This window comes from Nicotiana sylvestris, chromosome 10 (assembly GCF_000393655.2).
Source record: "Nicotiana sylvestris chromosome 10, ASM39365v2, whole genome shotgun sequence".
Taxonomy (NCBI): domain Eukaryota; kingdom Viridiplantae; phylum Streptophyta; class Magnoliopsida; order Solanales; family Solanaceae; genus Nicotiana; species Nicotiana sylvestris.
The window spans coordinates 140,671,326-140,743,414 of NC_091066.1; positions in this window are offsets into that span (position 1 = coordinate 140,671,326).

Genomic DNA, 72,089 nt, shown 5'->3' on the forward strand with positions numbered 1-72,089 from the left:
CCCGGCTGCGGGAGTAGATTAAAATATCATCAATGAAGACTATCACGAACGAATCTAAGTAAGGCCTGGACACTCGGTTCATTAAATCCATAAAAACTGACGGGGCATTTGTCAACCCAAATAACATCACCAAGAACTCATAATGCCCGTACCGAGTGCGGAAAGCTGTTTTAGGGACATCAGATGTCCTAATCCTCAACTGATGGTAGCCAGATCTCAAGTCAATCTTTGAAAATACCTTGGCACCCTGAAGCTGATCAAACAAATCATCAATCCTCGGTAATGGATACTTATTTTTGATTGTAACCTTGTTCAACTGCCAGTAATATATACACATCCTTATCGATCCGTCCTTCTTCCTAACAAACAGCACCAACACACCCCCAAGGTGAGACACTAGGTCTAATGAAGCCTTTTTCAAGCAAGTCTTGCAACTGCTCCTTCAATTCTTTCAACTCAGGTGAGGCCATACGATACGGCGAAATAGAAATGGGCTGGGTGCCCGGAGCCAAATCAATATAGAAGTCAATATCCCTGTTGGGTGGCATACCCGACAGGCCTGAATGAAATACCTCAGGAAACTCACGAACAACAGGCATAGAATCAATAGAAGGAACCTCGACACTAGAATCATGAACATATGCCAAATAAGCCAAACACCCCTTCTTGACCATACGTCGAGCCTTCATATATAAGGTAACATTACGGGTAGAATGACCAGGAGTGCCTCTCCACTCTAAACGAGGTAAGCTTGGCAAGGCTAAGGTCACAGTCTTGGCATGACAATCCAAGATAGCGTGGTAAGGTAATAACCAGTCCATCCCCAATATGATATCAAAATCAACCATGTCCATAAGTAACAAATCTACTCGAGTCTCAAGACCCCCGATCACAACTATAAATGAACGATGGACACGATATACCATAATAGAATCACCTACCGGTGTGGACACATATACAGGAGCACTCAAAAAATCACTAGGCATGACCAGATACGGTGCAAAATAAGATGACACGTAGCAGTACGTAGATCCTGGATCAAATAGAACTGAAGCATCTCTACTACAAACCAGAACAGTACCAGTGATAACTACATCAGAAGCCTCAACCTCGGGCCTGGCTAGAAGAGCATAACATCGGGGTTGCGCCCCACCACTCTGAACAACATCTCTGGGATGGCCTACTGCAAGCTGGCCTCCACCTCTAGCGGCCTGACCTCCACCTCTAATGCCTCTACCTCCACCTCTAGCACCTCTATCTCCACCTCTAACTGGCTGAGCAGGCTGTGGAACACTCGGTGCCTGAACCATGGCACAGGAACTCTGATGTTGAGAACTGCTCGATGCTCGAGGGCAAAATCTAGCAATATGCATTATATCGCCACAAGTATAACAAGCCCTTAGCTGCTGATACTGCTGATCCTGATGACCTGAATAGACACCCCGAAACTCTGGAGTGGCGGTGCACTAATAGGAGCTGGTGATGCATTATAGGACTGTTGATTAGAATACTGCATATGAGAACCATGACCGCTTGAAGCACAGTGAGAAACATGAAGTTCTGACTGAAAAGGCCCAGGAGAATGGCCTCAACCATACGAATCCCTGCCTCTGGACGAGACGTCATTGAATCTGCCTGAATAACGAGGCCTCTTGTTAGACCCCTGACCACCTCCTTACGATAGAACCATCTCAACTCTCCTGGCCACATTGGCTGCCTCCTAAAAAGAAATCTCACTCCCTGTCTCCTTAGACATCTGAAGTCGAATAGGTTGAATGAGTCCCTCAATGAACCTCATCACTCTCTCTCTCTCTCTCACACTGGGAAGTATAACTAGAGCATGACGGGCCAAGTCAATAAACTTAGTCTCGTACTGAGTAACAGTCAAAGAACCCTGCCAGAGACGCTCAAACTGCCTCCGATAGATCTCCCTCTAAGTGATAGGAAGAAAATTCTCCAAAAATAGCTGAGAAAACTTGTCCCAAGTCAAAGCTGGTGACACAACTGGTCTAGCCAAACAATAATCCCTCCACCAAGTCTTGGCAGATCCAGATAAGCAAAAAGTAGCAAAGTTGACCCCATTGGTCTCCACTATCCCCATGTTCCTGAGAACCTCATGACAGCTATCTAAATAATCCTGGGGATCCTCAGAAGATGCACCGCTGAAAGTGGTAGTGAAGAGCTTGGTAAACTTGTCCAATATCCATAAGGCATCGGCAGAAATAGCTGCTCCATCGCCGGTCTGAGCTACCATACCCCGTTGAACTGCTCCAACTAGCTAAACTACTAGAGTCTGAAACTAGGGAGACATCTGCTCTGAAGTGCGAGTAGCAAGAGTCTGGGCTCCTCCTCCAACTTGAGAGACGGTTGGTGCTACATGAAGTAAGCTTGCCCGGGTGACACTCTCCATAAGGCCCATTAGACGACCAGAGCATCCTGGAGTACTTTGGTTGCAATGAACTCCTCTGGGACCTGAGTTGGGCCCACCGAAACTGCATGGGCCGGAACCTCATCATCAAACCCAACCTGAGGCTCTGCCGCTGGTGCTACTGCTCTAGGCTGAGCTCTGCCCCTGCCTCGACCTCTAGCACAGCCTTAGCCTCGGCCTCTGTGAAAGAACAGAGTAGAAATTCAATTAGCATTGAGAAACCAAATTGCACGACAGGAAAGAATAGATGTGAAGCTTTTCCTAACTCTGTAGCCTTTGGGGGTAAATACAGACGTCTCCGTACCGATCCCTCAAACTCTACTAAACTTGTCCGTGAATTGTGAGACCTATGTAACCTAAAGCTCTGATACCAACTTGTCATGACCCGGATTTTCCACCCTCAGGAGTCGTGATTGCGCTTACTAGTGAAAGCTAGGCAAGCCAACCGTTTGAATTATCTACCTTTTTTCCATTTTTAATCATTTAACAATTAAAAGCCAACATTATATAAATAGCAGAAATTAAAAGCAGAAGACTGAAACGTATCGTATTAATAAAGATGCCAATTCTATCATACATAAACTACCCAAGACTAGTGTCACAACTTCACAGACTATCTAGGAATACTATAAATAAAGGTCCGAAAGATTTATTACATCACTGTATCTGAAATATATAAAAGAAACAGAATAAAAGGATCGGAGAAGACGCCAAGGCCTGCGGACGCTTGCAGGGCTACCTCGAAATCTCCGACTGGACTGAAGGCAGCAACCCAAAGCTACGGTCCGAAAGATGCTGCACCGGGATCTGCACTTAGTGCAGAGTGTAGTACCAGCACAACCGACCCCATGTACTGGTAAGTGCCTAGCCTAACCTAGGCGAAGTAGTGACGAGTCTAGCACCAGACTACCAAATAAAATTGTACAGTTAAATCATATATAGCGGAAAAATAAAAGCAAGAATGTACAGTACGGCACGACATAAAAATAAATATAACTGGCACGGGACTGTACATCGTGCGGCACGGTATCACCCTTCGGGGTTTTACACTCTTCCTCACCAAATCATACACGACATCACCCTTCGTGCTTTAACACTCTCTCACCAAAACAATGCACGACATCACCCTTCGTGCTTTAACACTCTTCCTTACCCAAACAACAACCACAAGCAATAAGGGAAAGAAAATAAATAAAATCACGATAAAATCCTGGCAAGGGAATAATAGTACAACAATCAAATCCCGGCAAGAGAACAATAGTACAACAATCAAATCCCGGCAATGGAACAATAGTACAACAATCAAATCCCGACAAGGGAACAATATCAAAAGCATCAACATCTCGGCAAGGGAGACTATATAACAATCCTCTTCTCTTTTTCACGTTTACTTCACAACTCACTTCACCACTTGAACCAATGCTCTATGAGGTTCAATTGCCAATTGTGCTCCCACAATTCATTTTACAACTTGAGACAACGCTCTTCAATATTCAAATACCAATATTACTTCCATAAGCTTTGCTCAACAATAGAAATCATCACATAAGGCATGAATAATACAAACAGAGTCACATTAATCATAGTATAAGACTCACGGGCAAGCTTGACACCAATGTATAGATACGCGTCACCATGTCTATACGCCGTACTCAACAAATAACATATAGCAAATAGGACACAAATCCTAATCCCTTAAGCTAAGGTTAGACCAAACACTTACCTCGATGCTACGAAAATAATTCAAGTCTCAACTATAGCTTACCTCTTGATTCCACCACCAATTCGCTCATATCTAACCACAAGTTACTTAAATATATCAATAAGTGCTAAATGAATCAATTCCAATGCATAAAAATAAGTTTTCTAAAGTTTTTCCCCAAAAAGTCAAAAATCGACCCTGGGCCCACATGGTCAAAACCCAAGGTTCGAACCAAAACCCGATTACTCATTCCCCTACGAACCCAAATATATAATTTGTTTTGAAATCGGACCTTAAATCGAGGTTCAAATCCTCAAAATTTGAAAAAGCTAGGTTCTACCCAAAACACTCAATTTTCCCCATGAAAACCCTTGATTTGAGTTGAAATCATGTGAAAAGATATTAAAGATTGAAGAAAACGAGTTAGAAATGACTTACAATAGATTTGGAGAAGAACTTTTCTTGGGAAAATCGCCCAAGAGAGTTTATTTTTTTAAAGAGTTTAAAAAATGAAAGAATTTTGGCTAAGTTATGAATTTGCAGGTCGCAGATGTCGCAATTCAGAACTTGCTAATCTCGCATTTGCGATCACTGTTTGCAATTGCAAACTCGCATGCGACAGAAGAGTTGCATTTGCGAAAATGGGGATTTATGGGCCTCTTCGCATTTGCGAAGAAATGATTGCATTTGCGATCAGGCCTGTTCAGGCCTTCTCTCGTATTTGTGATGGTTTGTTCGCAAATGCGAATCCTGCAGGCCTGCAATATACCAGCAATTCCTAAGTGCAGGTTCACTCCGTGGCCTATCCAAAACTCACCCGAGCCCTCGGGGGTTTAAACCAAACATGCACACTAACCCAAAAATATCACACAAACTTGCTCGTGCACTCAAATCACCAAAATAACATCAACAACTGTGAATTTAGCATCAAAATCAAAGAAAATCTCAAGAACTTTCAAAGTTTCAAATTTTACAACTAAGGTTCCGAATCACGTCATTTCAAGTCCGTTTCTTACCAAATTTAACAGGCTCAACATAAATCACATATAAGACCTGTACCGGGCTCCGAAACTAAAATACGGGTATGATACCATCAAATTCAAACATATTTCATTTCCAAACTCATATATATTCCAGAAAATAATTTTCTTTAAAAATTTATTTCTCGGGCTTGGGACCTCGGAATTCGGTTCCGGGCATATGCCCAAGTCCCATATTTTCCTACGGACTCTCCAGGACCGTCAAATCATGGGTCCGGGTCCGTTTACCCAAAATATTGACAGAAGTCAACTTAAATTCATTTTAAAAGCAAAATTTATTATTTTTCACAGATTTTCACATAATAGCTTTTCGGATATGCGCCCGGACTTTGCTTGCAAATCGAGGTGAGACAGAAAGAGGTTTTTAAGGCCTCGGAACACAGAATTCATTTCTAAAATAAGTGATGACCTTTTGGGTCATCACAAACAAGTAATACGACAAATTGCATAAAGTCATTGTGGAGTTGAGATAAAAACATTAAAGAAATCATAATAAGTCAAAACACTGAATAGTAAAATTCATGATGCATTCAATATTCATATACATACATGCATCTCGAATAATAAATTTCGATGGGAAAAGAATCATCCATGCAAAGTATATTATATAATGCAAGAATTATACAATCCAAAAATAAATAGAACCAACTCAGATGGAGAGTATACTATTATTTTCAGTCAATTGTATTAAGTTTTGGTACAAAAAGTTTAAACACACTACACATGTATGTCATGCATCTTGAATAGCAATTTCGATGGGAAAAGAACTACTCATGCAACATACATATGTAATGCCAGATAATTCACTCCAATAATTAAAACAGACCTAACTCAGATGGAGAGTATACTGTTAATTTAAGTCAAGTGAACATCATAATTAATAGCTCTAGTTCCATTGATCCAACATGTATACTCAGATGGAGAGTAAGTACACGATATAAATTACTAATATTTCACCTAGTGAGCTTATAATAAATTTATCCGATATGGAGGAAGACCTAAAGTCAAGCGTAAATTTATTACTCACTTGAAAATAATAGTGGAAGATCATAGAAAATATTTCTATCACCACTTAATCATGATTGTATTTTAGTTACAAAATTGATTCAACCCTTAAACTCAGATAGAGAGCTAATACAGGTTATCAATAACTAGTAACTATATCCAGTGAGTTCATAATAAATTTATCTGATATAGAGGAAGACCTAATGTCAACGCGTAAATTTATTATCTCACTATAAATAAAAAATGGGGACCATAGGGGTTAATTCCTATCACCACTTTATCACAACCACAAATTTTTCTCTGAGAATTAAGTTCCATAATTTTAAACAAATGCTCAATACCCCATTTAAACAGTCTTAAAACGCTAAAATTATCGGTTTTCACTGCACATCAGTGAGTATTGTTCACTGGGCTGCTTTTGGTAAATCTACCAAATTTCATATCAATCGGAGATCGTTAAAATCACAATCTCCAAAAATTGCGACCAAATTTGGAATTACAATTTTAAGTATTTTTTTAAGAATTTAAAATATGGCCTACATTTTTTATCATATACCAGTTCATGTCAAATCAACATGTGTTATCATGTTCCAGATTAGACATAAATAAAATTATAGAAAGAATGACTTTTCGTATGTAAATCACATTTTAATCCGCCAAACTTCTAAAACAAACTCATCTAAACGATCCAGAATCGTCAAAATACGATGTGATTCACTACATTGCAGTGGGTTCTTCATAAATGATCGTTTCCAATGATCCTACCGAATTTCAGGTCATTTGGAGATCGTGAAATTCATGATCGCCAAAACTAGACCAAATTCGAATAAATTATTTTTGGCGTATTTAGGATTAAATTCATGTGATTTGCATTCTTTGCTATATATCATATCAAGTTAAATCATCATGTTTCAGATTTAACAAAAATATAGTTGATATATAAAGAATTTTTTTCATATTTATAACAAATTCAATTTAATAAGCTGCTTGAAAACCCATCTAAACGACCTCAAAATACCAAAAATGGCATGATTCACTACATAACAGTGGGTTTTTCTCACTATATTGTTTTCGATGAACCTACTAAGTTTCAGGTCAATCAGAGTTCGTCAAATTCATGACCACCAGCCAGTAATAAACTCGGAGAATAACCGTTTTAAGCAGTTTCATGAATTAAAATAAATATGGCATTGATTTATATTCTCCTTATAATTATACTATGAGCTCAAGGCATAAATTATGTTCTTCCTATTTCTAGGATACATAATATCTTCTTTTGCAATAAATTATCCTTTTATTAAATACACAAGAACCTAAGATATTATATTTTCTCCCGTTCGGTGAAAACCCCAATATCTCTTCTCATGGGTGGAGTTAGTTTCACTAGTATCCAAATATAAAACTCTTTTTCTAGTTAAGAACATCTACCATTAATGTAGATTTCTCAAGGATAATTTTCAAATTGTATATTAAGCAGATTTCAAAGACGCAAATAAATAGACCATTTTGTGGATCCTACTTATTAATCATAATGCTCAATCCATGAATAGACATAATTTCACATGTACAAATTTACTAAGAATTTTTCATGAGTTCAAATAAACAAACCACTTCAGCGGTAACTATTTATTACTCATAAAATTCTTAATTTACAAGTGAATATATAACTAGTTCATAAAATTATTTTATAGCACAATATGGACCATAGCTTAAAAGCCATACCAACAATATAAAACTCATACAAAATACCGTCATATTTCACTTAATTAGAACCTCCAATCAGAGAACAAAATTCTTCATCGAAAATCTAAAACTAGTAATCACGTAGTGTATAAAAACACAAACTAAAATTTTTTATGCACAAATATGCCAAACGCTCCAGTCATTACTCATCCAGGATATCAAATTGAGGATTTCACTTTCTTACAAAATAATTATATCATCACACAATATCAATTATATCTTGTAAGACCTAGTCAATAAAATCCTACAACTCTATTACTGAATTTAACCTATTATATGACCAGTATTTAATCATGGTAACCATGGGGAGTCACCCCCGCCACCACTGAATTAAAAATGAATTAAAATTATTAAGAAATAATTTCTAGAAAATAGAAAAACGTCCAAAACACAGTCCAAACGACCTCAAAATGCCAAAAAATACCATGATTCATTGCAAAAGCAGTGAGGTTTTCTCACTGCGTTGTTTCTGATGGTCCCACCAACTTTCAGCTCAATTGAAGTCCGTCAAGTTCGTTGACCTCCGAAAATATCAGCTATTCGGTCAAAATCAGGTTTTGCATTTTTCTAGGGTTTACCCCAAAAAATTTAGATAATGTCAATTAAATATCAATAAGAAAATAGATATCTCATGATTAAAAGAATAATTCAAAAATTTTGCACAGTTAATTCACAAAAACAGCAGTGTAGTTTTTCAGAAAACAACATATACGTGTAATTCAAAAACGCACATAAACACGAAATTCTTGTTTCATGAAAAACTTAGTTATTTAATTAGATGTGAGTGGGCTCTGATACCAATTAATGGATTATAATAAGCAGCGGAAGCAATCCCAGTATCAAAATCACATATAATCTAGACAACTAGCATAAAGGGGATTTTACGGGTTACCTTTTGAAGCGTGAACAAAGCTCATTTATCTCGTGAACTTTCAATTCCACAGCAACTCAATGAATTTTTTACTGTAACGACCCGATCGGTCGTTTTGAGCTCTAGCGCGTCGTTCAGCAGTTTAAGGCCATGAGCACCTTCACTTCAGGTATTATGACTTGTGCACACGGTCGGAATTGAATTCCGGGAAGTTCGGAGTTGATTTGGAAAGAGAATTCTCATTTCGGAAGCTTTAAGTTGAAAGAATTGACTAAGGTTTGTTTTTGAGTAAACAACCTCGGAATCGGGATTCGAAGGTTCCAGCTGGTTCGTATGATGATTTCGGACTTGGGCGTATATCTGAACTGGGTTTTGGAAGACCCTGGAACGTTTCGGTCCCTATTGTGGAAGTTACCATTTTTGGAAGAATCTTATAAGTTTGGATTGAAGTGCATTTCAGGGTTATCAATATCTGTTTGAGATTCAGAGTCTGGGAATAGCTCCGTATGGTGATTCTGGTATTGGGAGCGCGATCGAAGTGAACGCGGAGGCCCGTAGGTCATTTTGGAGTCATTTGGCTAAAGATAGAAATTTGAAGGTTTTTGAGAAGTTTGATCGGAAGTGGACTTTTTGATATCGGGGTTAGAATCCAATTCCGGAAGTTGGAGTAGGTCCGTAATGTCAAATATGACTTATGTGCAAAATTTGAGGTCAATCGGACGTGATTTGATAGGTTTCATCATCGAATGTAAAAGTTTGAAATTCTAAAGTTCCTTAAGCTTGGATTGGGGTTCGATTCATGATTTTAGCATTGTTTGATATGATTTGAGGCCTCGAGCAAGTCCGTAATGTATTTTGGGAATGGTTGGTATGATTGGTTGAGGTTCCGGGGGCCTCGGGTGGATTCCAGATGGTTAACGGATCAATTTGGAAATTGGAAGAGGAAGTGCAGCAGTTGTCTTCTGGTGTAACCGCACCTGCGAGGCTTGGGCCGCAGGAGTGGCCAGGAGAGTCGCAGATGCGATTTTGGGCTGGAAGTGTAAGGACCACAGATGCGGTCATCTCGCCGCAGAACCAGGACCGCACCTGCGGGAGTTGAGGCGCAAAAGCGGAAAGGGGAGCCCGGAGAGAAACTGCAGGAGCAGTAGAGGGGCCGCACCTGCGGAACCGCAGAAGTGGTCATGTGACCGCATGTGCGGAATTGCTGGAAGCAGTAAGGTTCTTTAAAAATCGGAGGACTTGGCCATTTTCCTCCATTTCACTCTTGTTTGGGCGATTTTTTGAGAGCTTCAAGAGAAGGATTTCATCATCAAACATGAGGTAAGTTAATTTCACCCCTTGTGGGTTAAATAAATGGTTTTGTTAGGGATTTGAGCATGAAAATTGGTAGAAACTTAGGGTTGAGGGAAAACCTAGAAAATTGATATTCTTGGATTTTGACCACGATTTTGGGTATAAAAATAGGAGAAAATCACATATTTGAGTTCGTGAGTTCATGGGTAAACTTTATCACACCTCCTTTTTCCGCCCCCGCGGGGTACGTAGGGAGTTTTCTCCAATTAAAAGACAGTCGAAACGGGATTTGTTTGTTTGTTTCAGAGTCGCCACCTGGGAATTTTAAGGCATCCCAAGTCACCGGTTTTAATCCCTGAATCGAGGAGAATATGACTCTGTTTGTTATTCTGCAAACCAGAAATTCTAAGTAAGGAATTTTGTTGACCCGAGGGAAGGTGTTAGGCACCCCCGAATCCCGTGGTTCTAGCACGGTCGCTTAAACTGTTGTAATGGCTAAAATATCTGATTTTAATACATGTTCAAAAACTATAGTGCAATTTTAACTTTTAACCGCTTTTATTGTTATTATTATATTTTTAAAGAATGTGAACATCGTTTAAAAACATGTCTTTGGATTGCGTTACATAAAATGCATCCACGATCCGGAACATATTTTTATTCAATGTTTTGGGATTTGGATTTGGGTCGCATAAATGCGTACCCGTGTTTAAGAATGTATTATTATTATATCGCGCCTAAAGCGATTAGCGCTTTATTATTTTTGGGGAAGGCCGTGAAATTTGCTAAACGGTCCATCCCGAAGTTTAAGTAATCAATTAAATTTTTATCGAGGGCCCCGCAATTTGTGTGTTTTATTTGGCGAGGCTCGTCTCATTTATTTTAAATGGACAAATCTTAAAGCGACTACATTTTGCTATTTAAAATTACTCTCTAAAATGAATAAAGAAAATCCTAATTAATTACGTTTTTTTTTATTATTATTAAGAAAACATGACATGCTAATTGCTTGATTAATACAAATATTGATGAAAAAGGAATTTAATTCATAATTTCGAAATTATAAATAAAATAAAAGTTCAACAACTAATATCCAAAAGAATCAAATATAGCTAGATTAAAACTCAGCATTGTTATAAAAAAAATTATTGAGATTAATTATTCACAACCATTTGAAACTTGATTTAACCATAATTACTAAAGCTTATTAGAAAGTTTATTAGACTTAAACGTTCTTCTAGTCTTGCTTGAACTCAAGTCGTGCCTTAATGCCTAATTTACGAAGTTTTAATTTAAATTCATGTCTTAGCTAAATTTAGCTAGTTATTCATGATTAACCTACTGTTGATAATCTTGAAACCTTCATAACTAGTGAATTAACTTGTTTTGCTGAACTGATTCATTAAAGACTAACTTAAGTTATTCTTTCCTTATTCCAGTTATTATTTAGTAATACATGGAATAGCTTAAATATAATCAACAAAAGGAAACAAAGAAAAATGAAATTAAAACTTCAAAATTTCATTCTTCATATGTATTCATGCTTCATATTTCAGATTACAATAACCAGCTTTTCAGTTGTGTACCTGATATTGGAAGCAAAAAAAATGAAGATGAGAATCAGCAACAGTAATAACAGTATAGCACAGCAGCAACAACCCAAGCAACAGTACCAACCCAGGAAAAGAGTTTGCAAACCAGTAGAGCAGTAATCCCAAAAACAAAAGCTTCAAGCTTTGATGAAACAACAATTAATTCTGATTTCAAACAATGAAAGAAAGCAGAATATTTTTTTAGTTTTTTTTTGAAAGTTTAAATATTTTTCGGAATTTTTCTCTCTTCTATTCTCTGTCCGTTTTTTCTCTCTATCTGTGTGTGTATTTTTTTCCCGTATCTCTCTTTATTGTTTCTCTCTGTATTGTCTATCTTGTCTTGTGTTCAAGACTTCATCTTATAACTCATCCCATAAACCTTTCAATTAATTAAAATCCATACTTTTTCTCTACCCAACCCATTATCTTTCCACTCATCCCCATTACATTAAATAAACATATCACACCACCCCATTATATTTTGTCCCCCATGCTTCATTTAAAATAATGCAAGATTCCCCCTTTAAATTAAATCTTGTCCCCCCTTTATATTAAACAACTATATCACAACCCACCCCATTTCATTTTGTCCCCCATGCTTCAAATAAACAATTTCAAAATGTACAATTCCTAAACTACCCCCTCCGACCTTACTGAAATTACCAAACTACCCCTGAACGTACTACAAATTTACCAAACTACCCATCAGCTATAACACATCAATTAATCAAACTTAACCAAAATATAGACAATATGATCAATTTCTAACAATGTTCAAACAACAATATGAACATCATAACAACAATATCACATGAACACGATTTTAACAACATTTCAACAACAAATCACATGAACACAAATTGAACAACAAAGAACAACTAAAATTTGATTGAACAATATTTTAGCAACAAACAATCCTATTTTCGGATTCAACAACTACAACAAACAAGTATATTTAGATTTCTAACTTCAATCATATTGAACTTAAAATCAATTCTAACAACATTACAACCAACAATTCCTATATTAAACTTTATGAGACAAATTCAAGAAATAATCACAAATGGTAAACAAGAAATCAAGCTATACAAATTTCGGATTCAAGAACAATCAAACAAAGTATGAACATGAATTAAATCTATTTTAAACAACAAACATGATGGATTTAAACGATTAAACCAACATATTTCTCTAACACAACTAAATTCTTTAAACAAATAACAAGATCGACGAAGAAACAATTATGAACTTAAACTTGAACTTAACAATATTAACAATTTCTAACAATACATAAACACATGAAACAAATTGAAGAAATAGTTAATTAAATTTCAATTTGAATCTAACAAACATCAAACTAACAAATATTCATTTAAACAATAATACAAACATGAAATGAATATGAAAACAACTAATTAAACTTCTATTTTGAAATCTGAAAATTAATTTAACAAACAACATGAACATGAACAAAACCAAAAATCAAATATCTAACCATAGACATGAATAAAACAAACATTCGCCGATTTTAGATTCGAAAAATATCAAAATAAAATACGGACAAAATAAAATTCAAAAACTACTAACCGGATTGAAACAACGAATGACTAACCAACGACGAACGACATCGACCAAAACTCATCTGTGTATGCGAGGCCGAAGTGAAGAGGACGAAGGTGAGGCGGCGTCGGGGGCAGCTGAAGCCACTGCCGCGACAAAGCAGCAGCGGCGTCCAAAGCATCAACTCGGAGACGGCTTCCATGGCGACGCTCACTGAAGAAGACGAAGAAGAACAACAGCAGCTGAGGCTTGTTTTGGCCTCAAACTACTCGACAGAAGCAGCTGGCCTCAAGCTCATCCATGGCGGAATGAGCTGGACGACGAAGGCAGCGACGGGCTTGGCCGTGACGAGCAGCGGCGATGGGAGCTTCAAACAACAGCTGACTCGTCGAGGGCTGTGTTCGTTTGGTTGTTTGGTTGAGACACAGAAGCAGCATGGTCAGCCATGAGCGTCGAGCTCAAGCTTGAGCTCGACGAGCTTCGTCAATGGCGGATAGGGCTAGGAATTTCGGACGAAGAAGAAGAAGATGAAGACGATGTAGCCATGGGTGGTCGGAGAGCAGCTTTGTTGCTGCGTCAACTGTTGGACGGTGGTCGATGGGCGGACATGGGAGGGTAACTTGGAACTTGAGGAAGAAGAAGAAGATAGGAGGGTGGCGGATGATTTTGCAATTTTTAGGGTTTTCTTCATTTTGTTTTTTTTGTTTTGTTTTGTAAAATGTAAGACAAAGGGGTTTGGGTCTTTTGGGTTATGGACTGGGTCGATCCAGTTCGAAATGGACTGGGTCGTAGGGAAGATTGGGCCATTTTTTGGGCATGTGGCTTGAAATTGAAGAAGAGGCCCAATTCCGACTTTCTTTATATTTTCGCTCTTTTTTCTTCTTTTATTTCTCTAAAACTAAATTATAAAAATACTTAAACTATTATTAAGAATTAAATTAAGTTATAAAAGTGCAAATTAACTCCCAATAACAATTAACGCACAATTAAGTAATAATTAAGCATAAAATTGTATATTTGGACATTAAATGCTAAAAATGCAAACGATGCCTATTTTTGTAATTTTTAATTTTTGTAAAACAAATTTAATTACTAACAATTGTAGAATTAAATCCTACATGCAAAATGCAACATATTTTTTGTATTTTTTATTAATTTAGCAAATAAGCAAACACAGAAAAATAATTATCCAAAAATATCACAAAAATACTCAAAATTGCACACCAAGGAAAAATCATTTGATTTTGAATTTTTTGGGAGTAATTCTCATATAGGGCAAAAATCACGTGCTTACAGCTGCCCCTCTTTGCCCGAAGACACGAAGGGTTTTCGTGCAAAGATAAAGCGAGCGATTTTTGCCCATCCGAGTACTCCGTTGAAGCATTTTTTGAAAAAGATTTGACCGAACCTTTGCTTCAAAGGTTTCCTACATATCCTGGGCTAAACAGGAATCAGGTCAATGTAGTTCGGGAAATTTTGGTAGCTGGGACTACCGTGGGACTGCATTGTTACTGTTGTTGCATGCTATTACCACTGCTTACCGATCTCCTTGTTACACCATGCTTAAAAGAAAACAAGAAGCTAGGCTAGAGTACAATTTGTTTTTGTTGTCTTGCTTCCTTGTCTGCTTGCATTTCTTCCGGTGCTTTTCTTCTTTTGACACATGTACTTGAGTTTGTACTGTGACCTCTTGTTGCAACCTTCTGTTTGCGGTGCTGGGGATTTTTATTGTTTCCTGATAGGGATTCCTATTGTAACCCTCTGTTTTATTGTCCTCTGACTTGATCTTGAAATGTATGCCTCTGTTATCTGGGCGGGCTCCCAACATCAACAACAACTTTAAAAATAAGCGTCATTCCTCTCTTCAGGCGGGCTCCTGACTTCAACAACATCTTTGAAAATAAAATCCTATTCGAGGGCAGATGATCCCATTATATCCTATTCAAGGGCGGATGAACCCATTATATCCTATTCGAGGGCGGATGAACCCGAAATATCCTATTCGAGGGCGGACGAACCCGGAATATCCTATTCGAGGGCGGATGAACCCATTATATCCAATTCGAGGGCGGATGAACCCAAAATATCCTACTCGAGGGCGGATGAACCCAAAATATCCTATTCGAGGGCGGATGAACCCAAAATATCCTATTCGAGGGCGGATGAACCCATAATATCCTATTCGAGGGCGGATGAACCCATTATATCCTATTCGAGGGCGGATGAACCCAAAAATATCCTATTCGAGGGCGGATGAACCCGAAATATCCTATTCGAGGGCGGATGAACCCGAAATATCCTATTCGAGGGCGGATGAACCCAAAATATCCTATTCGAGGGCGGATGAACCCAAAATATCCTATTCGAGGGCGGATGAACCCAACAATATCCTATTCGAGGGCGGATGAACCCAAAATATCCTATTCGAGGGCGGATGAACCCAAAATATCCTATTCGAGGGCGGATGATCCCAAAATATCCTATTCGAGGGCGGATGAACCCAGAATATCCTATTCGAGGGCGGATGATCCCAAAATATCCTATTCGAGGGCGGATGAACCCAAAATATCCTATTCGAGGGCGGATGAACCCAAAATATCCTATTCGAGGGCGGATGAACCCAAAATATCCTATTCGAGGGCGGATGAACCCAACAATATCCTATTCGAGGGCGGATGAACCCAAAATATCCTATTCGAGGGCGGATGAACCCAAAATATCCTATTCGAGGGCGGATGAACCCAAAATATCCTATTCGAGGGCGGATGAACCCAAAATATTCTATTCGAGGGCGGATGAACCCAGAATATCCTATTCGAGGGCGGATGAACCCAGAATATCCTATTCGAGGGCGGATGATCCCAAAATATCCTATTCGAGGGTGGATGAACCCAAATATCCTATTCGAGGGCGGATGATCCCATTTTCAACATCTTGGAATTGTCTTACCTCCGACTGTTTTTCTCCAAATCTTGTTGTCTTGCTATCTCTTAAAACTTGAATTGATTTCCTCGTTCTTCCGAGAAAATTTCGACAATGGCAGAAAATCTTCTGCCCTAGTTTTAATGCTTTTCCTTGTTCTCCAGGTGGACGCCTGACTTCTGATATTTCAACTGTTCTTCCTTGTTCTCCACGTGGACGCCTGACTGCTATTTCAATTCTTCATCATTGTTCTCCAGGTGGACGCCTGATTGCTATTTCTTTTCTTCATCCTTGTTCTCCAGGTGGACGCCTGATTGCTGTTTCTTTCATTGCTCTTCCTTGTTCTCCAGGTGGACGCCTGATGGCTAATACTTCCATTACTCATCCTTGTTCTCCAGGTGGACGCCTGACTGTTGGGGATAATATCACTGGGGGAGTCTCCTTTCTTCCTCTCCTCCATTTTTATATATTTTTTCTTTTCTTTTTCTTTTTTTCTTTTTTTTTCTCAACACTGCTGGGGATAAAAGGGTTATCTTTTTGGATAATCGTTGTTGAGGATAACGCTGCTGGGGAATTTTATCGCTTCAAATCGATGCTTTATTCTTCTGGAAGCCGCTGGGGATGATAATGGCTCTTTGCTTTTCTGAGCACAAATGTCATCCCTTTGTTCTGCTGCTGGGGATAACTTCCTCCATTGAAACTTATTATGTTGGGGCAACACTGGTTCAAAGACCACTTCCTTGGTGTTATCTTTATTCTTCCCCAGATGGGTACCTGATTTCCAGAAAATTTTCTAATTGAAAAGAAAATTTTCTGCCCCAGTTTGATAATCTTTTTTTTATATGGCATGCCTTTCCGTCATTAATGTCATTTCCTTTACCTGTTTCAAATCAAAAATTTGTTAGCTTAAAGCGTAGTAGTTGGCTGTGATACTCCACTGGGATGGTTTTCTCTTTCTCCTTCTTTGCTCTGCGTCCCACAACTTGTTGGGGATGATATTATTTGCTGGGGATAATCCTTTTCTGCTGGGGATATCCCTCTTCTTTCGTGGTATGGCTCGGAGACTTGCATTTTCCCCGACCTTTTAGTCTCGCATGAATTTCCCAAATCATGCTTATTGCTCTCCTTGTTTGTCCACGGGCCTTAGCCTTGAGGTTTTAATAACCTCTGATTTTGGCAAGGATATCCCTCTTGACACTCGTTGATCCTTTTGTCAATCTCCTTTTGCTGGAGATATCTTTCTTGATACTGGCCTCGCGCTTGTTCCTTGCTGACTATACCATTTGTATGTACTAGTCAGATCTTATCTTGGAAAGCTGATGGCCTATTTTGAAGTCATTTCCCACTGGTTCTGACCAAACAGACTCTACTGGGGAAATTTTTATGAAAGGAAAAGATAAAAGGAAACAGAATAAATGACAACGGGAAAAGATGACTCTTTAACAAAAGAAACTATAAATAAAAACCTATCAAACGCAAATACCGACTCTAATGGTCATGACATGCACCTGTGGCCTATCCTCTACTGTTAATCATTTTTCAAGATCTTCAATTGGCAATTCCCCATCTGATTCTTAATCTTATTCGACTTGTAGTGCCCGAAGGGTTTTCACTATCAAGCCTCTCTCATTTTGGTTTTTCTCTCAGCTTGCGTCGCCTTATGGTGTCCGTAAAGATTTTCACCGATAAGACTCTCTCATTTGTATCACTTTCCAGCTGGGGATTTGGAGTGTTGCCGGTATGACTCTCTCTGCTGGAGATTAGAGTCCTTTCTGCTGTGGAACAGAATGTTATGTTCGCCGGTAAGACTCTCATTTGTCTGACTTGGCATCTTTTGCAGACTGGTCAGAAGGTCTTTCTTTGGACCGTAATGTGGGTTTTTGGACAGGCTAGAAAGAAAGGGTATTAAAGGCTCAAACAACAAATCAATTTGGGGTTCAAAATTACAACCTTCGAAACCAATTTTGCTTACCACAAGCGCAACCCTTGCCCCAGTTTCTTGCTTGGGGATTATTTATTTATAATTAAAATTTTATTTATTTATTTTTTAAAAAATTTTTTTATTACACTTGGCACACTATGACCATTGTGGCCATTATGCACCCTATGACCGAGCCGTGAAGCGCCTACGTATCCTCTTTGAGGAATCAGGTCAAACGTAGTTCCCAATTCCTCTGTTTTCTTCTGACTTTCTTTTGTTTTTTTTTCATTTTTCTTTTCTTTTTCTTTTTTCGTTTTTTTTTTGGAATTTGTTTTTGATTTTTTTTCTTTACCTTCCAGGCTCGTATTTCCTAGTCGTTGCTATTGATTCCGAACGAGGGGTATGAAAGAAAATAAATAAGGCTCAAAAGGGCTAACGAAGGATAAAGTGTTTAGGTAGCAGAACAAAATGCCTTCGTCATTCCAGTCTTCAAAACATGCCAAGTGCAAACAACACAATTGATCATAGATTTATAGTCTCTTCCGATGGTGCTGGACTTGACAATTGTGTTAAACACTTGCTTTTTCATTTGTCATTTCTAAAGCACTACTGGGCGACACTCTCACTCTCATGAACGACCCTCATGCCAATTTGACGAATCTTGCATTTAACGGTTTTCTTTATGTTTTACTTGCCCCAGTTCCACATGACTCGGGCTTCAAATAATCTCAAACCGTTCTTATTTCCTTTAAATGCTCTGATTTCCTTTCCGGGGTTTTATGATTAACTTTAAAGACTAGGCCCAAACTGTGTGCGCATGTCATGTCCCTAGAATAGGCATTGAACAAAAATGACAAAAGGACTAAAACAAAAAGATGACTGGAAATAATAAAAGACCGGCTTTTGTATTAGACTACCGGCGAAATGGTTTGAATAATAAAACAAACAAAACAACCAGAATAAAATCCTAACACAGCCTTGACAAAACTTAAACAAATTGATATGACAAATCGGAAAGATAAGAAGGTTTGACACAAGACAATATTCGGATTACAACCCTAAGGATAATCCGGACAACAGAAATGACAACAAAATAAGCCACCAAAAGCTTCTCTCTTGCTAACCAAGGAACGGAGCGTCCTCCCACTTTATCAAAATTGGCATCTTAGCCACTGAGCTTTGCATTAATATTGTCGAGACCATTGCCAACTTCAATATCATCAACCTTAGTCAACAAGTCCCAATAGGATTCGAGTGTTTCTGTTATCAAGCCTGATCCCCGCAAAGTGTGCTTCTGGGTCTTGTAGTTTCGGCTTACCACAAACAAACCACCTTCTTTCTTTGCGATTCAAAAGAAAAACAGGTTAGAATGGACTCCATCGGTCCCCATTATTAATAACATCTTTTATTTTCATTTTCTTTCTTCTTCTTTTTTCGATTTTTTTTTCATTTTTTTTTTCATTTTTTCTTTTTCATTTTTTTTTCATTTTTTTTATTTTTGTTGTGGTCGAATCTTATGGAGATTGCCTACGTATCATGACCCCGCATGAATCAGACCTTGCGTAGTTCGGACCAATAAAATATAAACAATACTAAACATTTTTTTTAATTTGAAACAAACTGGGTTTCAAAGGTTTGAAAATGACCTACAAACTCGAAAATCAAACAACCCACATATTTTAATCAAAAGATTTATACTCTCAAAACAAAAAAGGCCAGCTTCCTTTCCCCGTTTGACAAATGCAACCAAACGGCTATTTTTGCAAATGTGGCCCCTTCCAAATCTCACATGAATTTTGAGGCCGGGGAGGATTATTTTGACACTTTACAAACTTGTCCGTTCTTTTACGAAAATAGCCTTTCGACAACTGAAAGTTACTCTAAGGCTATTTCGGCAAGAACGGTTTAAGACGCGGCCGAAGCTGGCTTGACTTATTTTTGACCAAATATCCAAACGGTATTCACCTGACCGTTGACTCTTTGTTTTTTTTTTCAAATTATAATAAAACCTGGTGTTGCAAACACGGCCCTTCAGCGCCTCGGGGACGAAGATTTTTAAGGCTGTGTGGGTCAACTGGACCAAATTTTTTAAAAAATGACCCAAAGGTGGCTATTTATGCAAAGTCAGCCTTCCGGCGTCCCTTTCGGGAACATTCGGCTATGTCTGGATAAAACAGCGTCATCCGACTTCTTTATGACTCTTAAAATTTGACATATTATTTTTTGGCTATTTTTAGCAAAAGGGGAGGTTGGACACCACCCGACTTATTTATGACAAAATTAAAATTTTGACACGTTTTTTATTTATTTATTGGTTTTTGGCTTATTTTAGCAAAAGGGGGGTTGGATCCGATGAGGGTTGCCTACGTATCTCACATCCGGTGAGAATCAAACCCGCGTAGTTCGGGCAGGTCATGAATAAAGTAAGTAAACTAATTTTAAATTATTATTATTTTTGAATTTGTAAAAGAACTGCTTTAAAAAAAGAAAGGAAGTATATTTTTTTTTTGGATTTTTGATTGATTTTCTTTTTGAAAGAAATACATCTAAGAATTCCTTTTCTTTTGATTTGAACTTTGAGAATTTCAAAAGTAAAAGGAAGATATTTTTTTGTTTTTTCTTATTCTAAGAAGAAAGAAAATATTTTTTTTTTGAATTTTACCTTTAATAAAAGAAATGCTTTCTAAAAAAATATTTTTTTGAATTTTGAATTTTTTCTTCAATTTTTTAAAGAAGAAGGAGAATATTTTCGAATTTGTTTTATTTTATAATATATATATTTTTTTTAATAATTAAAAAGACTTTCTAAAGAAGTCAATAATGGAAAATATTTTTGGATTTTTATTTGTTTTGAAAATTGGGAGTCTAAAAAAAACTTTTCCAGACTTTTTGGGCAGGACAAATATTTTTGCAACAAATAAAGATATATATACATTTTTTGGAAATAAAGAAAAACTTTTTGGACTTTTATATATATATATATATATATATATATATATATTTGCAACAAATAATAAAACCACTTTCAACGCGACTCTTTTTATTTTATTATTTTGAATTTTTCAGAAACGAATAAAAAAAAACTATTTTAAAAGTAAGACTCTTTTTCATTGTCATTTTCAGGGGAAGACAAACTATTTTCCTTTATATATATATATATATATATATATATATATATATATTTTATTATTATTTTTTTATTTTTTATTTTGAAAAATAAGACAAAACAACGAATTTTTTTTTCTATTTTTTCTTTGGTTTTAATAAACAAACTAATAAAACATTTTTTTTCATTTTCTCAAAATTTCGGCAGAGTTTTGACAGTATTTGGGCATTAGTTTTTTTTTTCAAAAATAAACAGTCAATTCCCTAACCGCTATTTCTTTTTTTTCAATTTTAAAATATTATTCCTGATATTGAAAAGTCAGTCAACACACAAATCCGGATCAAATAAATGCGCAAGTAGCAGCAAGTAAGATGCATCAGGATGGTCATTTTTTTGGTACACCTGTCTTAGACAGACCCAACCCCTGTGTTGAGTCTCCAAAATCAAATGCACGTGAAGCAAACAATCGCTCCTACTAGGGATCCGGCATGAAGCTGAGTTATTCTAAGTGAAAAAACCTGAGGCATATTGTTCTAGCCCTGGCTCACCCAAGTGGACAGCTTGAGCCGAAATGGGGGCAACGTACCGGGAGCATGAAAGTCTGCCCGGCCTAGTTACTTGTCCCAATTTTGTCTTATTTGATATGACTTATAACAGAAAGGTGGGCTACGCGTACATGTACACCATAAATTCAGAAGACTCAGAAAGAAGAAGGGTTTTGTAGCAGTTTTATATACACAATTCAGATAATATTAAAGCGGTAAAAGCATCATTTAGCACATTAGGCATATATCATGTAAAAAATCAGATAAAAAATAAAGCCAACTATAACAGTTATTTTAAGCTCGAATTCTTGAACCCTGAACCAGTGGTTCTGAGTTGATCACCAGCAGAATCGCCAGAGCTATCACACCTCATTTTTCCGCCCCCGCGGGGTACGTAGGGAATTTTCTCCAATTAAAGGACAGTCGAAACGGGATTTATTTGTTTGTTTCAGAGTCGCCACCTGGGAATTTTAAGGCGTCCCAAGTCACCGGTTTTAATCCCTGAATCGAGGAGAATATGACTCTGTTTGTTATTCTGCGAACCAGAAATTCTAAGTAAGGAATTCTGTTGACCCGAGGGAAGGTGTTAGGCACCCCCGAATCCCGTGGTTCTAGCACGGTCGCTTAAACTGTTGTAATGGCTAAAATATCTGATTTTAATACATGTTCAAAAACTATAGTGCAATTTTAACTTTTAACCGCTTTTATTGTTATTATTATATTTTTAAAGAATGTGAACATCGTTTAAAAACATGTCTTTGGATTGCGTTACATAAAATGCATCCACGATCCGGAACATATTTTTATTCAATGTTTTGGGATTTGGATTTGGGTCGCATAAATGCGTACCCGTGTTTAAGAATGTATTATTATTATATCGCGCCTAAAGCGATTAGCGCTTTATTACTTTGGGGAAGGCCGTGAAATTTGCTAAACGGTCCATCCCGAAGTTTAAGTAATCAATTAAATTTTTATCGAGGGCCCCGCAATTTGTGTGTTTTATTTGGCGAGGCTCGTCTCATTTATTTTAAATGGACAAATCTTAAAGCGACTACATTTTGCTATTTAAAATTACTCTCTAAAATGAATAAAGAAAATCCTAATTAATTACGTTTTTTTATTATTATTATTAAGAAAACATGACATGCTAATTGCTTGATAAATACAAATATTGATGAAAAAGGAATTTTATTCTTAATTTCGAAATTATAAATAAAATAAAAGTTCAACAACTAATATCCAAAAGAATCAAATATAGCTAGATTAAAACTCAGCATTGTTATAAAAAAAATTATTGAGATTAATTATTCACAACCATTTGAAACTTGATTTAACCATAATTACTAAAGCTTATTAGAAAGTTTATTAGACTTAAACGTTCTTCTAGTCTTGCTTGAACTCAAGTCGTGCCTTAATGCCTAATTTACGAAGTTTTAATTTAAATTCATGTCTTAGCTAAATTTAGCTAGTTATTCATGATTAACCTACTGTTGATAATCTTGAAACCTTCATAACTAGTGAATTAACCTGTTTTGCTGAACTGAATCATTAAAGACTAACTTAAGTTATTCTTTCCTTATTCCAGTTATTATTTAGTAATACATGGAATAGCTTAAATATAATCAACAAAAGGAAACAAAGAAAAACGAAATTAAAACTTCAAAATTTCATTCTTCATATGTATTCATGCTTCATATTTCGGATTACAATAACCAGCTTTTCAGTTGTGTACCTGATATTGGAAGCGAAAAAAATGAAGATGAGAATCAGCAACAGTAATAACAGTATAGCACAGCAGCAACAACCCAGCAACAGTACCAACCCAGGAAAAGAGTTTGCAAACCAGTAGAGCAGTAATCCCAAAAACAAAAGCTTCAAGCTTTGATGAAACAACAATTAATTCTGATTTCAAACAATGAAAGAAAGCAGAATATTTTTTTAGTTTTTTTTTTAAAGTTTAAATATTTTTCGGAATTTTTCTCTCTTCTATTCTCTGTCCGTTTTTTCTCTCTATCTGTGTGTGTATTTTTTTCTCGTATCTCTCTTTATTGTTTCTCTCTGTATTGTCTATCTTGTCTTGTGTTCAAGACTTCATCTTATAACAACCTTTCAATTAATTAAAATCCATACTTTTTCTCTACCCAACCCATTATCTTTCCACTCATCCCCATTACATTAAATAAACATATCACACCACCCCATTATATTTTGTCCCCCATGCTTCATTTAAAATAATGCAAGATTCCCCCTTTAAATTAAATCTTGTCCCCCCTTTATATTAAACAACTATATCACAACCCACCCCATTTCATTTTGTCCCCCATGCTTCAAATAAACAATTTCAAAATGTACAATTCCTAAACTACCCCCTCCGACCTTACTGAAATTACCAAACTACCCCTGAACGTACTACAAATTTACCAAACTACCCATCAGCTATAACACATCAATTAATCAAACTTAACCAAAATATAGACAATATGATCAATTTCTAACAATGTTCAAACAACAATATGAACATCATAACAACAATATCACATGAACACGATTTTAACAACATTTCAACAACAAATCACATGAACACAAATTGAACAACAAAGAACAACTAAAATTTGATTGAACAATATTTTAGCAACAAACAATCCTATTTTCGGATTCAACAACTACAACAAACAAGTATATTTAGATTTCTAACTTCAATCATATTGAACTTAAAATCAATTCTAACAACATTACAACCAACAATTCCTATATTAAACTTTATGAGACAAATTCAAGAAATAATCACAAATGGTAAACAAGAAATCAAGCTATACAAATTTCGGATTCAAGAACAATCAAACAAAGTATGAACATGAATTAAATCTATTTTAAACAACAAACATGATGGATTTAAACGATTAAACCAACATATTTCTCTAACACAACTAAATTCTTTAAACAAATAACAAGATCGACGAAGAAACAATTATGAACTTAAACTTGAACTTAACAATATTAACAATTTCTAACAATACATAAACACATGAAACAAATTGAAGAAATAGTTAATTAAATTTCAATTTGAATCTAACAAACATCAAACTAACAAATATTCACTTAAACAATAATACAAACATGAAATGAATATGAAAACAACTAATTAAACTTCTATTTTGAAATCTAAAAATTAATTTAACAAACAACATGAACATGAACAAAACCAAAAATCAAATATCTAACCATAGACATGAATAAAACAAACATTCGCCGATTTTAGATTCGAAAAATATCAAAACAAAATACGGACAAAATAAAATTCAAAAACTACTAACCGGATTGAAACAACGAATTACTAACCAACGACGAACGACATCGACCAAAACTCATCCGTGTATGCGAGGCCGAAGTGAAGAGGACGAAGGTGAGGCGGCATCGGGGGCAGCTGAAGCCACTGCCGCGACAAAGCAGCAACGGCGACGACCTAGCAGCGGCGTCCAAAGCATCAACTCGGAGACGGCTTCCATGGCGACGCTCACTGAAGAAGACGAAGAAGAACAGCAGCAGTTGAGGCTTGTTTTGGCCTCAAACTACTCGACAGAAGCAGCTGGCCTCAAGCTCATCCATGGCGGAATGAGCTGGACGACGAAGGCAGCGACGGGCTTGGCCGTGACGAGCAGCGGCGATGGGAGCTTCGAACAACAGCTGACTCGTCGAGGGCTGTATTCTTTTGGTTGTTTGGTTGAGACACAGAAGCAGCATGGTTAGCCATGAGCGTCGAGCTCAAGCTTGAGCTCGACGAGCTTCGTCAATGGCGGATAGGGCTAGGAATTTCGGACGAAGAAGAAGAAGATGAAGACGATGTAGCCATGGGTGGTCGGAGAGCAGCTTTGTTGCTGCGTCAACTGTTGGACGGTGGTCGACGGGCGGACATGGGAGGGTAACTTGGAACTTGAGGAAGAAGAAGAAGATAGGAGGGTGGCGGATGATTTTGCAATTTTTAGGGTTTTCTTCATTTTGTTTTTTTTGTTTTGTTTTGTAAAATGTAAGACAAAGGGGTTTGGGTCTTTTGGGTTATGTACTGGGTCGACCCAGTTCGAAATGGACTGGGTCGTAGGGAAGATTGGGCCACTTTTTGGGCCTGCGGCTTGAAATTGAAGAAGAGGCCCAATTCCGACTTTCTTTATATTTTCGCTCTTTTTTCTTCTTTTATTTCTCTAAAACTAAATTATAAAAATACTTAAACTATTATTAAGAATTAAATTAAGTTATAAAAGTGCAAATTAACTCCCAATAACAATTAACGCACAATTAAGTAATAATTAAGCATAAAATTGTATATTTGGACATTAAATGCTAAAAATGCAAACGATGCCTATTTTTGTAATTTTTAATTTTTGTAAAACAAATTTAATTACTAAAAATTGTAGAATTAAATCCTACATGCAAAATGCAACATATTTTTTGTATTTTTTATTAATTTAGCAAATAAGCAAACACAGAAAAATAATTATCCAAAAATATCACAAAAATACTCAAAATTGCACACCAAGGAAAAATCATTTGATTTTGAATTTTTTGGGAGTAATTCTCATATAGGGCAAAAATCACGTGCTTACAAACTTTATCTTCGAGAAATTTCATAATCCGGGCATGTGGGCCCGAGGGCAATTTTGTCAACTTTTCGATCGGGGTTAGGAATTGTTATAAATTAGATTGTAATGAGTAATTGAACATATATTACTCGCTTTGCATAATTATTGGCTTGTTTTGGAGCATTTAGCATCGAATCAAGTCTTTGGAAGGGCGTGGAATGTCGGTTATGGATCTTCGGAGCGAGGTGAGTCTCCTTTCTAACCTTGTAAGAGTGAATTATCCCCATAGGTGATATAATTGTTTATGTGCTCTTATTTGTGGGGGCTACGTACACACGAGGTGACGAGAGTCCGTACGTAGCTAATATTATGTGTAAGTCCGGGTAGTCTAGAACCCAAAAGCATGCTATATTTGGAATATCTGTAATCTTGTTGACAGTTGAATTGCTTAAATCTTATCGAATTGGTAAATGAATTTCTAAAAGGATTAAACTTCATTTTCTTAAATCGCTAAAAGACAATTGGCTTTTATTTGGATAAACGTTCCCCGATAAATTCTTAATTTCCTATATGAGCATGTATTTCTATGTGTACATGTGTCACATGTATGATTCACGAGCAGGGTGTTTGTTTATTTATGTTGACCGCGTCGCATGTATGATTCACGAGCGGGGTAATAGATGCATCTATGGTTCGCGTCGTTCGACCCTCGGCAGTGCACATTTTACATTTATGTTGGATTGGGCCGTACGACCTCGGCATGATATACGCATGCTTGTATTGTTTTCCTGAGATTTATAAATGTTGATAATTTCCTTTCCTGGACAGAGATAAATTGATAACGATAATGAAAAGTAAATCTTTTGAAATCCTTTATTATTTGAAAAGTTGTTTCCCTACTTTCCAGCTTTATGAGTTTAATTTTGCTTTATGAAATCCATGAATTTCTCACACTTATACTATATTATCATTGGACCACTAGTAAGTGTCGAAGTTGACCTCTCGTCTCTACTTCTTCGAGATTAGACGGGATACTCATTGGGTACACGTTGTTTTCGTACTGATACTACACTTGCTGTGCATTTTGTTGTACAGGTTCATATGTGGCTAGTGGCTTAGTGGCATAGCGGCAAGGTTGATACGGAGACTTAGACGAGCTGCATTTATCGAGATGACCCGCAGCCAGCAGAGTCCCCTTCAGAGTATTTTATTGTGTTTTCATTTCTGTCCACTTTGTATTCCAGACAGTTAATGTATTTTATTTCATTCCCTAGTAAATGCTCATGCCCTTGTGACACTGGGTACTGGGATGATTATGGGGTATCTTGTATTAACTTCTTAACATTCATATTTGATTTGAAACGATTATCTTTTACTGGTAAAATTGAAGGAAAATTATAATTTTCAAAAATTATTAAAATGAGAATTTAATTAAGTATTTTGGATGGCTTGCCTGACAGCGGTGTCCGGCGCCATCATGACTCTTAGTGGAATTTTGGGTCGTGACAACATGGTATCAGAGCACTAGGTTCCCTTAGGTCTCACAAGTCATGAGCGAGTCTAGTAGAGTCTTGTGGATCGGTACGGAGACGTATATACTTATCTTCGAGAGGCTGCAGAACTATTAGGAGCACTTCGCTTCTTGATTCCTCATCGTGCCATTTGATTTCTTGAGGCTTATGCCCATGTTTCCTTCCTACCCAATCTTATGCGACGCGAGGCGCTTGTTATATATTGAGAATTGAAAAAAAATTGTATTGGTACTATAGATGTGGTTCGGGATTGTCACACCTCCTTTTTCCCGCCCCCGCGGGGGGCGTAGGGAGTTTTTTTCTATTAAAGGACAGTCGAAATGGGATTTAGTTATTTATTTCAGAGTCGCCACTTGGGAGATTTATGGTGTCCCAAGTCACCGATTGAATCCCGAATCGAGGAAAATATTCGACCTTCCAAATGAAGTCTGCGAACCAGAAATTCTAAGTAAGGAATTCTGTTGACCCGAGGGAAGGTGTTAGGCACCCCCGAATCCCGTGGTTCTAGCACGGTCGCTTAAACTGTTGTAATGGCTAGGTATCTGATTTTAATACATATTATAATTTATGTGCTTTTATCAACTTTAAACCATTTTTATTATTATTTTTAATAGAATTGCAACGTCGTGAAAATGTGTTTCGAACAACGTCACAATCAATGCACCCGTGGTTGTTGACACCTTTTGACTCCGTTGAGATTTGGATTTGGGTCGCATAAACACGCACCCGAGTTTAGGGATGTAATATTATTAAAATCGTGCCTAAAGAGTCTAGCGCTTTATTACTTTGGGGAAGGCCGTGAAATTTGCTAAACGGCCCATCCCGAAGTCTAAGTATTCAATTAAATATTTATCGAGAGCCCCGCAATTTGTGCGTTTTATTGGGCGAGGCTCATCCCATTTATTTAAAAAGGATAATCCTAAAGTGCCTACATCTTTTCCTATTAAATTTATCTTTTAAAAAAAATGAAAATGAAGAAAGCCCTAATTTATTTACATGCTGAAATTAACCAATAGTATCTAGCTAAACAATATTCCTACAAGTTCCGAAACGGTTTATTCGATAAATTAACGTGCTTTTTGAGACATGGTAATCATCCAACAATATAGAATTAACTAGACGAAGTTACTACACCTTTTATTTATTTTTAAGCAATATATAGATAGTTCGTCCGTTAAGCTATCATCGGATGATCCACTATATGTATTAAATAGCTACATGATTCTGATTTTTGCAAGCTAAATAATTTGTACATATAAATAAAATTCAGAATATAATTAAATCTAATTCATAATTTCAACTCTTCATTTTTCGTATTCATGCTTCATATTCGGATTACAATAACCAGCGTGTCAGTTGTGTACCTGATATTGGAAGCAAAAGAAAATGAAGATAAGAATCAGCAGCAGTAATAACAGTACAACACAACAACAACAGCCCAGTAACAGTAACAACCCAGAAAAAGAATTTGCAAACCGGTGGAGTAGTAATCCCAAAACAAAAGCTTCAAGCTCTTATGAAACAACCAACAATTAATGCTGATTTCAAAACAATGAATGAAAGCAGAAGATTTTTTAGTTTTTTTTTATTTGAAGGCTTTAATATTTTTCGGAATTTTTTCTTTCTCTCTTAAATATTCAGCTTTTTTTTCTCTGTTTGTGTTTTTATTCTCTCTCTTATTATCTTTTAATCTGTCTGTCCTCTCGTTTTGTGTTCAAGACTTCCTATATATAATCTCAACCCTTTAATCAATTAAAATCAATCACTTTCCCCTACCAAACCCATTATCTTCTCACTCATCTCCATTACATTAAATAAATATATCACACCGCCCCATTATATTTTGTCCCTCATGCCTAACATAAACAAATATAAGATTCCCCCACACTAAAATTTGTCTTGTCCCCCCTTTATATTAAACAATTATATCACAACCCACTCCATTACATTTTGTCCCCCATGCTTCACATAAAAAATTACAAACATGTACAATTCTTAAACTACCCCTCCGACCTTATTACAATTACTATTTTACCCCCAAACGTACTGCGATTTACCAAATTACCCCCATCAGCTATAACAAATCAATTAATCACACTTAACCAAAATATAGAGAATATGATCAATTTCTAACAATGTTCAAACAACGAATCACATGAACATGATTTCTTCAATATTTCAACAACAAATCACATGAACATGATTTCTTCAACATTTCAACAACAAATCACATGAACACAAATTGAACAACAAAGAACAACTAAAATTTGATTGAACAATATTTTAGCAACAAACAAACCTATTTTCAGATTCAACAACAACAACAACAAACAAGTATATTCAGATTTCTAAATTCAATAATATTGAACTTAAAATCAACTCTAACAACATTACAACCAACACTTCCTATATTAAACTTTAAACAAGATTATGAGACAAATTCAAGAAATAATCATAAATGATAAACAAGAGATCAAGTTATACAAATTTCGGATTCAAGATCAACCAAACAAAGTATGAACATGAATGAGTCTATTTTAAAAACGACGGATTCAAATGATTAAACCAACATACTTCCCTATTACAAATAAATTATTTTAGGCAAATAACAAAACAAACTTAAGAAGAAACAATTATGAATTTAAACTTCAACTTAACAATATTAACAATTTCTGAAAAAATACATAGAACACATGAAACAAATTAATTAAACTTCAATTTGTATCTAACCAACATTAAACTAACAACTTTTAACTAAACAATAAACAAGAATGATAAAACAAACATGAAACAAATTGAAAAATTAATTAATCAAAGTTCCATTTGAATCTGAAAATTTAATCAACAAAACATATGAACAAACTAGAAAATTATTTCAACGATGAACAAACAAAACAAAAATTGAATCATTTATCGATTTCGGATCCGAAAAATATCAAACAAAATATGGACAGAAACAAAACTTAGAACAACTAACCGTAAATGACCAACGACGAACTTGAACGAACTTTAAACGAATCCAACGAAACTTTGACATAAACGGACTTGAAGACGACGAAGCGACAACGAAACAATAGCAGCGAAGAGGACGATGAAGTGAAGCAGCAAATAGCTGGAAGAAAAATGCAGCAGCAGTGGTGACGCGGACAGCAGTAGCAACGCTACTCAACTAGTGGCAGCGATGGAGACGACGATGCTCGTTTGGACGAAGCTTTTGCTTAAGCAGTAGCAGCTGTGATGAAGAAGGTTGCAGCGGACAACAATGGCGGAGCAAGCAGCAGCATGAAGAGAAGAGATGCAGCAACAGCTGCTCGGCAACACTATAATGCAGCAGCAAACGCAACAAGAAGGAGAAGCAACTGATCGCATCAAGAAAGAGTAGACGATGCACGATGGATGAGCTCAAACTTAACGATGACGAAGCTCGATGGATGAGGGCAGCTATGGAGGTGTTGGTGCGTGTGTGTGTGAGTGTGACGGGGTGAGGGGGAAGGGCTGGAGGGGTGGTCGTTGGGGGTAGGGCAGCCATGGATGGAGCTTGAAGATGGTGAAGGAGAAGAGAGAGAGAGAGGGGGGGTGGCGGATGGGTTAGTATTTTTTAGGGTTTTCTTCTTCTTTCTTTTTTTTGTTTTGTGTTGTTTGTAAGATAATAGGGGTGTTGGGTTATGGACTGGGTCGACCCAGTTCGAAATGGACTGAGTCGTTTGGGGAGATTGGGCCATTTTTGGGCCTGTGGCTTGAAATCGAAGAAGAGGCCCAATTCCGACTTTCTTTATATTTTCGCTCTCTTTTCTTCTTTTATTTCTCTAAAACTAAATTATAAAAATACTTAAACTATTATTAAGAACTAAATTAAGTTATAAAAGCGCAAATTAACTCCCAATAACAATTAACGCACAATTAAGTAATAATTAAGCATAAAATTGTATATTTGGACATTAAATGCTAAAAATGCAAACGATGCCTATTTTTGTAATTTTTAATTTTTGTAAAACAAATTTAATTACTAACAATTGTAGAATTAAATCCTACATGCAAAATGCGACATATTTTTGTATTTTTTATTAATTTAGCAAATAAACATGCACAGACAAATACAAATAATTATTCAAAATATCACAAAATTGCACACCAAGAAAAATTACTTTATTTTTGAATTTTTTGGGAGTAATTCTCATATAGGGCAAAAATCACGTGCTTACAGCTGCCCCTCTTTGCCCGAAGACACGAAGGGTTTTCGTGCAAAGATAAAGCGAGCGATTTTTGCCCATCCGAGTACTCCGTGTGAAGCATTTTTTTGAAAAAGATTTGACCGAACCTTTGCTTCAAAGGTTTCCTACATATCCTGGGCTAAACAGGAATCAGGTCAATGTAGTTCGGGAAGTTTTGGTAGCTGGGACTACCGTGGGACTGCAATGTTACTGTTGTTGCATGCTATTACCACTGCTTACCGATCTCCTTGTTACACCGTGCTTAAAAGAAAACAAGAAGTTAGGCTAGACTGCAATTTGTTCTTGTTGCCTTGCTTTCTTGTCTGCTTGCATTTTTTCCGGTGTTTTTCTTCTTTTTTGACACATGCACTGGAGTTTGTGCTGGGACCTCTTGTTGTAACCTTCTGCTTCCCGGTGCTGGGGATTTTTATTGTTTCCTGCTGGGGATTCCTATTGTAACCCTCTGTTTTATTGTCCTCTGACTTGATCTTGAAATGTATGCCTCTGTTGTATGGGCGGGCTCCAAACTTCAATACTTGAAAATTAAAGACTGAAATGTATGCCTCTGTTATCTGGGCGGGCTCCCAACTTCAACGCTTGAAATATAAAGACTGAAATGTATGCCTCTATTATCTGGGCGGGCTCCCAACTTCAATGCTTGAAATGTAAAAACTGAAATGTATGCCTCTGTTCTATGACGGGCTCCCAACTTCAACAACAACTTTTAAAAATAAACGCCATTCCTCTCTTCAGGCGGGCTCCTGATTTCAACAACAACTTTGAAAATAATCGTCATTCCTCTCTTCAGGCGGGCTCCTGACTTCATCAACAACTTTTAAAATAAAATGTCTTTCCTCTCTTCAGGCGGGCTCCTGACTTCAATAAACAACTTGGAAAATAAACGCCATTCTGTTCTTCAGGGGGGCTCCTGACTTCAACCAATAAATCGTCATTCTGTTCTTCAGGGGGCTCCTGACTTAAACCGATAAATCGTCATTCTATTCTTCAGGGGGGCTCCTGACTTCAACCAACTTTTCAAAAAATGCCATTACTTTCTTTGGATGGAAATATTTCAACAACTTTTAAAAATAAAACGCCTTTCCTTTCTTCAGACGGGCTCCTGACTTCCATCAATACATCGCCATTCTATTCGTCAGGGGGGGCTCCTGATTTCAACCAATAAATCGCCATTCTATTCTTCAGGGGGGCTCCTGACTTCAACATATAAATCGTCATTCTATTCTCCAGGGGGGCTCCTGACTTCAACCAATAAATCGCCATTATGTTCTTCAGGGGGGCTCCTGACTTCAACAACTTTTCAAAAAATGCCATTCCTTTCTTTGGATGGCGAGATTTCAACAACCCTTTTTTTAAAAAATGCCTTTCCTTTCTTCAGGCGGGCTCCTGACTTCATCCAATACATCGCCATTCTGTTCTTCAGGGGGGCTCCTGACTTCAACCAATAAATCGCCATTCTGTTCTTCAGGGGGGCTCCTGACTTCACCAACTTTTCAAAAAATGCCATTCCTTTCTTTGGATGGCGAGATTTCGACAACCCTTTTTTTTAAAAACGCCTTTCCTTTCTTCAGGCGGGCTCCTGACTTCAACTAATAAATCGTCATTCTGTTCTTCAGGGGGGCTCCTGACTTCAACCAATAAATCACCATTCTGTTCTTCAGGGGGCTCCTGACTTCAACCAATAAATCGCCATTCTATTCTTCAGGGGGCTCCTGACTTCAACCGATAAATCGCCATTCTATTCTTCAGGGGGGCTCCTGACTTCAACCAATACATCGCCATTCTGTTCTTCAGGGGAGGCTCCTGACTTTAACAACAACTTTAAAAATGCCATTCCTTTCTTTAGGTTGGCGAGATTTCAACAACTTTTAAAAATAAAACGTCTTTCCTTTCTTCAGGCGGGCTCCTGACTTCCATCAATAAATCGCCATTCTATTCTTCAGGGGGGCTCCTGACTTCAACCAATACATCGCCATTCTATTCTTCAGGGGGGCTCCTGACTTCAACCAATACATCACCATTCTGTTCTTCAGGGGGCTCCTGACTTCAACAACAACTTTAAAAATGTCATTCCTTTCTTTAGGTTGGCGAGATTTCAACAACTTTTAAAAATAAAACGCCTTTCCTTTCTTCAGGTGGGCTCCTGACTTCAACCAATAAATCGCCATTCTGTTCTTTAGGGGGGCTCCTGACTTCAACCAATACATCGCCATTCTATTCTTCATGGGGGCTCCTAACTTCAACCAATAAATCGCCATTCTATTCTTCAGAGGGGCTCCTGACTTCAACAACTTTTCAAAAAATGCCATTCCTTTCTTTGGATGGCGAGATTTCAACAACCTTTTTTTTTTTAAAAAACGTCTTTCCTTTCTTCAGGCGGGCACCTGATTTCAACCAATAAATCGCCATTCTGTTCTTCAGGGGGCTCCTGACTTCAACCAATAAATCGTCATTCTATTCTTCAGGGGGGCTCCTGACTTCAACCAATAAATCGCCATTCTATTCTTCAGGGGGCTCCTGACTTCAACAACAACTTTAAAAATAAAATGTCATTCCTTTCTTTAGGTTGGCGAACTTTTTTTTTTTTCAAATTCAAACTTTTCTTTTTTTTCAAATTATCCTAGGAGAAAATTCATAAGACTAGATTTTGATCCTAGGAGAAGATTCATCCGACTAAGATTTTATTATATTATCTTGGGAGAAAGATTCCATCGGACCAAGCTTTTGACTCTAGGAGATAAATCGTAGGTCCATTTTGTTGTGATCTTAGGAGAAAGATTCATCGGACTAAGATTTGATATCTTAGGAGAAAATTTCATCGGACTAAGATTTGGTATCTTAAGAGAAAATTTCATCGGACTAAGATTGTGACTCTAGGAGATAAATCGTCAAACTAGGTCCATTTTGTTGTGATCTTAGGAGAAAGATTCATCGGACTAAGATTTGATATCTTAGGAGAAAATTTCATCGGACTAAGATTTGATATCTTATCTTGGGAGAAAAATTTCATCGGACCAAGATTGTATCTAGGAGATAAATAGTCAAACTAGGTCCATTTTGTTGTGATCTTAGGAGAAAAATTCATCGGACTAAGATTTAATATCTTAGGAGAAAATTTCATCGGACTAAGATTTATATCTTAGGATAAAGATTCATCGGACTAAGATTTGGTATCTTAGGAGAAAATTTCATCGGACTAAGATTTGATATCTTATCTTGGGAGAAAAAATTCCATCGGACCAAGATTGTGACTCTAGGAGATAAATCGTCAAACTAGGTCCATTTTGTTGTGATCTTAGGAGAAAGATTCATCGGACTAAGATTTGATATCTTAGGAGAAAAATTCATTGGACTAAGATTTGATATCTTATCTTGGGAGAAAAATTTCATCGGACCAAGATTTCTATCTTAGGAGAAAGATTCATCGGACTAAGATTTGATATCTTTTCTTGGGAGAAAAATTTCATCTGACCAAGATTGTATCGGGAAAGAAATTCATCAGATTAGGACTTTTATCCTAGGAGGAAAATATAAAGATCAATGATTTGAGAAACTTACCTTCGTAATTTCTTCTTTTCTTTTCTCCTTCCTTCGCGCTGCTTTGTTCTTGCTTGCTGGGGATAATACCACTGTGGGAGTCTCCTTTCTTCCCCTCCTTCAAATTCAAAATTTTTTTTTGTTTTTTTTTTTTGTTTTTTTTGTTTTTTTTTAATTTTCTCTCAACACTGCTGGGGGAAAAAGTGTTATCTTCTTGGGATAACGTTGTTGAGGATAACGCTGCTTTGGGAATTTTATCCCTTCAAATCGATGCTTCATTCTTCTGGAAGCTGCTGGGGATGACAATGGCTTTTGCTTTTTCTAAACACCAGTTTCATCTCTTTGGTTCTGTCTGCTAGGGAACAACTTCCTCCATTGGAAACTTATTATGTTGGGGGCAACCCTGGTTCAAAGACCACTTTCTTGGTGCTATCTTTATTCTTCCCCAAATGGGTATCTGATTTTCCAGAAAATTTTCTAACTGAAAAGAAAATTTTCTGCCCCAGTTTGACAATCTTTCTTGTGGCATGCATTTCCGTTATAAATGCCATTTCTTTTACCTGTTTCAAATCAAATAAAATTTGTTAGCTTAAAATGCGGTGGTTGGTTGTGATACGCCTACTGGGATGGCTTTTTCCTTTCTCCTTCCCTGCTCTGCGTTCCAAAACTTGTTGGGGATGATATTATTTGCTGGGGATAATCCTTTTCTGCTGGGGATATCCCTCTTCTTTCGTGGCATGGCTCGGAAACTTGCATTTTCCCGACCTTTTAGTCTCGCATGAATTTCCCAAATCATGCTTATTGCTCTCCTTGTTTGTCCACGGGCCTTGGCCTTGAGGTTTTAATAACCTTTGATTTTGGCAAGGATATCCCTCTTGACACTCGTTGATCCTTTTGTTGGGGATATCTTTCTTGATATTGGCCTCGCGCTTGTTCCTTGCTGACTATACCACTCGGATGTACTAGTCAGATCTCGTTTGCATAATTGGAAAGTTGATGGCCTATTTTGAAGTCATTTCCCACTTGTTCTGACCATACAGACTCTACTGGGGAATTTTCTATTAAAGGAAAAGATAAAAGGAAACAGAATAAAAGACAAAAGAAAAAGGTGACTCTTTAACAAAAGAAACTATGAATAAAAAAAAACCTATCAAACGCAGATACCGACTCTAATGGTCATGACATGCACCTATGGCCTATCCTCTGCCGTCAATCGTCTTTCAAGACCTTCAATTGGCAATTCCCCATCTGATTCCCTATCTTATTCGACTTGTAGTGCCCGAAGGGTTTTCACTATCAAGCCTCTCTCATTTTGGATTTTTCTCTCAGCTTTCATCGCCTTATGGTGTCCGTAAAGATTTTCACCAATAAGACTCTCTCATTTGTATCACTTTCCAGCTGGGGATTTGGAGTGTTGCCGGTATGACTCTCTCTGCTGGAGATTGGAGTCCTTTCTGTTGTGGAACAGAGTGTTATGTTCACCGGTAAGACTCTTATTTGTCTGACTTGGCATCTTTTGCAGACTGGTCAGAAGTTCTTTCCTTGGACCGTAATGTGGGTTTTTGGATAGGTTTAGAAAGAAAGGGTATAAAAGGCTCAAAAACAAAATAAATTTGGGGTTTAACATTACAACCTTCGGAACCAATTTTGCTTACAACGAGCACAACTCTTGCCCCAGTTTCTTGCTTGGGGATTATTTATTTATAATTAAAATTTTATTTATTTTTTAAAATTTTTTTATTACACCCGGCACACTGTGACCATTGTGGCCATTATGCACCTTATGACCGAGCCGTGAAGCGCCTACGTATCCTCTTTGAGGAATCAGGTCAAACGTAGTTCCCAATTCCTCTTTTTCTTCTGACTTTTTTTTTCTTTGTTTTTCTCTTCTTTTTTTTTTCGTTTTTTGTTGATTTTTTTTCTTTACCTTCCAGACTCGTATTTCCTAGTCGTTGCTATTGATTACGAACGAGGGGTATGAAAGAAAATAAATAAGGCTCAAAAGGGGTAACGAAGGATAAAGTGTTTAGGTAGCAGAACAAAATGCCTTCGTCATTCCAGTTTTCAAAACATGCCAAGTGCAAACAACACAATTGAACATAGATTTATAGTCTTTTCCGACGGTGCTGGTCTTGACAATTATGTTAAACACTTGCTTTTAATTTGTCATTTCTAAAGCACTGCTGGGCGACACTCTCACTCTCATGAACGACCCTCATGCCAATTCGGCGAATCTTGCATTTAACGGTTTTCTTTGTGTTTTACTTGCTCTAGTTCCACATGACTCGGGCTTCAAATAATCTCACACCGTTCTTATTTCCTTTAAATGCTTTGATCACCTTCCCAGGGTTTTATGATTAACTTTTAAGATTAGGCCCAAACTGTGTGCGCATGTCATGTCACGAGAATCGGCGCTTGAACAAAAATGATAAAAGGACTAAACAAAAAATGACTGGAAATAATAAAGGACCGGATTTGCTTTAGACTACCGGCGAGATGGTTTGAATAACAAAACAAACAAAACAACCAGAATAAAATCCTAACACAGCCTGGACAAACTTAAACAAACCGTAATGACAAAACGAAAAGATAAGACAGTTTGACACAAGACAATATCTGAATTACAACCGTAATAATCCGAACACCAGAAATGACAACAAAATAAGCCACCACAAGCTTTTCTCTTGCTGATCAAGGAACGGAACGTCCTCCCACTTTATCAAAATTGACATCTTAGACACTGAGCTTTGCATCAGTATTGCCTAGACTATTACCAACTTCAATATCATCAACCTTAGTCAACAAGTCCCCAATAGGATTTGAGTGCTTCTGCTATCAGGCCTGATCCCCGCAAAGTGTGCTTCTGGGTCTTGTATTTTCGGCTTACCACAAACCAACTACCTTAACTTTCTTTGTGATTCAAAGTGAAACAGGTTAGAATGGACTCCGTCGGTCCCCATTATTAATAACATCTTTTTTTCATTTTTTTTTCATTTTCCTTTTTTTTATTTTTTTTTCATTTTTTCCTTTTCATTTTTTTCGATTTTTTTTTCATTTTTTTTCATTTTTTGTTGTGGTCGAATCTTATGGAGATTGCCTACGTATCATGACCTCGCATGAATCAGATCTTGCGTAGTTCGGACAAAATGAAAGGTAACAACAATGAGACACTTTTTGGAATTATCAGTTTTCATAATAAAACAAATTGGGTTTCAAAGGTTTGAAGATGACCTACAAACTCGAAAATCAAACAACCCACATACTCTAATCAAAAGATTTACAAACGGCCAGTTTCTTTCCCCGTTTGACAAATGCAACCAAACGACTATTTTTGCAAATATGGCCCCTTCCAAATCTCACATGAATTTTGAGGCCGGGGAGGATTATTTTGACACTTTACAAACTTGTCCATTCTTTTACGAAAATAACCTTTCGACAATTGAAAGATACTCTAAGGCTATTTCGGCAAGAACGGTTTAAGACGCGGCCGAAGCTGGCTCGGCTTATTTTGACCAAAAATCTAAACGGTATTTACTTGACCGTTGACTCTTTGTTTTTTGTTTTTTTTTTAAATTACAATAAAAACCAGGTGTTGCAAACATGGCCCTTCAGCGCCTCAGAGACGAAGATTTTTAAGGCCGTGTGGGTCGACTGGACAAAAATCCTACACATGACCCAAAAAGTGGCTGTTTATGCGAAGTCGGCCTTCCGGCGTCCCTTTCGGGAACATTCGGCTATTTTTGACAAAAACAGCACCACCCTGACTTATTTATGACTCTTTTTATCATTTTTCAAAAATAGAAAACTCAACATTGCAAACACGGCCTTTCAACGTCTCGGGAACGAAGATTTTTAAGGCTGTGTGGGTCAACTGGACCAAATCTTAAACATGACCCAAAAAGTGGTTGTTTATGCAAAGTCAGCCTTTCGGCGTCCCTTTCGGGAACATTCGGCTGTGTCTTGACAAAACAGCGTCACCCGACTTCTTTATTAAATTTGACATATTTTTTTTGGCTATTTTTTGTTTTAGCAAAAGGGGAGGTTGGACACTGCCCGACTTATTTATGACAAAATTAAAATTTTGACACATTTTTTATTTATTTATTGGTTTTTGGCTATTTTAGCAAAAAAGGGGGTTGGAACCGATGAGGGTTGCCTACGTATCTCACATCCGGTGAGAATCAAACCCGCTTAGTTCGGGCATAAAACAAACTATATTTTTTTTTAAAAAAAACAAGACCATTTTTCATTTTCATTTTTCATGGGAAGGCAAACTATTTTCCTTTTCTATTTTTGAAAACGAGACACAACAACGACTCTTTTTTTTTCTTTTGCTTTTAGTAAAGCAAACTAATAATTTTTTTTTTTTTTCATTTTCTCAAAATTTCGGCAGAGTTTTGACAGTATTTGGGCGTTGGGTTTTTTTCAAAAATAAACAATCAATTCCCTAACCGCTATTTCTTTTTCTTTTTTAATTTAAAAATATTATTCATGATATTCAAAAGTCAGTCAACACACAAATCCGGATCAAATAAATGCGCAAGTAGCAACAAGTAAGATGCATCAGGATGGTCATTTTCATTTTTTGGTACACCTGTCCTAGACAGACCCAACCCCTGTGTTGAGCCTCCAAAGTCAAATGCACGTGATGCAAACAAACGTTCCTACTAGGGATCCGGCATGAAGCTGAGTTATTCTAAGTGAAAAACCTGAGGCATATTGTTCTAGCCCTGGCTTACCCAAGTGGACAGCTTGAGCCGAAGTGGGGGCAACGTACCGGGAGCACGAAAGTCTACCCGGCCTAGTTACTTGTCCCAACTTCGTCTTATTTGGTATGACTTCTAACAGAAAGGTGGGCCACGCGCACGTGTACACCATAAGTTCAGAAGACTCAGAAAGAAGAAGGGTTTCGTAGCAGTTGTATATACACAATTCAGATAATATTAAAGCGGTAAAAGCATCATTTAGCATATTAGGCATATATCATGTAAAAATCAGATAATAAATAAAGTCAACTATAACAATTATTTTAAGCTCGAATTCTTGAACCCTGAACCAGAGATTCTGGGTTCGTCCCCAGCAGAGTCGCCAGAGCTGTCACACCTCCTTTTTCCCGCCCCCGCGGGGGGCGTAGGGAGTTTTTTCCAATTAAAGGACAGTCGAAACGGGATTTATTTATTTATTTCAGAGTCGCCACTTGGGAGATTTATGGTGTCCCAAGTCACCGATTGAATCCCGAATCGAGGAAAATATTCGACTTTCCAAATGAAGTCTGCGAACCAGAAATTCTAAGTAAGGAATTCTGTTGACCCGAGGGAAGGTGTTAGGCACCCCCGAATCCCGTGGTTCTAGCACGGTCGCTTAAACTGTTGTAATGGCTAAAATATCTGATTTTAATACATGTTCAAAAACTATAGTGCAATTTTAACTTTTAACCGCTTTTATTGTTATTATTAATAGAATTGCAACGTCGTGAAAATGTGTTTCGAACAACGTCACAATCAATGCACCCGTGGTTGTTGACACCTTTTGACTCCGTTGAGATTTGGATTTGGGTCGCATAAACGCGCACCCGAGTTTAGGGATGTAATATTATTAAAATCATGCCTAAAGAGTCTAGCGCTTTATTACTTTGGGGAAGGCCGTGAAATTTGCTAAACGGCCCATCCCGAAGTCTAAGTATTCAATTAAATATTTGTCGAGAGCCCCGCAATTTGTGCGTTTTATTGGGCGAGGCTCATCCCATTTATTTTAAAAGGATAATCCTAAAGTGCCTACATCTTTTCCTATTAAATTTGTCTTTTAAAAAAATGAAAATGAAGAAAGCCCTAATTTATTTACATGCTGAAATTAACCAATAGTATCTAGCTAAACAATATTCCTACAAGTTCCGAAACGGTTTATTCGATGAATTAACGTGCTTTTTGAGACATGGTAATCATCCAACAATATAGAATTAACTAGACGAAGTTACTACACCTTTTATTTATTTTTAAGCAATATATAGATAGTTCGTCCGTTAAGATATCATCGGATGATCCACTATATGTATTAAATAGCTACATGATTCTGATTTTTGCAAGCTAAATAATTTGTACATACAAATAAAATTCAGAATATAATTAAAGCTAATTCAGAATTTCAACTCTTCATTTTTCGTATTCATGCTTCATATTCGGATTACAATAACCAGCGTGTCAGTTGTGTACCTGATATTGGAAACAAAAGAAAATGAAGATGAGAATCAGCAGCAGTAATAACAGTACAACACAGCAACAACAGCCCAGCAACAGTAACAACCCAGGAAAAGAGTTTGCAAACCGGTGGAGTAGTAATCCCAAAACAAAAGCTTCAAGCTCTTATGAAACAACCAACAATTAATGCTGATTTCAAAACAATGAATGAAAGCAGAAGATTTTTTAGTTTTATTTTTAATTTGAAGGCTTTAATATTTTTCGGAATTTTTTCTTTCTCTCTTAAATATTCAGCTTTTTTTTTTTCTCTGTTTGTGTTTTTATTCTCTCTCTTATTCTCTTTTATTCTGTGTGTCCTCTCGTTTTGTGTTCAAGACTTCCTATATATAATCTTAACCCTTTAATCAATTAAAATCAATCACTTTCCCCTACCAAACCCATTATTTTCCCACTCATCCCCATTATATTAAATAAATATATCACACCACCCCATTATATTTTGTCCCACATGCCTAACATAAACAAATACAAGATTCCCCCACACTAAAATTTGTCTTGTCCCCCCTTTATATTAAACAACTATATCACAACCCACCCCATTACATTTTGCCCCCCATGCTTCACATAAAAAATTACAAACATGTACAATTCCTAAACTACCCCTCCGACCTTATTACAATTACTATTTTACCCTCAAACGTACTGCGATTTACCAAATTACCCCCATCAGCTATAACAAATCAATTAATCACACTTAACCAAAATATAGACAATATGATCAATTTCTAACAATGTTCAAACAACGAATCACATGAACATGATTTCTTCAATATTTCAACAACAAATCACATGAACATGATTTCTTCAACATTTCAACAACAAATCACATGAACACAAATTGAACAACAAAGAACAACTAAAATTTGATTGAACAATATTTTAGCAACAAACAAACCTATTTTCAGATTCAACAACAACAACAACAAACAAGTATATTTAGATTTCTAAATTCAATAATATTGAACTTAAAATCAACTCTAACAACATTACAACCAACACTTCCTATATTAAACTTTAAACAAGATTATGAGACAAATTCAAGAAATAATCATAAATGATAAACAAGAGATCAAGTTATACAAATTTCGGATTCAATATCAACCAAACAAAGTATGAACATGAATGAGTCTATTTTAAAAACGACGGATTCAAATGATTAAACCAACATACTTCCCTATTACAAATAAATTATTTTAGGCAAATAACAAAACAAACTTAAGAAGAAACAATTATGAATTTAAACTTCAACTTAACAATATTAACAATTTCTGAAAAAATACATAGAACACATGAAACAAATTAATTAAACTTCAATTTGTATCTAACCAACATTAAACTAACAACTTTTAACTAAACTATAAACAAGAACGATAAAACAAACATGAAACAAATTGAAAAATTAATTAATCAAAGTTCCATTTGAATCTGAAAATTTAATCAACAAAACATATGAACAAACTAGAAAATTATTTCAACGATGAACAAACAAAACAAAAATTGAATCATTTATCGATTTCGGATCCGAAAAATATCAAACAAAATATGGACAGAAACAAAACTTAGAACAACTAACCGTAAATAACCAACGACGAACTCGAACGAACTTTAAACGAATCCAACGAAACTTTGACATAAACGGACTTGAAGACGATGAAGCGACAACGAAACAATAGCAGCGAAGAGGAAGATGAAGTGAAGCAGCAAATAGCTGGAAGAAAAACGCATCAACAGTGGCGACGCGGGCAGCAGTAGCAACGCTACTCAACTAGTGGCAGCGATGGAGACGACGATGCTCGTTTGGACGAAGCTTTTGCTTAAGCAGTAGCAGCTGTGATGAAGAAGGTTGCAGCGGACAACAATGGCGGAGCAGGCAGCAGCATGAAGAGAAGAGACGCAGCAACAGCTGCTCGGCAACGTTGTAATGCAGCAGCAAACGCAACAAGAAGGAGAAGCAACTGATCGCATCAAGAAAGAGTAGACGATGCACGATGGATGAGCTCAAACTTGACGATGACGAAGCTCGATGGATGAGGGCAGCTATGGAGGTGTTGGTGCGTGTGTGTGTGAGTGTGACGGGGTGAAGGGGAAGGGCTGGAGGGGGTGGTCGTTGGGGGTAGGGAAGACATGGATGGAGCTTGAAGATGGTGAAGGAGAAGAGAGAAAGAGAGAGGGGGGGCGGCGGATGTTTTTGTGTTTTTTAGGGTTTTCTTCTTCTTTTTTTCTTTTGTTTTGTGTTGTAAAATGTAAGACAAAGGGGTTTGGGTCTTTTGGGTTATGGACTGGGTCGACCCAGTTCGAAATGGACTGGGTCGTAGGGAAGATTGGGCCATTTTTTGGGCCTATGGCTTGAAATCGAAGAAGAGGCCCAATTCCGACTTTCTTTATATTTTCGCTCTCTTTTCTTCTTTTATTTCTCTAAAACTAAATTATAAAAATACTTAAACTATTATTAAGAACTAAATTAAGTTATAAAAGCGCAAATTAACTCCCAATAACAATTAAAGCACAATTAAGCATAAAATTGTATATTCGGACATTAAATGCTAAAAATGCAAACGATGTCTATTTTCTGTAAATTTTTATTTTTTGTAAACAAACTTAATTACTAACAAATTGTAGAATTAAATCTTACATGCAATATGCGACATATTTTTGTATTTTTTATTAATTTAGCAAATAAACATGCACAGACAAATACAAATAATTATTCAAAATATCACAAAATTGCACACAAGAAAAATTACTTTATTTTTTGAATTTTTTTTTTGGAGTAATTCTCATATAGGGCGAAAATCACGTGCTTACAGGGATGTTTCTCCCGGTATAGTTGAGTGGGCTATTGTCGTCGCCTTGCGGAAGGATATCTTGCCATTTCAGCTCAGTAGCTGCACTTCTGAGAGCTTTGAATCCATCCACATGTTGCTTTGATGTTCATGAATGATTATCGCACAGTAGTGACGTGATGGTAGGATGCATGCCCATGTGTCGGGGCAGTGAATGACTTGAAATGAGTTTGCACAGTGCATGGTTCTGAGATTCAGTACCTTATTTTTATTTTCGGTGGAGGAAAAGCAATTGGCATATAAATGTCCATGTTTGGGTAGAGGAAGTATTAAGACTGTGTATTTTCGAGCGTGGTGGAATTTTCATCTGCGATGTAGTGTCGTCGTCCTCGATTGTATGTGTTAAGTTCGCCGGTGTTATGGTCTTCTGCAATTCTCCTTTGGGGTAAGATATTGTGAAATAATATTGGAGAAACGATTGTTAGATATTGCGGGGTGCGGTGGTTCAGGAAGGAATCGGTGTGTATCTCCTTATGTGAATTTTATGTGTGGATCGGGTGGCACTTTGAGCACGTGATTTTTTCCCTATGAGAATTACTCCCAAAAAAATTCAAAATAAAATAATTTTTCCGTTGTTTGCAATTTTGTGGATTTTTGTAATATTTTTTGTTATTATTTGCATTTTTGTATGTGCATGTTTATTTGTTAAATTAATGAAAATACAAAAATATGTTGCATTTGCATCTAGGATTTAATTTTACAATTAGGATTAGTTAAGTAAGTAGTTATTTTACAAAAGAATGAAAAACAAATCATAAAATAACGTACTTCGCATTTTAGTGTTTAATGTCAAAATTGTGTGATTTTCTTTTAATTTGGTATTTAGTTATTTGTGATAATAACTAATTAGAGTTAATTAATATTTTTAGGATAATTTGGCCAAGGTTAAATTTAGGCTTGTATTTTATTTTAATTAGAAAGAAAATTGAAAAGAAAAAGAAATTAAGAAGAGGAAAATCTGGTTTGGGCCAATTTGGTCAGAATCCCAGGCCCAAAACAAAAACCCACCCAGACCCAATCCAATCCGGCCCAAAACCCTCCCACGACCCGACCCAAACCCGTCCTCGACCCGGATCCCTCTTAAATTAACCTAGAATTCACTAAAGAGAGGGGCAACCGCAATAGACCCATCACCCCACCCCCTCAGATCATCTTCTTCGAACCACCCCATCCCCAAATGACTATCCAGCCATCTCCACCGATCTTCTGCAATGTTACACACCCTAAGCCCCTCGTCTTCATCAACAGACCAAGCTTCTCCATACTGAACACAAACACACACACACGCATAGAGAGAATGACTGGAAAACGGAAAGCATAGAGAAGGGAACGACAATGATTGGAGGGGAAACGAAAAAAAAATTCCCATAAGAAATGTTCCGGGCTGAGTCGATTTGCTATGTAATTGAGTCGGGTTGATTTATTTTCATCTCTGTACTCGCCCGAAGAGATTCCGGGCAGAATCAATTAAAGTTTCTTTTTTTTTATTCAAGTTCTGTTTCGATAGAGATGGAGTTTGCCTGCGCTCACCGTTGATTCGCGGCCACTAGTATCTATTTCTCAGCTGTTGTTACTCTTAATTTCAAGGTCGGATTCATTTGTATTGGATACGAAATTAATCGAGGCTTCGCGCAATCAGGTTCAAATTTTTTTTTATATTTGTTTGGTTGTCGATTGGGAAAATGTGATAACAACTATGTTAATCCATCTATAAACATAGGCCTGCGATTAATTTCAGTTGAGGTTGGATTCGGATTTAGCATTTGTTCTTGATTCGTGTTTGGAAATTGTATTTGATGTGTCATTTTGTTGTTTGGAATCCTGTATTCACTGTTCTGATTTGCCTCGAGCATGTTCAGTTAACAAAAGCTAATTTGAATGTTCGTTTTCTATGTCTCGAATGCCTTTAGCTGTTTATGGTGTTGAAGTGTCTCTTGGGATTAAGTTTTCTCGAGTTGAAATGGACGATTTGTCCGACTTTAGGATTTGTTTGAATAATTCTGAACCAGTGATGCATTTCTCATGGCTTTCTGTTTGGTTCTCTGATTTTCTAGTATGCGTGATTTCAAGCGCCAAGATATTTAGGCCACCTTCTGTTTGGTTTTTTGACTGATTTTTTTGTTTGGTTCTCGTCGATGGCTAATCGTTCTGTTCTTTTCTTTGGGACATGCATAACAATGTGTAGAGGACTGTAGAGGGTTTGAACTAAGTTTGGGATATTTATTTGTCTGAAAGAATTCAAATCCCAATTGTGTTTGAAATTAATTAGAAAGCCTTTAAGATAGCCTAAGAATTGTTTAATGAAAAGGTCTATCTCACCTACTTAAGAAGTTGCTAGCACATGGTAGGATCAGTCTAGGGATTAATTTAATAAAAAGGGGATCAGCAATGCAAAGGACACCCAGTTCAATACTTTTAAGAGTTGGAAAGTAAGACAACATGGGAGGAACATTTCAAAAAGCTGAAATAATACAATTGTAAAGGAAAAGAGGAGCTGGAAAGGGAGAGAGGATGGAAGTTTAAAAGGAGAACACATAGACCTGAAAGAGGGAGAGGGAGAGAAAAAATCGGGAAAAAAAAAGAGAAAAAATCTGAAAACTTTAACATTGTTCCATTAAGTTTGAATTTGCTAATTTGCAACTTTTCTTTCCTTGAATCAATTTCTTAATTGTTTGGACTTAGAAACAGTTTGAGTGTCAGTCATTTATCTTGGATGTTGAGTTTGTTGGTTTAACTGTGAATCTGAAATTGGATCTTTGGTATTCTGGGTTGCATTTCACGGTCTTGAACTGATCTGTGGCACTATTCCCTTGGATCTGAACTTAATTCTGCTGTTGTTACTGCTGAAATCCTCACCCTTTCGTTTCATCTTTACTTCCAGGTATTTATCAATTCCATGGACACCACTTAAAGGCAGTTTGAAGCTTGGTTCTGAAATGTGAACAAATTGGATGATGGTTGCTATTGAATTCTCACTTCTGTTTTATTTCCATTTCATGCATAATGTATATCATTTAGTTCGGAAATAGCTTGGTCGAGGTATATTTATGGTTGAATAGAGTATGACTAGGTTTGTAATCACCTTATTGTTGTACTTGCAAAGTTCTTTGTTCTAGAATTATCTTTGGTTTGAAACATAGAACAAGTTATGGCTTAGTTACTTGGATGTCATGGGGTTTGAATTGGTGTATATGTATAAAGGAAACTTTCAAAGACATTCATAATAGCTGTTGACTGATTGTTGAATCTGTGGTTTCTTTTGCTGGGTCTCGTCGTCTTCATTTCTGCTCAAATTTGGCAGTTGCATTATCTGATTCAGGCATGTACTTATTGCCGTTTAATTTATATTTTTTATGGCTCTTAGCTATTTCTGCAAAAACCATGCCAATTTTTAAAGTTAAGTTTCTAAGCGTTCATTGTTTTAAATATGATGTCAAGACCTTGAAGTATATTAGGATGTGATTTAGCTGCTTGAAGAGAATTTCATTATTTAATGATATTATCTGCTAGCTGTGTCTATCATTCAAGACCCATCGTCATTGTAGAGCTGCTACTGAAACTGAACGGGAAGATCTGCATTTGGTTTTGAACAACTTGTTTACTCTTGGACATCTGGATTTTGATATGTAGTGCAAGATCTTAACAACTAGAAGTTATTAATTGATATATGTACCTATGTTTTGTTTATTATAATAAATCCTTCAATTGTTATTTGTGAGAAGAGGGTCACGTTAACTTTAGGTGGAAATTAGTACTGTAATCATAAATGGACCAGGGTTCTTAAGTTGAAATGGGCTATGTGATTGGAATTTTATTTTGGACCAGTTTTTTTTCTCTTACGTATAGGCAATGGGGTTTGGTTTTGATCAGATTAGTAAGAATCAAAATTGGGCTCAAATACGTTCAAATTGTCCGGCCCAACGCAATAGACTAGTTAATAAGCTAGTTAGCCTTTCCTTAGCCAATTAATTTTGTTTCTTCCACCGAATAATTCCATAGATCATGACCTTTACAATAATCTCAAACTAGTTTAGGAAAATAACTTATGAACATCCGTAGTTTGCTTTAAATTGAATGCAATCTTTTAAAAATAAATTGGGGTGTGCCATTTAGTTGAGTCTTCCATGGCACTCGCAAACTTGAAAAAGCGTAGTTGCTTTAGGCGCATAATTTAAATTAATTTTCTTAAATTCGGGTGCGCATTTATGTGACCCGAATCCAAATCTCAACAATGATAAAATATGTCGAAGACCGCGGGCGCATTTATGTGACGTGGTTCAAGACGTGTTTTAATAACGTTGCAATCTTCTTGAAAATGAATAAAAGTGGTTAAAAAGTTAAAATTGCACCATAGGTTAAACATGTATTAAAATCAAGTAAATAGGCCAATCATAACAGTTAAGCGACCGTGCTAGAACCACGGAACTCGGGAATGCCTAACACCTTCTCTCGGGTTAACAGAATCTCTTACCCGGATTTTTGGTTCGCGAACTGTAAAACAGAGTCAATCTTTTCCTCGATTCGGGATTCAACCGGTGACTTGGGACACCATAAATATCCCAAGTGGCGACTCTGAATCTTTAAATAAATAAATCCTGTTTCGATTGTCCTTTAAATGAAAAAACTCCCTTTATTTACATCCTTTTCGTGGGGGTGTAAGAAAAAAGGAGGTGTGACAGCTCTGGCGACTCCGCTGGGGACCGAACTCAGAATCTCTGGTTCAGGGTTCAGAATTCGAGCTTAGAATAATTGTTATTATTTGGCTTTATTTATTATCTAATTTTATTACATGTTTGGGCCTGATGTGCTAATTGTTGCTTTTTACCACTTTGATATTATCTGAACTGTATATAAATTGCCACGAAACCCCTCTTTTCTCTCTCTCGAGGAGTGCACGCTGGTCGTGACTTCTTTCTGTTAGAGTCCTATTCCAAATAGAACGAGGTCCGGACAAGTTGCAAAGCCGGATGATCTTTTGGTTACCGGTACGCAGCCCCCCCCCCCTCGGCTCGAGTTGTCCACTCGGGTAAGCCAGGTCTAGAACAAATAAACCCAGGTTTTTAACCTAGTATAACAAGACCTCATGCCGGATCCCTAGTAGGAACGTTTTGCTGCATCACGTGCATTTTAACTTTGGAGACTCAACACAGGGGTTGGGTCTGTCTAGGACAAGTGTACAAAAAATGAAAAGACCATCCTGATGCATCTTGCTTGCTACTTGTGCATTTATTTGCTTCGAATTTGCATGTTGGCCGGTTTTTGAATAAAAGAAAAGAGTTTGGAAACGAAATAGCAGTGTGAGGGCTAAGGGAGGTAATTACCTATTTTGAAAACCTATATATACCGAAACTCTGCTGAAATTTTGAAAAAAAAAACAAAAAAGAGAATTTTATTATTTTCAAAAAAAAAATTGGTTTTTGTGTTGTCAAAATTGCCCGAACTACGCCAGTTTGATTCTCACAGGGTGTGAGATACGTAGGCAACCCTCATCGGGTCCAACTTCCTTTTCGCAAAAATAGTCAAAAGAACAAAATTTTACTTTTATTTGAAAAATAGTTAGGGTGATGCCATTCTTGTCAAAAATAGTCGATGTCCTTAAAAAGGGCGCCGGAAGGCTGTTTTTGCAAGAACAACCACCTGTGGTCATTTTTTTTTCTCAAGGTTTTCACCAGTGAGCCAATACAACCTTAAAATCTTTGTTCTCGAAGTGCTGAAAGTCCGTATTTGCGAAACCGGGTTTTTATTTATTTTTGAAAAAGTGTGTGTTAATTTTATTTTGAGTCAAATAAGTCTTAAATTTTGCCTAAACACCCTAATAAACATGCAGAATGAGCACGAGTCAGAATTTGCCGGTAACAGTTATGAACAAAATCTCTTTGGAGTTGCGTATGTGGTGGGAAGATCTGGGCAGGTCAGAGCAAGATAAGGTCAATCTGCATTTGGGGGGTCTCACCGGGTTATTAAAGATCAAACCTAGAGGATACATCATAAAGGCTTTGGTTACGTTCTGGGACCCGGCCCATAACGTATTTCACTTCTCGGATTTTGAACTCACCCCAACCTTGGAAGAGATAGCAGGTTATATGAAAAGTACTGCAGGTTTGAGGCATAAGTATCTGATCGCTCCAAGGGCCGTTAACTCTCATAAATTCATGGATTTGCTAAAGATAAGCAAGGGAATCCCATATTCCGAGTTGAAAGGGGGGTTTTCCACTCTACGTTTTATATACCAGAAGTACGGGCATGTAAGAGGGTTCATTGATCCGGAAAGCGGGGTTTGCAGTAAAGGGAACCGAACAAAATGGGACAAGCATAGATGTTTCGCTTTCATGGTAGCATTCTTAGGCCTTGTGGTGTTTCCCCGAAAAGATGGGAATATCGATTTGCGGGTGGCTGGAGTCATCAAGGTCCTGGTTACCAATGTCGAGAGCACTCTCGCTCCTATGATAGTGTCTGAGATATACCAAGCTCTCACAGCTTGTAAAGCTGGGGCAGACTTCTTTGAGGGATGCAATTTGCTATTACAAATGTGGATGATCGAGCACTTGTGCCACCACCCTCAGTATATGAGTTATGGATCTGTAGAGAAAAGCTGCGTTGAAGAATTCAACACAAGGGTTTCAGGGTTCAAGTTACCGGAGGAGTTTGGAGAATGGATAGCCCGCCTTCGCGCCATCATTACGGGACAAATAGAATGGACACTAGGTTGGTTTCCTGTTGAAGAAATTGTGTATATACCTACCACAGGTCCTTACTTCCTCCTAATGGGTCTTCAAGGTATTCAGCCTTACGCTCCCTACCGAGTGATGGGACAATTAGGAAGGTGTCAAGTGATGCATCCAGATGAAGATCTCAATATCCACGCTGTTGAGATTAGCTCCGACGGCCAATTTCACGAAGAAACAGTTCGTTCTACTTGGAACGAGTGCCAGTAATTGACGGCAAGCACCCGAGTATGGAACCTATCTAAAGGCGAGGTCTCACCTGCCTACCTTGCCTGGTATAGAAAGAAGAACACTGCAAGGGCCGAATCAGAAAGACCGGCCAAAAAACTGCACATTCAGGAATTCGTTGAGGCATCGCAAGAACCGTGGGCTTGGTTGGCCAAAGAAAACGAGTAGAGGGCCACAATAGGAAAGCTGGAAAAGCAAGTCAAAGACCTTCAATTCGAGAATGGCTTACAAGCAGCGGCAGATGAGGGTGAAAAGAAAAGGCTAACCAAAGAAAATGAGGCCCTTCGAGCTCAAATTCAGAAACTGAAAGTAGCGGCAGAAAATCCAGTCCGAAGTAACAGAGATGAAAAGCTCGTAGCTAACCTAAGGCAGAAAGTGAGTAACTATAGTTTCTATTTGAACAAAGCAGAAAGTGAACTAGCCAGGGCTCAAAAACAATTGGCTAAAAATAGAGATGAACGGGTATGCCTGGTTAAGCAGTTAAGAAAAAGGTACGACGATGAGGTCGCGGGGTTGAAGAAAAGGGTCATCGCCGCGGAAAACAAAATGATCAAGCAGGCAAAAGACTTCAAGGTTGAAAGGGAACGCTGTTATACGACATTGGCGCAGTTAGAAATAGACTTGCAACAACTTCAGGAACAAAATTATGCAGCCAAGCAAACTTTGGAAGCCAGGGCCCAGCAGATTGGGCGTTTCTTACAAGAAAAGGGCGTCATAAGAGAGAGAATTAGAAACATCGCAGACTACATCGTTATGAAGTGCCACATTTGTGAGGATATGACTCGCACTACGTTCTTTGCAGCGGTGATGATCTTTGTTAAACAAATAATGAACAACTTGGACCGACTTCAAAGGGATCTTGCACATAGGTCCGCGACGAGACCGAATGTTGTCCCGGGGGCACCAGGAGAATTGATATACTCATTATTTTCCATTTGAGTCGGTATTTCCTTTTCTGTCGGAGTCCGTAAGTCATGTTGGGTTTATATTTTATTTCTGTTAGTCTGTATTTATTTAAAGTATGATAGCTTAATTTCGGAGTCTGTATTTTGTCTTTTGCATCAGAGTCTGTTAGTCTTTTGAAATTTGTTAGTATTGAGTCTTTGTGATCGAAGCATCTGTTTTTATAAAAGCTGAAAATCCCAAAAATGTTTTATTTATTTTCACACTTATCTGACAGAACTACGCACGGTCTAATTCATGCGGGGACATGATACGTAGGCAATCTCTATAGGATTCGACCACCACTAAAAAGGAAAAGGGGAAATAAAGAAGGATAGAATAAAATAAGCTTAAAAGAAGGGGCACAATTATGAGAGGCCGGAATGACGCACGCAACCGAAGAAAATGCATGATAGAAAATGGTTAATTGCCTAGGTGCATTGCATCCCAACGTGTAATTGCATATGTGTTAAACTCTAAGAACTAACAAGTTTGTTGTTTTCCAGAGAATTCAAGCAGTTAGTTTATTTAGAGGATACTGGCATATTATCATTACCAAACCAGATCGAAAGGACCAATACCAGAAATCATGTCTATCCCGGATGCCGACACTAGTATTGAGGTGGAGGAGTTGGATGTCAATAAAATAAAGTAGGAGATGCTCAAACTTAAGCAACAGATGGCCGAAATGTACCAGGCCTGGTCCAAAGGGCAATCACCCCCGTCTTACCCGGCTAACCCGACTTTTACCCCACCATTAGCTCAGTCTCAGGATCATCCTGCCACCGATCCAGGTTTTCTCATTTACCAACATTACCATGGCACTGCTTCTCATATGCCACAAGCTCCACCACCAAAATCAATTACATACCTCCCTCCGCCAGTCACTCTTGTCTTTGTGGCATCTCCACCAGCTGCACTCCATATATCCTCAAGCGAACCTATGTTCCAAGCTCAGGACAACCAGTATTATCCCCCGGAGCCCATCCTCAAAGTTACCGAAACCTACCCCTATGATCCGCGCTCTGATCTCCCGAGAGAAGCTGAGAGACCAGCCAAAAATCCCGAACATGAAGAGATGTTCAGAAAAATGAAAAGCATAGAACAATCCTTCAGGGATATGAGAGGGCTAGGAGGTCAGGTAAGTGTGGCTTACAAAGACTTGTGTTTATTCCCAATGTACAACTACCAGTAGGGTTCAAAATGCCCAAATTCGACTTGTACAATGGACACGGTGATCCGGTGGCTCATTTGAGAGGTTTTTGCAGTAAGATGAGGGGAGCTAAAGGAAAGGATGAATTGCTAATGGCTTACTTCAGTTAGAGCTTGAGTGGATCAACATTGGAGTGGTACACCCGCCAAGATCACGGAAGATGGTACACATGGGATGATCTGGCACAAGCATTCGCTTGTCACTTTCAGTATAATCTTGAGATCATTCCAGACCGACTATCTTTGACTAAACTGGAGAAGAAGCACAGTGAAAGCTTTAGAGAGTATGGTTTCCGGTGGAGGGATCAAGCAGCAAGGGTAGATCCCCCAATAAAAGAAAGTGATATGGTTGATTACTTTTTGCAAGCTTTGGAGCCGACTTACTTTGGTCATTTGGTGTCCGCAATTGGCAAGTCTTTTAATGAGGTTGTAAAAATGGGAGTCATGGTCGAGGAGGGGCTTAATTCCAATAAAATCATGAGTTATTTAGTAATTAAAGAAACCACCCAGGCAATTCAAAACGGCACTGGGGGTGTGCTTGGGAAAAAGAAGAAAGAAGATGTCGCGACAGTTGAGTCCAGAGCCTGGTTCGGATCTAAAAGCCCATCACCCTACTATAACCAACCCCGACCCTACCACCAAAATTACCTCCACGCTCCATATAGCCCTCCACAGCATTACTACCTACCGCCACATCCCCATTTTTCTGTCCATCATGCACAAACCTATACCCAAACCCCGGCACACGCACAATGGCGTGCGCCGACTCCACAAATTCCATACCCAGCTCCACAAAACACATATACACTCCCAAGAGCCTACAGAAATCCCCCCGGAATAGGTTTTCGACCAAACCAAGCCTTCAAGAATGAGAGGTTACAGAAGCAAAAGACTTTCACTCAACTGGGGGAATCATATACCAGTCTTTTCCACAGGTTGAGGCAGTTGGGCATGTTGAATCCAATTGAGCCTAAAATGCCAAATCCCCCTCCTAGAAATCTTGACCACTCGGTGAGTTGTGAGTACTGTTCAGGAGCCTCGGGGCATGATATAGAGAAGTGTTGGAAACTGAAAACAGTTGTGCAAGAGCTTATTGATACTCATTGGATCGAGGTTCAGGCCCTAGAAGCACCAAATGTCAATCAGAATCCACTGTCAACTCACCATGAGACCCATATGATTGAGTTGATACACAAAGGAGGAGATCCCATAAAGCCCTCGCAGTCGGTAATGATGATCCGTTCCAGTGAAACCAACTCAAAGGAAAAGGTAACTAGTGGGAAATCAATGGTCCAATCTAAATGGGTAGTCGATAAGCCTGTTGTGGTAGCTGAGAGAGGGTCGTCAAGCATTGTTGCAGTGAAACCAGAGAAAGCTAAAGTGGTAGTGCCAGGATTGCAAGTAAACCTGTTGTGGTCGTGAAGGGTGCTCGCACAGAGCCTGTTATTATAAAACCAGTAACTAAGCTTCCAGTGATCAATAGCAAGGCTGTTCCTTGGAATTATGAACGAGTGACAGTGATTTACAAAGGGAAAGAAATCAAAGAAGAATTTTGTGAAGCACAAGGTTTGACTCTCTCAGGAAGTTGTTTTACTCCCGAGAAGTTAAGAAGAACTAAAGATAATCCAACGCCGGTAAAGAAAGCTGTAACTAAAGAAGAGGCAGAGAAATTTTTGAGGAAAATGAAAGTGCATGACTATTCTGTTGTAGAACAGTTGAGGAAAACGCCCGCTCAGATCTCATTGCTCTCCTTGCTAATCCATTCAAATGAGCACCGTCAGTTGCTGATGAAAATCTTGAATGAGGCCCATATCCCTAACAAGATCTCGGTAAAACATCCGAAAAAGATAGCCAACAAGATTTTTGAAGTAAACAAATTCACTTTTTCCGATGATGAATTGCTCGTAGAGGGTACTGAGCACAACAAAGCCCTTTACCTGACAGTAAAATGGAAGGATTCCGTGGTTACCCAGATATTGGTTGACAATGGTTCAAGTGCGAACATCTGTCATCTCTCCACTCTAAGCAAGCTGAAAGTAGAAGATGAGAGGATCCATAAGAACAGTATCTGTGTGCGAGGATTTGATGGCGGAGGTAAAGACTCAGTTAGGGACATAATGTTGGAGCTGACTATAGGTACAGTAGAATTCACAATGGAATTCCAAGTGCTGGATATAGCTGTTTCCTACAATTTGCTATTAGGGCGACCATGGATCCATGCCGCTAAAGCAGTACCATCAACACTCCATCAGATGGTCAAGTTTGAATGGGACAGACAGGAAATAGTTGTGCACGGCGAAGATAATTTGTGCACTCACAGCAACACCATTGTGCCATTCATTGAAGTGGAAGATGACAAGGGACCATGGGTCTACCAAGTTTATGATGCAATGTCAGTCAAGAAAGTTCCAAAAGAGAAGTGTATCCCAAATTTGAAGATAACCGCCGCATCAGTCATGGTAGCGTATGAAATGTTGAAGAATGGTTTTGTACCAGGAAAGGGTTTGGGATCAGCTTTGCAAGGCATCATACAGCCCGTGTCTCTTCCTGAAAACTTGGGAACATTTGGTCTAGGATTCAAGCCCATAGCCGCAAACATAAAAAGAGCCAGGAAATTGAAACAGAGGGCATGGGTCCTTCCAAAACCGATCCCACGTCTTTCCAGATCATTTGTCAAGTCCGGTACGAGGAGTCGCCCAGTGACAGCAATTCTTAGTTCTGTGATTGATCCGGACAAGGAGTTAATTGAAAGATTTGAGAAGTTGTTCGATAGTGTGAACATGGTGGAAATTGGAGAAGGTTCTAGCAACGCGAAAGTGCAATTTGTCGGGCCAACAACAAAGCTTAATAATTGGAAGGCTACTCCTCTCCCTACTCGGAAGGAGTCTTGGTAGTTTGCTTTGATTTTCCTTTAAGTTTGTACGGATTATTCCAGGGTTGTAATCCAGATTCCATTTTTTCAGTGTGCAAACCTTGTTATCTTTTATCATTCAATAAAATACAATTTCCCTTTCTTCATCATTCCTGATGGTTTTCCTTTTTGTTTTGTTTTGTTTTCTTTTCTATACAGTTCTTTTTACGCTGGTTCTAATGACATGGCATGCATAAGGAATCCTCAGCCCAGTCTTAAAAATCAATCTGATTCTGAAATATTAGTTCAAGAAGAAGATTGTGATTACGAATAAGAATACGATGATGGGGATGAAGCCTTCGAAGAGATTAGTAAGGAGTTAATTCACTTCGAAGAAAAACCCAAACCCAACCTGAATGACACAGAAGCCGTCAATTTAGGGGACACAGACAATGTCCGAGAGACTAAAATAAGTGTCCACCTCGAGCCAAAAATCTGAGAGGAGTTAATCAAAACACTTATCAAGTACAAAGATGTTTTTGCGTGGTCATATGATGACATGCCGGGTTTAAGCACTGATTTAGTGGTCCACAGATTGCCCACTGATCCAGCATTCCCTCCCGTCAAGCAAAAGTTGAGGAAATGCAAAACTGATATGAGTGTGAAGATTAAAGAAGAAGTTACCAAGCAGTTGGATGCAAAGGTTATTCGGGTCACTCGATATCCTATTTGGTTGGCTAATGTCGTGCATGTACCGAAGAAGGACGGCAAGATCAGAGTATGCGTCGATTACCGAAATCTCAACAAAGCAAGTCCAAAGGATAAGTTCCCACTACCCAATATCCATATTTTGATCGATAATTGTGCCAAGCGTGAGATTGGATCTTTTGTGGATTGTTATGCCGGGTATCATCAGATTCTGATGGATGAAGAAGATGCAGAAAAGACGGCATTCATCACGCCCTGGGGAACTTATTGCTACCGGGTAATGCCATTTTGTTTGAAGAATGCTGGGGCAACTTATATGAGGGCAATGACTACTGTGTTTTATGATATTATACACAAGGAGATTGAGGTATATGTAGATGATGTGATCATAAAATCAAAGCATTAGGCCGACCATGTCGGGGATTTAAGGAAATTCTTCCAGAGGCTTCGTAGGTACAACCTCAAGCTGAACCCCACCAAGTGTGCATTTGGTGTTTCATCCGGAAAATTGTTGGGATTCATAGTCAGTCGGCGAGGCAACGAGTTGGACCCATCAAAGATCAAAGCCATACAAGAATTGCCCCCTCCGAGGAACAAGACTGAAGTGATGAGTTTGTTAGGAAGGTTGAACTATATCAGCAGATTTATTGCTCAGCTCACGACAACTTGTGAGCCTATTTTCAAGTTGCTGAAGAAGGACGCTGCGATCAAGTGGACTGATGAATGTCAAGAAGCATTCAATGAGATAAAGGGATACTTGTCTAACCCGCCTGTGCTGGTACCACCAGAACTAGGGAGACCTTTGATTCTTTACTTGACTGTCCTGGAAAATTCATTTGGCTGTGTACTGGGGCAGCATGACGTCACCGGCAGGAAAGAACAGGTCATCTACTATCTTAGCAAGAAGTTCACGACTTATGAGGTTAAGTACACTCACCTGGAAAGGACATGTTGCGCCCTAACTTGGGTGGCACAGAAATTGAAATATTATTTGTCATCCTACACTACTTACCTCATTTCACGCTTGGATCCATTGAAGTATATCTTTCAAAAGCCAATGCCGACAGGAAGACTTGCGAAGTGGCAGATTTTGCTCACAGAGTTTGACATAATCTATGTGACTCGGACTGCGATGAAAGCCCAAACATTGGCCGATCATTTGGCCGAGAATTCGGTTGATGATGAGTACGAGCCATTGAAAACTTACTTTCCCGATGAAGAGGTGATGCATATCGATGAACTGGAGCAAATTGAAAAACCAGGCTGGAAACTTTTCTTTGATGGGGCGGCTAACATGAAAGGAGTCGGAATAGGAGCTGTGCTTATTTCTGAAATAGGGCATCACTATCCTGTCACGGCTCAACTTCTTTTTTATTGTACCAACAATATGGCTGAGTACGAGACATGCATTTTGGGTTTGAGGCTAGCTGCAGACATGGATGCCCAGGAAGTTTTGGTCTTGGGAGACTCGGATCTTCTGGTACATCAAATTCAAGGAGAATGGAAAACACGAGATTTGAAGCTCATACCATACCGACAATGTTTACATGATCTTTGTCAAGGGTTTCGATCAATGGATTTTAGGCATATTCCTAGGGTCCATAATGAGGTCGCCGATGCTTTAGCTACCCTAGCGTCAATGTTGTACCATCCGGACAAAGCCTATATCGATCCTTTGCACATTCAAGTACGAGATCAGCATGCTTACTGCAACATAATTGAAGAAGAACTTGATGGCGAACCGTGGTTTCATGATATCAAGGAGTACATCAGAATGGGGATATATCCAGTACAAGCCACGGGGGATCAGAAGAGAACAATTCGACGGTTGGCGAGTGGATTCTTCTTAAGTGGAGGAGTTTTATATAAAAAGACATCAGATCTTGGATTGTTAAGATGCATAGATGCTAGACAAGCTACGGCTATCATGTCCGAAGTACATTCAGGAGTTTGCGGACCACATATGAGCGGGTATGTGTTGGCAAAGAAAATTCTCCGAGCAGGTTATTATTGGCTCACCATAGAGCGAGATTGTATCAGTTTTGTGCGCAAATGTCATCAATGCCAGATACACAGAGATTTGATTCATTCTCTACCATCGGAATTGCACACGATGTCGGCACCATGGCCCTTCGTTACTTGGGGCATGGATATCATTGGACCAATTGAGCCAGCAGCATCCAACGGGCATAGATTCATTCTGGTAGCCATTGATTATTTCACTAAGTGGGTTGAGGCCAAAACTTTCAAATCGGTGACCAAGAAAGCAGTGGTCGATTTTGTTCACTCAAATATCATTTGTCGATTCGGAATCCCAAAGGTGATCATCACGGATAATGGCGCTAATATTAATAGTAAATTGATGGAAGAATTATGCCAACAGTTTAAGATTACACATCGCAATTCTACCCCATATCGTCCCAAGGCGAATGGAGCAGTTGAGGCAGCCAACAAAAACATAAAGAAGATACTTCGGAAAATGGTAAAAAGTTCCAGGCAATGGCATGAAAAATTACCGTTTGTGTTGCTGGGTTATCGCACTACTGTCTGTACTTTAGTAGGTGCAACTCCTTATTTGTTGGTATATGGAACTGAAGCAGTGATACCTGCGGAAGTTAAAATCACGTCCCTTCGGATTGTCGCTGAGGCTGAAATTGATGATAATGAGTGGGTCAAAACCCGTTTGGAGCAGTTGAATTTGATTGATGAAAAAAATTGGCAGCAGTGTGTCATGGCCAGTTATATCAAAAGAGAATGGTAAGAGCATACAACAAAAAGGTACGTCCCCAGAAGTTTGAAGTGGGCCAGCAGGTGCTGAAACGTATCCTTCCACACCAGGTTGAAGCGAAAGGCAAGTTCGCCCCAAATTAGCAAGGGTCATTCATTGTGACCAGAGTATTGTCCAATAGTGCTTTACGTTTAACAGATATCGAAGGAAAATGGATAGACATGGCTATCAATGTTGATGCAATAAAAAGATATTATATATGATTTCTTTGGTATAATTGTTGATTGTTTGTATTTGGCATTATTTCAAAGATTGAAATAACGAAGGCAATTTGTTCTGCTATCTAAATACTTTACCCTTTTGTTCCCCCTTTTGAGCCTTATTTCTTTCTTTCATACCCCTCTTTTGGAATCAATAACGAAAAAGAGAGAAAAGAAAGAAAAGAAAAAGAGAAAAGAAAAGAAGTAAAAAGTATAACAACAAGGAAATTCATGTGCGAACTACGTTTGACCTGATTCATGTTAAGGATACGTAGGCAGTTTCACGGCTCGGTCAAAGTGAAATAAAATATCCAACGATCCCCAAGCAAGGAACTGGGGCAGAGGTTATATTTGAAATAAGAAATGTGATTCCAAAAGTTGTAATTTTAAACCCATGTCAAAATTATTTTGAGCCTTTGATACCCTTTCTTTCTAACCTCATCCAAAAGCCCACATTACGATCCAAAGAAAGACCTTCCGATCAGTTTTTGAGAGATGACAAGTCGAGCAAATAGAGGTGATTCATATCAGAGTAATACTCTGGTCCAAGCAGGGAAACTAATGAACATGAGAGAGTCTTATTGGTGAAAACCCTCATGGGCACCAGGAGGCGATGAAAGCTGAGAGAAAATAAAAATGAGAGAGTCTTATTGGTGAAAACCTTTACGGGCACCATCAGGCGACAAGTAATTGAGGAATCAACAAATGAGAGAGGTTTGTCGGTAAAAACCCTTCGGGGCACTACAAGTCGAACAAGGTCCGTAAAGTTAGCGGAAAGTAAATTTGGGTTATGGAAGATCTTGGAGCACAAAGTAAAACAATTGGAAAAGAGGTTGGTTAAATAGGCTGGGCTAATTAATCCAAAATGCATACCATGATCATTGGTGTCAGTGACTCCACTCAGATAAGTTCCTTTTCTTATCTCCAACAGTCATCCAAATTTGAATTCTTTTCTTTATTCTTAATTCTCAAAATCCTTGCATTTCATTGTTGTTAATTTTATTTCTCTAAAGCTCTTCCAAGTTTAGCCTTGTTTCAATGAATAAGAAGGAATTTCAAAGTTTAATACCAATTTCGAAATTGCACAAAACAAAATACGGCTAGGACATGCCGGAGATAATATGATGAAAAATGGGACCTATGGTGTAAGCAAAAGTCAAAACGGCGGAATGGTTCAGTAATGTCGTGGGAGATGTACGGTTTCAGGTAGAAAGGTTAGGAGGGGAGAATAGCAGTTGGGGATCTTGTAGTTAAGGATCAGTTAGAAGGTCAAAACAATATTTTCGATCAGTTCAAGGCAGTTGGACGAAGCAAAGAATGGCAAAGAGAAAACCACCTCCAGCAAGAATGCCATAACGAACCACGACGTTTTAAACTGAATAAATTTTCTTTAATTTGAAACAGGGGCAAAAATGGCATTTGTTTCTGGAAATCATCCGTAGGGAGAGTAAGTACTAGGCAGATTTGATCGCAGAATTCTCAGGACCCTCCTGGAAAATGGGACTTAGTTTAAAATTCAAAATAATCATGATTAGCGGAATTTGGCATAAATGCACCATAGAGGATTATAAGTGGAGCTCTGAAGTTTGTATGTTTGAGATACACTTTGGACATTACCCCATGAGAACAAAGATTCTGACTTCTCTTCTTTCCCAGATTAATGATTATGATTTTCTGCTTCCTCAACTTTTTTCCCAAGCAGAAACACCAACTTTTTCCACCTTTTCCCCAATTTAATCGGAAATTCTCAGGACCCTCCTGGAAAATGGGACCTAGTTTAAAATTTAAAACAGTCATGAGTAGTAAAATCTAGCATAAATGTATCCCAAGAAATAATATGGTTTAAATTTCGCGTGTTTAAGATATGATTCAATCAGGAATTTTCAGGACCCTCCTGAATAATGGGACCTAGCTTTGAGATCTCCATTGGATAACAAGATTTAGCATAAGACAGACCTTCAGTAGATATGATTTAGCTTTAAAATTGTCATTTAATTAAGAGTTTTCACGACCCCCTCCCCTGAATAATGGGACCTAGCTTTCAAATTCTTAGTAATATTTGGTAATATGATTCAGTTTAACACTCACAGATGCACCCAGCTACCAAACTGGGGCAGAAAATTTTCTTTTGTTTTGTCTATTTCTGTTGAAGTCAGGTGCCCCTCTGAAGAACAGGGAGAATAACACAGATGTAAAGATAAGAGCGTAACCAAGCACTAGCAGTCAGGTGTCCACCTGGAGAATAAGGAACAACAGTTGAAGTATCAGCAATCAGGCGACCATCTGGAGAACAAGGAACAACAGTTGAAGTATCAGCAATCAGGCGACCATCTGGAGAACAAGGAACAACATTTGAAGTATCAGCAATCAGGCGACCACCTGGAGAACAAGGAACAACAGTTGAAGTATCAGCGATCAGGCGTCCACCTGGAGAACAAGGAACAACAGTTGAAGTATCAGCAATCAGGCGACCACCTGGAGAACAAGGAATAACAATTGAAGTATCAGCAATCAGGCGACCACCTGGAGAACAAGGAACAACAGTTGAAGTATCAGCGATCAGGCGTCCACCTGGAGAACAAGGAACAACAGTTGAAGTATCAGCAATCAAGCGACCACCTGGAGAACAAGGAACAATAGTTGAAGTATCAGCGATCAGGCGTCCACCTGGAGAACAAGGAGCAACAGTTTGAGTTTCAGCAATCAGGAGCCCACCTGGAGAACAAGGGAAAACAAATCAAGTTTCAAAGGAAGATTGACACAAGTATTGGTAATCAGGCGCCCACCTGGAGGAACGAGGGAGAACAAGTCAAAGAAAAGCAGTTTCAAGAAGAAGATGGACCAAGTTTCAGAAATCAGGCGTCCACCTAGAGAACAAGGAAAGACAGTTGAAATTTCAACAGTCAGGAGCCCACCTGGAGAACAAGGGAATACATTCAAGTTTTAGCAGTCAGGAGCCCACCTGGAAAACAAGGGAATACAATTCGAGCTCAGCAATCCGGAACCTACCTGGAGAACAAGAGAATACATTTCAAGTTTCAACAGTTAGGAGCCCACCTGGAGAACAAGGGAGTACATTCGAGTTTCAGCAGTCAGGAGCCCACCTGGAAAACAATGGAATACAATTCAAGTTCAGCGGTCAGGCACCCAAAGGGAGGACGAAGGGAAGAACCAATTCAAGTTTGAGTAATCAGGAGCTCGCCTATAGAATAGAGGATAGGCAACAATGGTCAAAGGAAGACGTTTAAAGGTTCAGCAACAAGATGCCCACCTGAAGAAAAGGAAAGAATTTCAAAAGATACCATGCAAGTTAACCACAAAGGAACAACTGAAGAAAATACAAGTCAACAAGGCAACAACAGTCACAAGACCAAGTTTGAAAATAAATATTTGTAAAGCATAGATTATAGCTTAGTCTAGCTTCTTCATTTTTGTCATGGTGTAATGAGGAGGTCAGTAAGCAGTATCAGCAACAGCAGCAGCAGTAACAGTGAAACCACAGCTTCATAATAGTCCCAGCTACCGAAACTTCCCGAACTACATTGACCTGATTCCTTTTTAGCCAAGGATATGTAGGAAACCTTTGAAGCAGAGGTTCGGTCAAATCTTTCAAAAAATGCTTCCCACGGAGTATTCAAAACATGCAAAAATCGCTCGTATCCGCTCACTTTATCTTTGCACGAAAACTCTTTGTGTTTTCGGTCAAAGAGGGGCAGCTGTGAGCACGTGATTTTTGCCCTATGAGAATTACTCCCAAAAAAATTCAAAATAAAATAATTTTTCCGTTGTTTGCAATTTTGTGGATTTTTGTAATATTTTCTGTTATTATTTGCATTTTTGTCTGTGGATGTTTATTTGTTAAATTAATGAAAATACAAAAATATGTTACATTTGCATCTAGGATATAATTTTACAATTAGGATTAGTTAAGTAAGTAGTTGTTTTACAATAAATGAAAAAAAAATCACAAAATAACGTACTTCGCATTTTAGTGTTTAATGTCAAAATTGTGTGATTTTCTTTTAATTTGGTATTTAGTTATCTGTGATAATAACTACTTAGAGTTAATTAATATTTTTAGGATAATTTGGCCAAGGTTAAATTTAGGCTTGTATTTTATTTTAATTAGAAACAAAATTGAAAAAAAAAAAAGAAATTAAGAAGAGGAAAATCTGGTTTGGGCCAATTTGGTCAGAATCTCAGGCCCAAAACAAAAACCCACCCAGACCCAATCCAATCCGGCCTAAAACCCTCCCACGACCCGACCCAAACCCGTCCCCGACCCGGATCCCTCTTAAATTAACCTAGAATACACTAAAGAGAGGGGCAGCCGCAATAGACCCATCACCCCACCCCTTCAGATCATCTTCTTCGAACCACCCCATCCCCAAACGACTATCCAGCCATCTCCACCGATCTTCTGCAACGTTACACACCCTAAGCCCCTCGTCTTCATCGAATTACCAAGCTTCTTCTTGAACCACACTGAACATGAACACACATACAAGCATAGAGAGGATGACTGGAAAACAGAAAGCAAAGAGAAGGGAACAACAATGATTGGAGGGGAAACGAAAAAAAAATTTCCACAAGAAATGTTCCGAGCTGAGTCGATTTGCTATGTAACTGAGTCGGGTTGATTTATTTTCATCTCTATACTCGCCTGAAGAGATTCCGGGCAGAATCAATTAAAGTTTCTTTTTTTATTCAAGTTCTGTTTCGATAGAGATGGAATTTGCCTGTGCTCACCATTGATTCGTGGCCACTAGTATCTATTTCTCAGCTGTTGTTACTCTTAATTTCAAGGTCGGATTCATTTGTATTGGATACGAAATTAATCTAGGCTTCGCGCAATCAGGTTCAATATTTGTTTTATATCTGTTTGGTTGTCGATTGGGAAAACTTGATAAGAGCTATGCTAATCCATCTATAAACATAGGCCTGCGATTAATTTTAGTTGAGGTTGGATTCGGAGTTAGCATTTGTTCTCGATTCGTGTTTGGAAATTGTATTTGATATGTCATTTTGTTGTTTGGAATCCTGTATTCACTGTTTTGATTTGCCTCGAGCATGTTCAGTTAACAAAAGCTAATTTGAATGTTCGCTTTCTATGTCTCGAATGCCTTTAGTTGTTTATGGTGTTGAAGTATCTCTTGGGATTAAGTTTTCTCGAGTTGAAATGGACGATTTGTTCGACTTTAGGATTTTTTTGAATAAGTCTGAACCAGTGATGCATTTCTCATGGCTTTCTGTTTGGTTCTCTGATTTTCTAGTATGCGTGATTTCAAGCGCCAAGATATTTAGGCCACCTTCTGTTTGGTTTTCTGACTGGTTTTCTATTTGGTTCTCTGTTTGGTTCTCGTCGACGCCTAATCGTTCTATTCTTTTCTTTGGAACATGCATAACAGTTTGTAGAGGAGTGTAGAGGGTTTGAACAAAGTTTGGGATATTTATTTGTCTGAAAGAATTCAAATCGCAACTGTGTTTGAAATTAATTAGGAAGCCTTTAAGATAGCCTAAGAATTGTTTAATGAAAAGGTCTATCTCACCTACTTAATAAGTTGCTAGCACATGGTAGGATCAGTCTTGGGATTAATTTAATAAAAAGGGGATCAGCAATGCAAAGGACACCCTGTTCAATACTTTTAAGAGTTGGAAAGTAAGACAACATGGGAGGAACATTTCAAAAAGCTGAAATAATACAATTGTAAAGGAAAAGAGGAGTTGGAAAAGGAGAGAGGCTGGAAGTTTAAAAGGAGAACACATGGACCTGAAAGAGGGAGAGGAAGAGAAAAAATCGAAAAAAAAAAGAGAAAAAATCTGAAAACAGCTAAAAACTTTAGCACTGTTCCATTAAGTTTGAATTTGCTAATCTGCAACTATTCTTTCCTTGAATCAATTTCTTAACTGTTTGGACTTAGAAACAGTTTGAGTGGCAGTCATTTATCTTGGATATTGAGTTTGTTGGTTTAACTGTGAATCCGAAATTGGATCTTTGGTATTCTGGGTTGCATTTCACGGTCTTGAACTGATCTGTGGCACTATTTCCTTGGATCTGAACTTAATTCTGCTGTTGTTACTGCTGAAATCCTCACCCTTTCGTTTCATTTTTACGTCCAGGTATTTATCAATTCCATGGACACCACTTAAAGGCAGTTTGAAGCTTGGTTCTGAAATGTGAACAAATTGGATGATGGTTGCTATTGAATTCTCACTTCTGTTTTCTTTCCATTTCATGCATAATGTATATCATTTAGTTCGGAAATAGCTTGGTCGAGGTATATTTATGGTTGAATAGAGTATGACTAGGTTTGTAATCACCTTATTGTTGGGTGCACTTGCTAAGTTCTTTGTTCTAGAATTATCTTTGGTTTGAAACATAGAACAAGTTATGGCTTAGATACTTGGATGTCATGGGGTTTGAATTGGTGTATATGTATAAAGGGGACTTTCAAGGACATTCATAATAGCTATTGACTGATTGTTGAATCTGTGGTTGCTTTTGCTGGGTCTCGTCGTCTTTATTTCTACTCAAATTTGGCAGTTGCATTATCTGATTCAGGCATGTACTTATTGCCGTTTAATTTATATTTTTTATGGCTCTTAGTTGTTTCTGCAAAAACCATGCCAATTTTTAAAGTTAAGTTTCTAAGCGTTCATTGTATTAAATATGATGTCAAGACCTTGAAGTATATTAGGATGTGATTTAGGTGCTTGAAGAGCATTTCATTATTTAATGATATTATCTGCTAATTGTGTCTATCATTCAGACCCATCGTCATTGTAGAGCTGCTACTGAAACTGAACGGGAAGATTTGCATTTGGTTTTTGCACAACTTGTTTACTCTTGGACATCTGGATTTTGATATGTAGTGCAAGATCTTAACAACTAGAAGTTATTAATTGATATGTGTACCTATGTTTTGTTTATTATAATAAATCCTTCAATTGTTATTTGTGAGAAGAGGGTCACGTTAACTTTAGGTGGAAATTAGTACTGTAATCATAAATGGACCAGGGTTCTTAAGTTGAAATGGGCTATGTGATTGGAATTTTATTTTGGACCAGTTTTTTTTCTCTTACGTATAGGCAATGGGGTTTGGTTTTGGTCAGATTAGTAAGAATCAAAATTGGGCTCAAATAGGTTCAAATTGTCCGGCCCAATGCAATAGACTAGTTAATAAGCTAGTTAGCCTTTCCTTAGACAATTAATTTTGTTTCTTCCACCAAATAATTCCATATATCATGACCTTTACAATAATCTCAAACTAGTTTAGGAAAATAACTTATGAACATCCGTAGTTTGCTTTAAGTTGAATGCAATCTTTTAAAAATAAATTGGGGTGTGCCATTTCGTTGAGTCTTCCATGGCACTCGCAAACTTGAAAATGCGTAGTTGCGTTAGGCGCGTAATTTAAATTAATTTTCTTAAATTCGGGTGTGCATTTATGTGACCCGAATCCAAATCTCAACAATGATAAAATATGTCGAAGACCGCGGGCGCATTTATGTGACGTGGTTCAAGATGTGTTTTAATAACGTTGCAATCTTCTTGAAAATGAATAAAAGCGGTTAAAAAGTTAAAATTGCACCATAGGTTAAACATGTATTAAAATCAAGTAAATAGGCCAATCATAACAGTTAAGCGACTGTGCTAGAACCACGGAACTCGGGAATGCCTAACACCTTCTCTCGGGTTAACAGAATCCCTTACCCGGATTTTTGGTTCGCGGACTGTTAAACAGAGTCAATCTTTTTCTCGATTCGGGATTCAACCGGTGACTTGGGACACCATAAATATTCCAAGTGGCGACTCTGAATCTTTAAATAAATAAATCTCATTTTGATTGTCCTTTAATTGGAAAAACTCCATTTATTTACATCCTTTTAGTGGGGGTGTAGGAAAAAAGGAGGTGTGACAGGCACGCCGCCATAGGTATGTTGTTTGGATCGGGTTGCGCGCCGCAACAATGTGATGTTGAGTACGGTTCCCCATATCTATTTTATGTGTTTTGTTTCCTATTTCTTTCCTGAGGAAAACTCATATTAGTTGTGTACTTGTGTTGCAGGTATGATTCGTGAGCGGGGTGTTTGTTTAATTATGTTGACCGCGTCGCATGTATGATTCGCAATCGGGGCAATTGGATTTCCTTTTCAGAGTTCGTTTTCCTTTGTATCACGCTCAAATTGGTAGCCTATTGGCACATTATGGCATCATATGAGACTTTTGATCATGTCCGGGATGGCTTATTGCCTGAACAGTTTGTATTGGATAAGACAAGATCATTGGATTTAGGATCCGTGCAATCTGATTATATGAAGTATATTAAGGAGCTAAGACCATTATTTAGTTCAGAATGAGGTGATGGTTCTTGTCAGGAGTATAGACCCAATGATTAATTGATTCAACAGTTGGTTATGAATTTCCATACATCTCTTCCGTCGTGGCGGTATTGTAAGAGTTAGGGCAAGACCTATGTATGTCATGAGGTGCAATGGGAGCATCAGAGTCATGGAATTTCGACTAAATTGATCAGAGAGTTTTATTATGGTCCTGTGAGTAAGGGGTGCAAGGTGTGAATTCAGCTAAGGTATGCAGTCATGTTTTCGTGCTGCGTGTAGTTATTGATTCGGTGAGCGTATGTTGGAACAGGCCTGGTAGAGAATTCCGGATGTTGGAATTGGGCTCTAAGGCTTATTTGCCTAAGTGACAAAGGGTATCTTCAGATTGATCGAGCTAGGGTGCCCAGCTAAGTTGTGGTAGCACTGGTAGGTGCTCGAGGTGTTAAACAGTGATTTCGGGCAACCCCAACGTAGTTCTTAGCAAGTTCGAGGACGAACGTATGTTTAAGTGGGAGAGAATGTAACAACCTGACCGGTCGTTTTGAGCTCTAGCGTGGCGTTCCGCAGTTTGAGGCCATGAGCAACTTCACTTCAAGTATTATGACTTGTGCGCACGATCGGAATTGAATTCCCGGAAGTTCAGAGTTGATTTGGAAAGAGAATTCTCGTTTTGGAAGGTTTAAGTTGAAAGTATTGACTAAGGTTGGATTTTTGAGTAAACGACCTCAGAATCCTGATTTAAAGGTTCCACCAGGTTCGTATGATGATCTTGGACTTGGGCGTATGTCCGGACTAGGTTTTGGAAGACCCGAGAACGTTTCGGCGCCTATTGTGGAAGTTAGCATTTTTGGAAGAATCTAATAAGTTTGGATTGAAGTGAATTTCAGGGTTATCAATGTCCGTTTGAGATTCCAAGTCTGGGAATAGCTCCGTATGGTAATTCTAGTATTGGGAGCACGATCGGAAGTACTTTCGAAGACCCGTAGGTCATTTTGGAGACATTTGGCTAAAGATAGAAATTTGAAGGTTTTTGAGAAGTATGACCGGAAGTGGACTTTTTGATATCGGGGTCGGAATCCAATTTTAGAAGTTGGAGTAGGTCCGTAATGTCAAATATGTTTTGTGTGCAAAATTTGAGGTCAATCGGACGTGATTTGATAGGTTGCATCATCGAATGTAAAAGTTTGAAATTCTAAAGTTCCTTAAGCTTGGATTGGGGGTCGATTCATGATTTTTAGCATTGTTTGATATGATTTGAGTCCTCGAGCAAGTCCGTAATGTGTTTTGGGACTGGTTAGTATGATTGGTTGGGGTTCCGGGGGCCTTGGGTGGATTCCAGATGGTTAACAGATCAATTTTGGAAATTGGAAGAGGAAGTGTAGCAGCTGTCTTCTGGTGAAACCGCACCTGCGAGGTTTAGGCCGCAGGGGCGGCCAGGAGAGTCGCAGATGCATTTTTGGGCTGGAAGTGTAAGGATCGCAGATGTGGTCATCTCGTCGTAGAAGCGGGACCGCACCTGCGGGAGTCGAGGCGCAGAAGCAGAAAGGGGAGCCTAGAGAGAAACCGCAGAAGTGGTAGAGGGGCCGCACCTGTGGAACCACAGAAGCGGTCGTGTGACCGCAGGTACGGAATTGCTGGAAGTAGTAAGGTTCTTTAAAATATCGGGGGTCTTGGCCATTTTCTTCCATTTTACTCTTGTTTGGGCGATTTTTGGAAAGCTTCAAGAGAGGGATTTCATCATCAAACATGAGGTAAGTTAATTTCACCCCTTGTGGGTTAAATACATGGTTTTGTTAGGGATTTAAGCATGAAAATTGGTAGAAACTTCGGGTAGAGGGAAAACCTAGAAAATTGATATTCTTGGATTTTGACCACGATTTTGAGTATGAAATTAGGAGAAAATCATATATTTGTGTTCGTGAGTTCATGGGTAAACTTTATCTTCGAGAAATTTAGGAATCTGGGCATGTGGGCCCGAGGGCAATTTTGTCAACTTTTTGATCGGGGTTAAGAATTGTTATAAATTAGATTGTAATGAGTAATTGAATATATATTAATGGATTTGCATATTTATTGGCTAGTTTTGGAGCATTTAACATCGAATCGAGTCTTTGGAAGGGCGTGGAATGCCAATTGTGGATCTTCGGAGCAAGGTGAGTCTCCTTTCTAACCTTGTAAGAGGGAATTGTCCCCATAGGTGATATAATTGGTTATTTTCACCTATTTGTGGGGGCTACATATGTACGAGGTGACGAGAGTCCGTGCGTAGCTACTATTATGTGTAAGTCCGGGTAGTCTAGGAGCCAAAAACATGCTATACTTGGAATATCTGTAATCTTATTGTGCAGTTGAATTGCTTAAATCTTATCGAATTGGTAAATGAATTTCTAAAAGGATTAAACTTCATTTTCTTAAATCGCTAAAAGTTAATTGGCTTTTATTCGGATAAATGTTCCCCAATAAATTCTTATTTGCTGTTTGATCATGTATTTCTATGTGTACCTGCGTCGCAAGTATGATTCGCAAGCAGGGTGTTTGTTTATTATGTTGACCGCATCGCATGTATGATTCACGAGCGGGGTAATAGATGCATCTATGGTTTGTGCCGTTCGACCCTCGGCAATGCACATTTTACATTTATGTTGGATCGGGTCGTACAACCTCGACATGATATGCGCATGCTTGTATTGTTTGCCTGAGATTTATAAATGTTGATAATTTCCTTTCCTGGCCAGAGATAAATTGATAATGATAATGAAAAGTAATTCTTTAGAAATCCTTTATTATTTGAAAAGTTGTTTACCTGCTTTCCAGCTTTGTGAGTTTAATTTTGCTTTATGAAATCCATGAATTTCTCACACTTGTACTATATTATCATTGGACCACTAGTAAGTGTCGAAGTCGACCTCTCGTCTCTACTTCTTCGAGATTAAACGAGATAGTCATTGGGTACGCGTTTTTTTCGTACTCACACTACACTTGCCATGCATTTTGTTGCACAAGTTCATATGTGGCTAGTGGCTTAGTGGCATAGCGGCAGGGTTGATACGGAGACTAAGGAGAGCTGCATTTATCGAGACGACCCGCAGCCAGCAGAGTCCCCTTCAGAGTATTTTACTGTGTTTTCATTTCTGTCCACTTTGTATTCCGGACAGTTACTGTATTTTATTTCATTCCCTAGTAAATGCTCATGCCCTTGTGACACCGGATTTTTGGATGATTATGGGGTATCTTGTATTAACTTCTTAACATTCATATTTGATTTGAAACGATTATCTTTTACTTGTAAAATTGAAGGAAAATCATAGTTTTCAAAAATTATTAAAACGAGAATTTAATTAAGTATTTTGGTTGGCTTGCCTGACAGCGGTGTCCGACGCCATCACGAACCTTCG